We start from the raw sequence: 71,575 nt of genomic DNA on the forward strand, positions 1-71,575 counted from the left end.
GACTGTCAGATACTGTCACTGTGCCCTTAAGGGCCATTTCTCTTCTTCAAAGTGAGTAGATAAGGGAAATATCTCAACCATGCTGCATGCTTTGAACAGACACTCTCACAACGCTCTGTGTAACAGAAGGCAAGCCTCAGTGGGACATGAGCTAAGATGACCTGCTGAGGACAAATGTGGGATTTATAACTATCCGCTCCTTGAAGTGACTGCTCTTATATGGCATGTATGGGTTCAATAGAAACAACCCTTTGCCCTTCCATAAATGATGGATCATTGGCTACCCTGCCAAATTATATGATGTTAGTAGCCTCATAAATTCTAAGCTCCAAGGTCACTGAAAGACAGAGAACAAAGAGGCTTAGGCCTGTTGAAGGGGTGGCATGTACCTCTGTGCAGTGGTAGGCCTGGTGTTGCCCTGGCATACGGGCAGCTGTGGGATGAGAGGTGGTGATCAGCACCCCTACCGTCTTACCCCCTGACTGAACTCCTTGAGTGCCATTGCCAGAGAGCAGGGTAGCTGTTAACTGAAGAGTTCAAGGTCCACTAGATTCACTGACACATGAGGCAGTCTGGAGGCAGCAGACATCACCTTGTCTGACTATGGTGGATTTCAGAGTCTTGCACAGAGCCAGGCCCATAGGAGCCACTCAGAAAGGAGCTGATGAGTCCCTTTATTCTTCAGCTGGACACACAGATTCCGTCTCTTGAAGCTGTAGAAATAAAGAGTTGATGAAGAACTAAGATACCTCTGAGCTCCCAGAGGGCTTTTCTGACACAAGGGAATTTTATTTCCAGGGGGATATTTGAAGTGTCTAGAGGAAAATTATCTGTGTCTAGACTTATATCAAACAATACCTATACCCATTTACCCATTGTCTTAGGGTTACAATTGCTGTAATGAAACACCATGACCAAAAGCAACTTGGGAAGTAAGAGTTTGTTTGGCTTACACTTCCACATCATTGTTCATTATTGAAGGGAGTTAGGACAGGAACTCAAGCAGGGCAGAAATCTGGAGGCAGGGGCTGATGTGGAGGCTATGGAGGGATGCTGTTTATGGGCTTGCTCCTTATGGCTTGCTCAGCCTGTTTCTTATAGAACCTAGGACCACTAGCCCTGGGATAGTGCCACTAACAATGGGCTAGGTTCTTCAAAATCAATCCTGAATTTAAAAATGCCCTATGCACTTGCCTGCAGCCTGATTTTATGGAAGTAATTTCTTAACTGATGTTCCCTCCTCTGAGATGACTAGCGTATGTCAAGTTGACATAAAACTAGCCAGCACACCCATCATAGTATCTGCATCTGTGATAATTTATGATTCTTAAGAAACAAGTGGAGACCAACTCACTAACTGCTTAGTTACCTTGTACTCCATGTAAGGAATTTCCTTCTCCTCCTGACAACAAGGGACCACACACTGTCCTCTCCTGCCTGCAGAACAGAAAGTCAAGATCTTGGACACAAACAGTGGAACTGGGGTTCAAATTATGAACTCGGAAGCCATATTCCATGATCCTTAGTATCTGCAATTATAGTACTACATTCTGAAGTGCTCAGAAAAGGAAGGTGTGGGGGCAGTACCAGAAATAAGCTTTGCCTATCTTTTCTGGGGAATTCTTCCCATAAGATGTAAGTGAATTCAGGAGGAATTGTCCATAGCTGGACTTAACAGGGAACAGAGGAAAACTGGGTCCACTTTCTGACTTCAAGAGTGTCCTGCTCCCATCCTCACCATGGCTCTTGGCTGAAGGCTGAGAGCTCTGTTTCCTCCTGCCAACCAGTCTTTTGAACACTTACCACATATTGCCTATTGAGTTCTGCTCATAGCATGCTTCTCTAGTCTTTATTTCCAAACACTTCCTCCTGCAAACCATTTATAAAGATTACTAGTCAGATTTATCACAGCAATGACCCCACTCCTGGTATCATTTTTGGATTAGCTACTTTTCTTGCCTCTGTGACAAAATACTGTTGGAAGCAACTCAAAGGAGAAGAGGTTCATGATGGTCTATAGTTTCAGAAGGATTCCAGTTCACCAGAGTGGGAAAGGTATGACTATGGAGAAGGTCGGTCTATGGTGGGGTCTGGGGTAGCTGCAGCTGTGGTGGGATTGGAGTAGCTGCATCTATGGCAGGGTATAGGGTATGTGGCCGGGCTCCTGACATTTTGGTAGACCAGGAAAGCAGAGAAAGGAGGCCGGAAGTGGGTCATTTTACAGCCTTTCAAGGCCCGTCCATAGTTATTTGCTTCTGCCAGCCAATGCCCATCTCTTAAAGGTTCCACAGCTTTCTAAATAGTTTCATAAACTGGAGACTACAGTATCATAGCGGGAGCCTTTAGGGGGCATTGCAGGTTTGAACGATGACATGAGGTAGTCTAATAAACAGGCAGTCTTTGGGTTCATGTGGGAGCCTTTCAGATGATTCCCTCAGAACACATTTTGTTGGTGGGCTGGGCCAGTTGATCAGGAGCATGTGATCAGAGACTAGCTCAGATGCTATGGAACAGAAACATCATTAAGTTTCAAATTTGATTTAGCATAGATTAAAAATAAGTAGGGACCAAAGGTTACTCCAAAAATACGAATCTTGATAAGATGAAAGACCAGAATGTAAAGCATGGGATCCATTTTGATTTAGGATAAGAGAGCAGCTTAGAGGCTATTTGAAGGCCCATTATTATAAATCTAAGTTAACTGCCTACTTCACACTCATTCTAATCAAGTAAAATTTCTTCTGAGAATGTTCACTAAGAAGAGCAGAGATAATCCCATAAAGCAGTCATGTGAATTTGAGACTGAACATTTTTCATGCAGAATAATGTGCTTATTTTAGGTGATCATAGTGATCATAGACCCACTGTGTATGACCTCACAGATGTGCTTCTATCCCATTTAACTCAACTCGATTTAGCATGTTATCCTAGAACTAGAAGCAGAATTAAAGGCATCTGGTTTATAAATATAAAGTAAGTCTCTGGGCAGTGGTAGCACACGTCTTTAATCCTAGCACTTAGTAGGCAGAGGCAGGCAGATATCTGTGAATTCAAGGCCAGCTTGTTCTTACAGAGCGAAATCCAGGACAGTCAGAGCTACACAGAGAGAAACCCTGTCTCAAAACAAAAACAAAAACAAAAACAAATAAACAACAACAAAAAGAAGAAAAATTATGTATATAAAGTAAGTTAAACATAAAGTAACTTGTATAATAAAGTGACCCTAACCAGTGGAGTCACTTTAGAAAGTGCGGAATTCCAGAATGAGTAGAAGAAAACAGGTAAGTGTAGAGAATACAGCAATCCCCGATAGAATAGAGAGTTAATGTAGTGTCAAAACACAGGAAGCCAAGGCAGAAAGGAATAAACCGACAAAGCCTCCCTGAGAAAACCCAGCAGAACGGCTAAAGCCCCAGCAAAGCTGTTCAAGAGAAGGGGGAGGGCACTGCTGGGTGCACACATCTCTTTTTTCTAAGTAAAATTTAAAAATAGTAGCATGTATTGATGGTAGAGGTGATGGGCATCTTTACGCTATTTCAGCGCATGTGCATCATACACTTTGCTGATATTCATCACTCACTGTTCTATTTCACCCCTCCATCCTACCAGTCCTTATTTTCTCAAATATACATTATATATATGTATGAGCAACATCTAATTCTATATATGCATGTATATAAATATTCCACATATAAGAAAAAAAAACGTGGTATTCGTCTTCCTGAGTCAGGCTTACTGCATTTGATACAATGACCTCTGTTCCCTTTGATTTTCCTCAAGTGATACAGTTTTATTGTACTTCCAAAGATTTTGTTTTGTGTTTATGAGTGTTTTGCTTGCATGTAGGTGTGCATACCATATGCATGCAGTACCTTTCAAGGCCTGAAGAAGACTACAAATCCCCCCGGAACTGGAGTCACAGTTGGTTGTGAGCTGTCTTGTGGGTGCTGGATCTTCTGCAAGGGCAGCCAGTGTTCTTAACCACTGAGCCATCTTTCCAGCCCCAACTTAGTTCTTCTTTATACTGTATAAAACTCCAGTATCTACAGACCACATTTTCTTTACCCATTCATCTGTTGATGGACATGTAGGTTGTTGGTCCAATAGTTTAGCAGTTGTAAGTAGTTGCACATTAAACATAAATGTGTAGGTTTGGTAAAAATAGAACTACCATATGATCAAAATTTCTTTGATAAAGGGAGCCATCACAAAGGATATCATGACACTGGGGCAGAGGGCTGGAGGAACGGCTTAGTCAGCAAAGCTGTGACTGCCTGTAAGCATAAGGAGTCGAATTTGATGCCGGAGAAGCACTGTAAAAATGTGGGCACAATGTCCTCCTATCCCAGTCCTGGGGATGTGGAGACAGGAGGGTCCCCAGGGGTGTCCTGGTCAGCTAGTTCAGCTAAATTAGTGAGCTGCAGTTCAATGAAAGATGATGCTGTCTCAAAGCACAAGGTGAAGAATTATTTGTGAAGATTCTCCAGGTTGACCTCTGGCCCCACCTCCCTCTCACACGCATACGTACACGTACACCTGCACACATATGTACCAAACACCAGCAAACAAACAAATGACAAAATGGGATGGCCACACAGAAAAGGAAGCTGCGTTGGCTTTGGGCACTTCTGGGTTTCCTCTCACTGTCCCTGCATATCATCCTCTGCCACTGGTGGTGGCTGAAGGGGAGATGTGGACCCATTTGATTGCTGTAGAATTAAACCCAGACTCATACTACTTAAACAAAGGGGGGATGTCTATTGTCTTATATAAGCGAGCAGTTGAATGAGTTGCTTGATTTGCAACCCTTAACATGCCCCAGCATCCCTCTTGCAGGTGAGGTTTTGCTCTGGAAGTCTGAATTCTCAGACTCCCAGCCACAAAACTCCCTCGCCTGTGGAAAAGAGAATGTTCCCTCGTGTTTCAGGAATGTGCTCAATGAAGGGTTTCGTGAGATCCATGTTTGGCTTCTTTTTCTGTTGCTGTGATGAAACACCCCAACAAAAGCAACTTAAAGGAGAAAGAGTTTGTTTGAGCTCACAGTTCAAGGCTTAGTCCATCGTGGTCAGGAGCCAAAAGGTAGGGGCTTGAGCAGCTGAACATCATCTCCACAGGAAGAAGAGTGCTCAGTTCACTTTCTCCACTCTTTCTGTAAATTTTGTTTGTTGTTGTTGTTGTTGAAGCAGAGTCTCCCTATGCAGCTCTGGATGTCCTTGACCTCACAGAGAGACCTGCTGCCTCCAATCTCCCAGTGCTGGGATCCTCTGCCTAGGGAATGGTCCTGCTCAAAGTGGGTGGGTCTTTCCACTTCAATTAGCATATCAAAACAATTCCTCTCAGACATTCTCAGAAAATAACCTTATCCAAACAATCCTTTATGAATGTACCCAGAGACCTGCCTCCTATGTGTGGAGTTGAAATTTAATACTAACCACCACGGCCCAATTACTTGGTCTGTGTGGCTGGGAGAATGGAATGTTCTAGAACAACCTAGTTGATAGGACATCTGCAATGGAAGATGAAGATGTTCCTCAAGTGAGCCACGTTGTCAAAGAGGCGTGATTCTTCGTGATGCAAAATCTGTTGTCATGAGGACATGTGACTGCTGGTGCAGGCTAATAGATCCATAGTGAAGTGATCCTTATGAGCTCAGGACCCCCAAGACCAAGTTCTCAGCACAAAGGAGATTTACTTGCTCCAGAGGGACAGTGGATAGGGATGAGGGATAAAGACAGGACATAGAAGAAGAGGGAGAAGGGGAAGGAAGCATGGGAGAGGGGAGAAAGGGGGCAAGGGAGGGGGCAGGGGTATTTGTCCAGGGAGTGGGGGCATGGGACACAAAGTGCTGTCTATGCATAAAGAGGAGACAGATATGGCCCATAGAAAAATGGCAGTTTATAAAGGGAAAACCCCATGTTAGGATCAAGTGTTTAATTTTAATTAGGCATGTTAATTAGGTGAACCAAAGGGGTCTTTTGATTGGCAGATTTCTATACTTTGATAGCTGAACCTTGGTAGTCAGCCTCAGGAGGAGGAAGTGGCCAAATTAGGGAATGGACCTTGGTGGCTAGCTTTAGGAATGTGATCTAACGGTTTTTAGCAAGGCAGAGGGAACTGGGGAGGAGGGCAAGGCCTGCCAGAGGCGTGTTTGCCATGCTCGGGCTGGCCAGAGTCCCTTCACATAGTATTCCATTTGGGTGGTGAGGAGGAGGTGACAAAAGTCATCAAAAACTATTGTCACTGTCCTGGGGTCCTTAGAATAGGGGTAAGACAGACACCCACAGGCAGCCCTTTGGGATTTGATTGAAATCAAGGGGCAGATAAGAGTGACTTCCAGCCTGGGAGGTCTACTGAGTTTCTGAGCAAACGCTAGAAATAGTTTCTCTGTTTGTTTGATGAGCAGCCAAACACAAGAGTGGCAGATTGGGGTGATGTGGTCAAACTGGGATTGGCAAACTCTGTGTGTATGGGGGGAGAGAGGCCAGTCCTGAGGGATCATCAAGGAGCAGTCATTCAAACCAAGTGCCTCTGAGGTTTGAATGGGCAGCTTCTCTCTCCCTTCTCTTTCAGAAGGGTTGGGAGCCAGGAACATTAGGTGTTGGGGTGGATTTCCAAGGCTTGTGGTTCTGTGGGGAAGATCAGGCGGGGCTATGGGCAGGGTTTGGTTGGTAAGTTGGGAAGGGAGAGTGACAATATGTGGAGGTCTCTGGGATTCTCACAAGACTTATTATAGTTGGTTTTGGATTTGAAGATTACTTGTGATCTAAAAATACACCCCCAACTGCAGTATTCTTAGCTCCACAGTTCTCTGTAATATGCATTGTTCCTGGCTGAATTACATCTGAGAGATGTCTTTTCTCTAATGTACTTCTGAAATGTGTCTCATTTATGCAATTAACCAACAGTGCACTGAGAACTTAGAAAGAACCAAGGCTTTGCTAAGGGTATGAAGACCACCGTCCACCACTCCCCGCAACTATTATGATTGAGTATCTAAAAACCAACTCAGCATGTTCATTACTTGGGTGCCTCTTGGACATTTAAACCTCAATGTTCTGACACCAAACTGTTGACACCACTCTCTCACCAAATCCTCTTCTTTTTCAGATGTTGTCATCTTAAGATGTGGCACCACCACCCACCACCCATAGGCTCTAGCCAAATCTTGAGAGGCAACCCTGGCATTTCATTTGACTTCCTACCTGAGTCTAACCCAACAGAGAGTTCTGCTGACCCTTCCTTCAGGATGACTCTTGAAGCTATGACACTCTCCATCTTCCCTGCCAGAGGTTGAGCCCAGCTGCCATCGTCACTTTGCAGGGCTGGCTTGTCGGTCAGAATCAACTATGGAAGTACATGACATCATGTCAATCATCTGATTCAAGTCCTTCCGTGGCTCCCTCTGGCGTTTAGAAGGACAGTCAACCTCCTTGCTTTGGCCTGCAGAGTCCTGCATGACTTGTCTGCTCCTGCTTTCCAGAACTCACTCCACCCCATTCTCTGTGCTCTGGACAGGCTGAGTAGGGTTTGTACAAGCACTCCGCTCTTTTCAGTCCTGGGCCTTTGCACTGCTGTGCCCTCTGCCTGCACTGACCTTTCCTTGGCCTTCTGCTTTCTCCCTGTCTCCTACACCCCTGAGCTTGATCTCCCCCCATCTCTTCCTCCATTTGTAATTGCATATGCCTTTGAACACTCTTTTATTTGTTGTCTGTCTCCAACCGAGGTAGGAAGTGTGTCTCTCTTGGATGGCTTTATCACTGACCACCAGCTTCTAGTGAGCTCCCAGTCAGTGCTGACTGGTGGTTGAATGGAGGGGCGTGAACGAACAAGGTTCTGAGCTTGAAGCATGTGCGGTAATGTAAGGTATAGACCGCTGGGCCCCAGAGAAAGGCAAAGGAGTCACACCATTTCATGAACTGCAGGACTGGGCATTCATATCACCAGGCCTCCCTGGGACAAATGTCCATCTGAATGAGGACATTTACATTTTCACAAACTCTTACTAGTTCCTGGAAACAGATTGTGTCTCTCTGTCTATTACGTTCTTCTTCTTCTTCTTTTTTTCCAAACTACTGAAGATCTTGGAACCAAACCAAAGTAATCTGCATTTCCATTTTTATGTCTTAATTTATAAACTGTGCCTTATAATTTACAAGCACTCACTTAGTGTCTCTACCAGAGCCTCAACAAATAACAGCTCTGCCAGCCCTACTCCTCCAGTCTTCCCCTGCACTCTGCTGGGGATGGGCTGCAGCCGGCTCTAGCAAGGTGTGGTAGTTTGAATGAGAATGGCCCCCATAGGCTTATAAATTTGAATGTTTGGTGGAACTGTTTGGGAAGGATTAGGAGGTGTGGCCATGGTGAAGAAGTATCCCTGAGGGTGGGCTTTGAGATTTCAACACCCATGCCATTTCCCAATCAGCACCCTCTCTCTGCCTCCGACTTGCATATCAGGATGTAAGCTCTCAGCTACTGCTCCAGCACCATGCTTGCCTGCCTGCCTGCCTGATGCCACACTCCCTGCCGTGATGGTCTTAAACTCATCCTCTGAAATTTTAAGCACCCAATAAACTCTTCTATAAGCTGCCATGGTCATGGTGTCTCTTCACAGTAATAGAATAGGAACTAAGGTACTTGGAGGCATTAATGACAGTGATAATAATGATTAGCCTTGTGCTACAGGTGAGAAAAAAAAACATCTGGTGATGAAGTGATATGACTAAGAAGGCTGTCCCTAAGAGAAGGGGCCAGGCCTAGACATGTGCCTCTGCATTTGCTCATGCCTGTGGCCCTTTCAGGAACAGGGGACAGTGCTGTTGGGGGTGGGATCACTTTTTGTGCAGTCCTGGCATCTGCTCCCCTCCTCAGACCCCAGCAGCCAGTTCTGGAGTATAACCTTTCTGGCTGGGTCCTTAGTGAGCTTGGGTAAGTGGAAAATGCCTCTGAGCTCAGCTTTTCCACCCAGAAAATGGAAAGATCCTTTCGCCAAGGTGTGTGTGTGTGTGTGTGTGTGTGTGTGTGTGTGTGTGTGTGAGAGAGAGAGAGAGAGAGAGAGAGAGAGAGAGAGAGAGAGAGAGATATTGATGATGAGCAGTTCACATCACTGCCAGTGTTGGATACACGGTGACTTCAGTGATTTCTTGGATAGTTACTGTTGAGTGTTAACTTGACAGATTTGGAATCACCTAGGAGACATGCCTTCAAGCACACCTTTGAGGGATTATTTGGATTAGATTAGCCTCTTGGTATGCTTGTGCAGGATAATTTTAGTTAGGTGAACCAAAGCAGGCAGATCCACCAAGATATAAGGTGGTGCCATTTCCTAGGCCTGCGTCCTGGACTGGGTAAAAAAGAAGGAAGCCAGCCATGAATGGGCATCCATCCTTCTCCACTTCCTGGTGTCAGATGCAACGTGATCAGATGCCTGAGGCCCCTGCTACCAGAACTTCCCTGATATGATGGACTACCCTTGGATGTGAGCCCAAATAAATGCTTTCTCCCTTAAACTGTTTTTGCCAGGGTATTTTACCATAGCAACAAGAAAAATAACTGAGACAGTGTCTAATTCCTCCCACCAAGTCCCCTACTAACAGCCCACTTTCCATTCCTGAATGAATCCCTTGGCTGGTCTACACATCCATGGAACCCTGGGAAAGTTCTCCTTTTGGGCTATCTGCCCAGCTTGACTGAAGTTCCCTGCTCATAGGGACTGTTTCTCTCTTCTTTCCCATGGTGGACAGCTCGGTATTTCCCTTGTGAATGGTGTTAAAATGACTCAGGAATAAGTGACAGTATTGATGAATCCCCTCTTCTGCATTGGCTGTGCCTGTTTCAGGAGCGTGCTAACTAACATCAGAAGGCTTTGCCTAGGTTCCTAACCTGCCGGGCAGGTCCCAGCTCTAAGCAGTTGCAGCGGTGGGGGTGGGGGAACCTTCCACGTTTGGTTCTGCTTTGGCCTTTTCCTCCGTTCCCCCAGCACCACACTGCCTTATGATAACATTCAAATTCCCTGAGACAGATTCCAGAGTAGGAAAGAGGTTCCCTGGGGTCGGTTACAACTTCCCATCTCAGGCTCCAGTCTTCCTTTTTGGCGCTGTTACACCAGACCTGACCGCTACCGAGGCCTTCAGGGCTTCAGTTTTCTCCTCGGGAAATTCTGGAGGGTGGATAGGATCTGCTAAGGGTTAGGAGACGAAAGGCGCAGTGCTTGGTGTATCAAACATTATCTCTCTTTACAATCCATGTCCCTATCATTTAATCCGGGGATGGGGCGCTGAACAGGGGAAACTTTTGCAGGATCTCCCCCCTCCCCCCCAAGGCCCAGCGTGGCAGGAGATGCCAGGCTGTAGCTGTTTTGCGATTCTACTTTCCTTGGGCAAAGGAAAGTGGCAGGCTTCAGTGAGCTCAGGTGCGGTGGAGACTCAGACCCCACAGTCACGTGGACTGCCAGCCAAGTCGGCCCAGCCGAGCCCCTTGGCCACATTCACTTAGGTCCTCTTCAAACATCAATGAAGTCTGCTCAAAGGTCTGGCCTCTTCCGAGCACTCAGGGCAGAGACCCCTCTCCCAGGTCAAGCTAGTTCTCCCCACCCCTACTTTTCTGAGGGGTATGGGGCCTCCAGTCCTTTCTGCTCCTACTTTTTTTTCCCCCTCCCGGGGAAGCAAGCTCACATTTTTGACCCCGCAGAAAGGAGTCCAGTGTGTCCCTGAAATTCTTTGCAGCCGGCAGAAGGATTGCGGGTCCCGGCTCTTGCAAGGCTCAGCCGGGATCCCAAGGGGTCTGCGCTTCGGCCGGCCCCTCCCCCAAGGTCATCCAACTTTTCCCTCCCCCTCCCCCGCGGGGAGGGCCCCCGCGTGCATTATTCATTGGTCCCGGCCCGCGGCGGGCGCGGGTGCTGATGTCAGGCCAGCGCGGGTGAGGCGGGTGCGGCGGCCGCCCAGCAGCCCGGGCGCGGGTGGGGGGGCGCCGAGTGGGGGTGGCGGCCAGCATGCTGCTCGGCTGCGGCTCGGCCTCCCACACCCGCGGCGCCCGCGTCCTCTCGCCAGCAGCGCCGGCGGCCGATCGGGGAAGCGACACCCGCGTCTGCAGCGGCGCCGGGTCCGAGCGCGCGGCGCGGGGCGGTGGCGGCAGCGGGGGTCCGGGCCCGGGTAGGGACCGGGGGACCCGGCATGGCGCTGCGGAGAGGCGGCGGGGCGCTGGGGCTGCTGCTGCTGAGCGCCGCGTGCCTCATCCCGCCGAGCGCGCAGGTGAGGCGGTTGGCGCGCTGCCCCGCCACATGCAGCTGTACCAAGGAGTCCATCATCTGCGTGGGCTCCTCCTGGGTGCCCAGGATCGTGCCTGGCGACATCAGCTCCCTGTGAGTGGGACCCCTCCACCCCCGCCCCGCCCTGCCCTGCCCTGCCCTGCGCCGGCCGCCACCAGGGAGTTGCGGCTAGTGCTGGGGCAGCGCCACCTGACCCTGCTCCCTAATCCCTTCCTTTGCGTTTGAGTTGGGGGCGCACCACGGGGCGTGGGTGGAGTCTGTGCCGCGGGGAGGTTAGGGGGACTCAGAACCCCAGAGTGCGGGAATCCAGTAGGTCCGCGTGACAGTTTCTCCTTGTGGCCCGCGGCCACCTGCATCAGATCTACCTGGGGGAGCTGATGTTACTGCAGACCCAGGGCCCACAGTGGGGTAGGGTCTCTGCACCAGAGTCCACAGCCTGTGAATCGCGCCCCGCGATGATCGTTTGGGTGTCTTAAAGTTTGGAGTGGTTCTGTTGTGTTGTTGGGTGGGTGGGTGTGTGACTGGAGAGCAGCTGAACGTTCCCGGATTGCGTGGACTAACTAGGAATGGGTGAGGCCTCATGGCAATCAGCCTCAGATGTGCTGTGAGGTTGGCCCCCTCGGGACCTCTCCACACCACAGGCTGGGAAGAGGCTAGCCTGGGCAAAGGCATGCAGCCTCTGGAAGTGGAGGGGCTGCTCCACGTGGCTTCAAAGAGGGCGTCCAAGTGTCTTGCGGTAATGAGGTGTCCAGCTGAGCCCCTAGGGTAGGAAGGCACCCGACTTCTTGTCTTGAGTTCAAGAGGGCCTGTCTTTTTTTACCACCTTTCCCCATAGCGGGTTGTATTACCAGCACTGGGCAGAACTAATGAGAAAGGGTCCTCCGTCCGCTTGCTAAGTGCTTTCAATTAGGTCTCACACAGTCACACTGGCAAAAAATGTTGCTATGGAAGGGACCTTAGGGGGCTATATTGCTGGGCCGTTTCCTGCTAGGGTAGTCCATTGTTCCAGGGTAAGATGCTGGGGCCACCCTTCCCCTGCCCCTCCCCCCCCCAGTTGTAGAGGAGGGAATCCTGGGGATAACGTTGCTTGTGCCTTTTCCTGCGTGTCATCATTCCTGTGCCTCTTCTCCAAGGCAAAACAGCGTCATGGTCCAGGGATGGAGAGGATCCGGGGCCCTGTTTACATCTGTAAAGTTGGAAGAGGATAGCTGTGGGGAACAGTAGGCCTGTTTGACTCTTCCTATTGCTAAATTAGATCACATGGAGGATTCTAGAATTTCTCTTGTTAAGCCCCTCGGATATGATCAAAGCTGAAGTGTTCTGCATGTTAACTCCGATAATGTATGGAAGTCCTGCTGTGGCCAGAAAGGGTAGGAGACCCTGAGGCAGACACAACGAAGCCTCTATCCCGGGTTGACCATTTATCTGGCAGATGGCGTTGCCTCTTCCTTTGTGGGCAAGTTCAGGTGTTTCTGAGTTTTCCCCAAGGCTTTCACAGTGCGTTTCATCAGAAGTGCTCTGAGTGTCTTTCAGAGACCTGTGCTTCCGAGGGGAATGCTTAATCCTACCCCAGAGTTCCGAGGGCCAACATTAACTTTGTGTCTGCACAAACAGTATACTTGGGCAAAGGTGAAGTAATTATCCGTCTTCGGCAGGGGCCTCCTGTAGTTAAGTGAAGGAAGCGAGGGGATTATTTTAAGCCAGCAGAACTAATGTCTGTGCGAGGAGCCAGTCTGATGATAGTACAGGATTCTGTTAGCCTCGTGTGGCTAACAGCTCGTCCCTTCTCATCTTGTTCCCTGGGAAGAGGATGGCCAAACACATGAGGCTTCACCCCGCAGAGGAAGAGTGTGGAGCTCAGTTGGGGGATGAGGCCAAGTGCCCACTTGGCTTGGCATTTCCTGAAAGCAACCTGGACTTCCCTCTGTCCCTCTCTTGCCTGTAGGAGCCTAGTCAATGGAACATTTTTGGAAATCAAGGACCGAATGTTTTCCCATCTGCCTTCCCTGCAGCTGCTGTGAGTATGGGACAATCTCTGCAAAATGGGGTCCCCCAAGTGTGGTCCTTGAAGGATGGTCTCTGCCTCGTCAGTGTGGGTCTTCCTATATTACAACAGCTACCGGAGTCACCCCTGCTGGCTCTTAACTTGTCCTGTGGTGTCCACATTGGACCAGTGTCCTGATCCAGTTTATCACCCGAGTTTCCACCCACTTTTCTCCTGGGGCTTTGTGTGTATCCCACTTACAGATCAGGCAAGTGGGAGGTGGCTGCATTGAGTTTCACCTCAATGAATAGTTCCCCCAAACATCTCACTTCATCAAAAGAAACTTATCTTTAAAAGTCTTCAGTTAGGAGCATTTCCAGTTTGTCTCTCACACACACGTGTAGGCAGGCAGCATTGTAGGTGGGCATGCTTTTATCTCACTGGACTGACATCTCTTTGGGAAAGGTACTTTTGCCATCAGAGAGATGAAGAAATTGATGCTCAGAAAAGGTAAATGACTTACCTTGATCCATGGAGTGAGGATCCAAGCCCACGGCCCCAAAGCTATGATTGTCCCAGGTCCTCTTAATGAACCATGTCCAAGTAAGAGAGATAGCAGAGTGCCCACACAGGGCCCTGAAACCCAAGTCAGTTGATGTTTGATAATGACAATCAATGTTCCAAAGTCACTTTGTGAAAGTAATTCACTTGGCTGGGGTTTGTGTATGGAGAGTATATAGCTCAATGGTAGAGCATTGCCTACCTACCATGCAGGAAGCCCTGGGTCTCATCCTTAGCATCGCATAAGCAAAATCGAAAATCAGCAGGCAGTTGTGAGCACATAGCACAGACGCTGTCATATTTCTTGGACTTAGCAAGACTGTAAGTACAGTAAGCAATGCACTATAGAAAAAAGACAGATACAAATCACTAACCACCCTCCATAAATTGCCACTGATAGTTTTGTTCTTGATATGTTTTATACCTACTATAACATGAAATTTACCACTTAAAATCTCAGTTCATATGCCAGCAAGATGAGTCAGTAGGCAAAGGTGCTTGCCACCACACCTAATGACCTGAATTCGATCCCTGGGTCCTGTATGATGGAAGGAAATTAGCCTCTGGCCTTACATAAGTGTTGTGGCACACTTGTGCCCCGCCGACATGTCATACAACTATACAATAAATAAATAAACAAACAAATAAATAAAACACAACTTTAAATCTCAGTTCTTTCAGAATAGAAATATAGCTTAGATATTATTTAGCCAAATAAACTTAGGTAGTTTCTATAAGTATTTACAAAAAAAAAATTTACCTGGCTACTCTAATAGAAAATTATATAGTGATATTCTTCTAGAGATTTCTTAACCTTTTAAAAATGTTTCTTTCTCATGAGAATGTATAGTATGGTAGACTAGATTTTTTTTCTTTTTTGCCTCCACTGTGTGATTTCAGTCAACTCTCTTCTCTTCCTTGGGCTCAAATATCTCTAGAATATAGCTGGGTTAGATTCCTGTAAGTCTATGATGCTATGGTTTCTTGGGCATCATGATGTATTCATTGGCTATGCAATTGTGCCTAGCAGAAAATTGGTTTTGAATAGTAGCCATCAGTTCATATTTCCCAATTTCCTACTTTCCAAGATGGGGACAGAGAGGTAGTATTGGAGAGATAGCCGAAGATTCAGCCAGCAAGGGACCCTTCCACACTGTCCCCATCACAGTGGTGAGGACATTTGGGAACCTAAGGGGTTGTCCTTAGGCCGAGAAGAGCCTTCCTTTGCCCATAGATCAGCACCTAACAAAATAAAAAGAAACGGTTTCAGCGCATGACTGACCTCTCCGTCTCTACTAAAACCTGTCTTGTTTTCAGATTGCTGAATTCTAACTCATTCACGGTGATCCGGGATGATGCCTTTGCTGGCCTTTTTCATCTCGAATACCTGTAAGTGTTGCTCAGAGTTTGGTTCCTCTAGGGGCTTTCTAAAGTTGTGTCCTGTGGAGGGGACAGCACTGCAGAAAGCTCCTTCTCCTGCCAGCACTGGCCTGTGAGCTGACTTACTCCCCAGCACGGAGGCTGGGGACAGAGCTCAGGAGAGGAGGTACTCATTCATTCTCTGCTGACATTTCATCTGTCATGTAGTAAGTACGACTGGAGATTGTGTTGGATATTTTTAACCTCCATAACTAGGCATGGATTTGCTGAGGGGCCAGAAATAGAGCTGGACGGTTCTCAGGGCTACTTATTTTTAAACAAAGTTTCCTTATTTGAGGGTAAACTGTCTGGTATGTATCCAGCTGTCCCATATCCCGTTTGCTCTATCTCCTGTGAGTTCTGCTGAGGGTCTGATTAGATTTTCCTTTTCCCAAAAGTGAAAATCTAACCAAAACCAGAACAACAACAAAAGGCAGGAGAGGGGGTTATTCCCCCTCTTCAGATGCATCATTTCCCCCTCTAGCCGAGAGCTTGGCTGTGGTTCTTATTTTATCCTTTATCACATTCAAGTCTTTCCCTTCCCCTTAAGTTGTCCCAGCCTTGTGTTTGGTGAGTCTGTAATAATGCTAATCCTGCTATCAGTTGGGATTTTCTTGCTTAGCATTCAGAGGATTTGCAAAGCCTTGTCCCTGCTGTCTTATCTGAGGTGAACAGGTAGATGTTGGAATTCCAGACACATCCCAGGTAGAAAACGCTCTCTGCTGGTGTGAGGTCTCAGGGAACGGTGTCTCCCCAGGAATTCTTTCTCTGGAGAACCCTGTCATAATCCGGTATTTTTGGCATGTATTTGATGTGGAGAGAGCATCACAGCTGCAGGATTGAAGCCACCGGGGTCTGCCAAAATCCCATGAATAGCTGTGGGGTACCTGGGATTTTCTCTGATGGGGAGTTTGTGTCTGCCCAGGGCATCAGGCAGAAAGTTAGCTTATCAGGGTATGCTAAAATCTAGGACTACACAGACACCAGAGTTTTTTAAAAACAGGCATCAGAGAGTTCTCTCTGTGAGAACTAGCTCATCAATTGTGTCACGGATGTGGCAAAGCCTTTCCCTTGGACCATCTCATCAAAGACCTGCTAGCTTTTTGGCCCTTGGGAACAGTTCCAGTGTTTTTGTGTCATGTCCTGAGAGTTTACAGCATGGCAAGTGTCATTGTGATGGGTCTCTGTGTAAGTCCTGTACCGTCTCAGCACAAAGAAAGCCAGCCCTGCTCCCCGGACTGTCCTTTCTGCTTTCTAGCATCCCTTAGAGCTTGAGAACATCCCTGCCTTGTCACCATTTGTCTAGAGACGAGGCTGTGGAGGACAGGATGAGCTCAAGGTTGCTGGAAGCCAGGCTTAATGGAACTCTTCCTAGCAGAAACTAAAATACAGAGAGGTAACACAATGGGCTCCCCTTTAGGGGCTATGGTATTAACAAAAGTATTTGGATCGCCAGGCAGAGGGCAATGTGAGATGAGCAGGGAAAATACCTGGAGGCTTCCCAGTGTTGCAGGGGTGGGAGAGTTTCTGGCTTCCACGCAGTACAGTCTTCTCCCTTCCTCAAACCCAAGATGCTATCGCCCCTGTTGCCAGCTCTGAATCTGGAGACATCAAGTTGATCTGGAAGGAGGAGAGAGCCTGGCATGCCTGTGTTCTTGCTCACATGCCTGGCTCCCTCGTGGAGTTGAGCATAGCTTGCTGCTAACTTGGGAGTGTTGATACTTCATGACTGCTTTCCAATTTTACTGCCAAAGCACACTATATCATCTGCTGGAGATATTCAGGAGAGGGAATGTGGTCATCTTATGTCGCTTCTCTCCTTAGGTTCATTGAAGGAAACAAAATAGAAACCATTTCAAGAAACGCCTTTCGGGGTCTCCGTGACCTGACTCACCTGTAAGTCCCCCTAGATCTGCTGTAGGTGCTAGGGAGATGGCTGAGTCTGCAGAGTGCTGGCCATGCACACATGAGGCCCTTGGTTTGCTCCCCCAAACCCATGTAAAAAGATAGGCATGGGGGTGCATACTTGTGACCTCAGTGCTGGGAAAGCAGAGGTAGGAGGATTGCTGAGGTTTGCTGGCCAGCCAACCTCTCTGAAGCAGTCAGTGAGCTTCGGGTCCCAGGGAGACTTTATCTCAAAAAATAAGGTGGTTGGCTCTGGTGGTCACATGTGTATACATGAACACATACATAAACACACACACACACACACACACACACACACACACACACACACACACCCCACACATGCACATACACAGAATTGTTTTTCCTTGATGTTTCTGTATTCACAACACCTCTCAAAGGAAACTCATTTTGAGATTGCCCAAGAGGCTCCAGTACTGTTAGACACTACTCATTGTGGTGACCAACTTACACATTGGTTTCCACCATCCTATGTCCCCAGGGAGATCCACATAACCCCATGTGAAGTAGGAAACCCTCAGTGCTCTGAAGGCCTTGTGCTCATGGAGGAAGTGGGACAGAAGCATGGCTCTTATACCCACTTGGTGCCAGGTACCAGGCCGGCCTAGTACCCAAAGGCCTTCTCTGTGTTTCATGATAATCTGTGAGTCTCCATTCTACAGAATTGGGAACTGACACTTAAGAGACTCAGTGAAGGACTGTAGCAGGAATCTTAAAAGTTCTTATTAATAAAATCAAACCTGAGGCCAGTTATTGGAGTGAATGCTGGGAGATCAGAGAAGCAGAACAAGCCACAGCTTCCTCCTTGCCAGTTCCTCAGCTGATCCTGTTTCCTCAGACTGGAAGCCTCTGAGTCCTCATCCAAATGAATCTCGGCTGAACTGCTGCTCCAAAGCCTAAAAGCTTAACCAGCTAAAAGCTTCTAGTTTCTGGTCCTCACGCCTTATATACCTTTCCGCTTTCTGCCATCACTCCCTGGGATTGAAGGCGTGAATCACCATGCTTGGCTGTATTCTTGAACACTCAGAGATCCAGGTAGATCTCTGCCTCTGGAATGCTAGGATTAAAGGCGTGCGCTACCACTGCCTATCCTCTATGTTTAATGTTGTGGCTGTTCTGTCTCTGACCCCAGATAAGTTTATTAGCGCACACAATATTTTGGGAACACAATACCACCACAAAGGACATCGGGTAGAGGAGGGAAGTGGCAGGAGACATCGTGTGTCCTCCCCTTAGCATGAAGGTCGCTTTTCCTGTTACGGTAGCGTAATCTGTAGTTTCAGCTCAGCTCTCTGGTTCCTTACTTGCTTGCCAGAGAGCAAAGGGAGGAAAAGGAATTGATCTGAATTGATCGGCATATCAGAATAAAACAAGCACACACACTTAGAGAAGTTAGTAAGATTGGGAAAAAAATGGCCGTGTTTCTGAAAATGTAAAATCAAACATTGTCATGGTAGGAGTCATTGACTAGCCAAGACTTGGGCTTCGTTTGCATAAGAGATAATTTTTGTCTGAGGAAGATGATGGGTCCAATATCCATAGTCATTTTATCTACAATAAAAAAGAGAATTGAGGAAATTGGAGGGCACTGGCTCTGGGGGCTGGGCAGGGATGATGGTACTTTTGAGTGTAACCCTGGCCATAGTGTAGGAACATAGTCATTTAAAAGAGTCTTCTCATTAAGCCATAATGATCCTGGTGAAGGCATCTGCCAGTGGGCACAGTGAGCCTGGGTTCTGGGGCTGCCAAGCAGAAGCCCTACCTGAGCCCAGGGCTGGAGGGGAAGGGACAGGGAGCAACCATGGGGATTGGGGCATACTTGTCAATACAGTGCTTGTCAGAGAATGTGTGTCCTGTTGACATTATTGTTCTCGGGTTTGTTTTTCTATGGAAGTGCAGACTTCTCTCAGAGTCAGCCTGTATGCCAGAGGCCTTACCTCCCATGGACTGAGGTTTCAGGCTTGGGTTCAAAAATCCAGGTCATCCCTTATTGATAATACTTAGCTTTTCTGGTCCTTAGTGTCTTCATTCTCAAGATAATGATGGTTATACTGACTGTGGACTGTTGATGTACATAATACATTTATGATGTTTGGCTGCAAAGTCCAAAACACTACTTCCCACAGTAAATGCCAATTTCAAGAAAATGGCTGGCATCATCACCACCATCATCATCTTCTTCTTCTTCCTCCTCCTCCTCCTCTTCCTCCTTCATGACAATACCATCCCATTCTTCCAGTCATTAAAAAGGTCTTGATTTTCCTCTCTGGATTGATACATTTTCTTGACCATTTGAGTATCCTGACAGATACTGCTGAAAGGATGGATGTGGCCATCTGGAGGGAACAGCTGAGGCAGATAAATGTGGGTCCCAAAAGCTGGGAAGGAGGACCATTTGATATTAGGCACATGCTACAGGCAGAAACCTACACATAGTTGGCACTGCCCTTATCTCCCCTTTAAACTTCTCACACAGAGAAAGCCTCAGCTCCAAAATTCACCCACTTCCTTGGGGAAGTCCCTGCCCAGAATCTTCTCATTTAAATGAAATGTTTGATGTTGGCCTTTGGTGAACTTTCACAACACTTAGCTACCCACATTCATATTAAAACACGAGTTGGGTTCCAAAGCATGGAGGGAGCCATGCCAATCTGTAACTAAAATCTAGGACATTTGTTTTCCAGCGGTCTTATAGAACCCAGGGGACAGGAAGCTATTAAATAGTTGGAGAAATGAAGTAAGTGCTCTGGGTTTGTAGACGAAATGAAATGGAAAGGAAGATGCTAATGTTAAGCACTGTGCATGGGTAGAGCAGATAGCTCATGAGAAGAGGGCTGCCTTCTGGAACCTAACGTGCAAGTTGGAGCAATCGCGAAATATTTTCGTTTGTTTGTTTGTTTGTTTACTCTAGCCATTCCGAATCTAATTATATTATTACCGTTTCAGTGTAGCAGCGTCCAGGTAGCCACATAGTTTTAGTTAAATAATTAACTGATATTTAGCTAATTTCTTTTTTGCTTTGCTTTCCAAATCAAAACAAACACCTCCTTTTTTTTTTTTTTTACATTTCCAAACAGTTACCCCAGTGTATGTTCAGTGTGATTATATAACCAGCTTATTTCCCAACACATCCAAAAATGTGCAGGTACCTCATTAGGAAAAGCAAGGTAAATTAGCACATGAAATGGTCTTCTAATCCATTTATGGTTGCCTGAGTGGGAAGGGAGTAAGTAGAAACTGTTGGCCTCGCCATTCTCAGTTGGTATTTGAAGGAAGAATGTTTGGGGTAAAAAGGAGCTTAAACTTTCTACTACACCCCACTGACTGTAAAAAGAAGTACTCATTTAGTTAACTATCCTTCCGGGATGGGCTATGACCATGCTATGGCCAGGTATGACTCACTTCATACCTGTTTTATAAACTAACTACTTGTTTATCGCTTAGACATGTTGCCATGTATACTCAGGAGTAGAAGACTCTAGACGAAGGCATCCATTTCTCGGCCAATTTACATTCATGTGTGGTATCTGGGGAAAGCACAGACTTGATGTACATTGTTTCCACACTCAACATCTTCCTCTAAGGACACTGCACTGTGGGCTTCCATCCTCAGCAGCCTGGCAACGGGGCACTGCAGAATCCTGAATCGATAGGAGTTGATGCTCTTCAGAATAGTCTGCCATAGCTGGAGGTGGGTGTGGGCTGGCTTCTCAGAAACCTGTCCAACACTAAGAAGAAACAGGGAAAGGATTTCTCATCAGCTTTGGTTAATGAAAAGATGAAATCAATCATAATCAGTTATTCACTAAATATGCCGCTTCACTGAGATTTCTATCCTGGTGTGTCAGAGAGTATTCACTGAGTCCATTTCAGAAACATGGACATCAAACATCAAATATCCTTTGATGGACCATAAGAAAACTTCTTGGGAAAAGGTTGTACATCTTCCATTGTCAGTCTCATATTGTTGCCTCATTCATTCATTCATTCATTCATTCATCCATTGATTCATTTTTCCAGAATAGCATATCCATCTTCTTTATCTGCAAAGGTTTCCCAACTTTCTGAGTGTTTGCACTGTTCTGGAGGTGGGACTAAACCATGGATCCCATCAAGAAGCAAACAAATAATTAAAACATATTTGCAAATGACCATCTTCCAATGAAGTTCAAGGAGCCATTACTATGTGGCTGGGTTAGAGGAGGAGATGGTGAAGTCTCACCTACTGGGGAGGTTCCTAGACTATGGAGAATCCTACACACCATGAAATGGGACCTTGGCATGTCCCCCCACCTCCAACCCTTTTTTTCAAGACGTGGTCTCACTGTCTAGGACTGGTTGGCCTGGAACTCACTACATACACTAGTCTGGCCTCAAGCTCATAGAGATCCACCTGCCTCTGCCTCCCAAGGGCTAGAATAAAAGGGGTTGCTCCACACGGCCTGGCACCTTGGTTTTTATTCCAAGAACCAGAGAAGCCATCTGTAGTTTAATAGCTGTGCGTAAAGAGCTTAATAAAGTGCTTACTTTCAAAACAAAAAGGCTTCCATTGAAACCCGGTTGTCTTTGTGTCATGGAGCTTGTGCCTTTCGGTGTTGACAATCAACGCCATTGAGAGCTCTCCTTGAATCATTAGATGTACTTAAAGGGACTTCAGAAATGAATGGGGGGAAGGCAGTAACCACATTAAAACGTGACTTTCTTTTTCTAGTTCTTTGGCCAACAACCACATTAAAGCGCTTCCAAGGGACGTCTTCAGTGATCTAGATTCTCTGATTGAACTGTAAGTAATGCAAATGAAGTTTGGGTGTACTGGTCACAGGCCCCAGTCGATTGGCTTTCACATCATTTTGCTCTCGACTAGCTAGTCCTCTCACAGAGTAGTACACACTGAGAAATGGCATGTGTATTGTCTTGTGTTGAATTCAGCCATTAGATAATATATCCTGTGTCCAGTGGTGAGTTAGGCTTGCTGGATGGGCAGTGCCTGTGTAGTCTTTCCATCTGCTTTGCCTTCTCAAGCTTCATGAGAAGCACTGTGACTGTAGCACTTTGTACTGGGTGCAGTTTAACAAGACCTGGAATGTTCCAGTTGTGTTTGTGAATACTGTCTTCCTATTACATCTTGTTTTTATCTATGGCAGCCTATATCAGGATGTTCTCCCATCCCTTCCCACCTCCAACATTGAACTGAGACAATTTTAAGAGGGATGATGTCTCGTCTCTGAGAACTCTCTGTATGCTATTCAGTTCAATCACTGCATCAAGGAATACTCAATAAAGATAACAATAAGTACAAGAAATAATATGCATGAAACACAGTTATTTTAAAGAGATTCCACAATTGGATTGTTTTAGATGTATCGGGTTATGAGTAACTCCAGTGTTTCATATTACACCCTAACCCTACCAAACATGTCTGTTTCCCTGTGTGTGTATTTGTGTTTTGTATTTCAGAGATTTAAGGGGTAATAAATTTGAATGTGACTGTAAAGCCAAATGGTTGTATCTGTGGCTGAAGACGACAAATTCCACTGTGTCTGATGTGCTATGTATCGGTCCACCAGAGTACCAGGGGAAGAAGCTCAATGATGTGACCAGCTTTGATTATGAGTGTACCGCCACAGGTAGGCGGAACCTCTCCCCTCAAAGATGGATGTGTAGAAGAATTCTTTCTTTTTCTCGTAGATTGCCAACTGCATATGAGGGAAAGTGACTGTAGACATTTTCTATCAAAGCCATTTTAGAGAAAGCGTAAGGATTTTAAGAGAAACGAATCAGGGCTGGCAAGGTGGTTCGCTGAGTAAAGGTACTTGCCACCAAGTTTGGTGACCTGAGTTCAATGCCTGGGACCTATGTGGGAAGAAGAGAACCGAGAACTGATTCCTACCAATTCTCTTCTGCTCATGCTTGTGCACATGCGGACACACACACACAGACACACACAGACGACACACACTAAATCATGTAAAACGTTTAAGAAATGAATCAACTTGGTTAGGAAGATATCTCAACAGTTAGAAAAGATTTTGTTAGCTGTACTGGCTCTAATTTTAATTTCTTTTTTTCCCCCCTTCATTCCCCCCTCCCCTCCTTGAGACAGAGTATTGCTATGTAGCTCAGGCTGGCCTAATTCTTGTTATGTTGAATAGGCTGGCCTTGAAGGCATTGCTCTGCTTCAAGGGCTGGGTATTATGGGTATTTTCTTTCCACCAAGCCTGTTTTAATTGGGATTCTTTGCAAACAAAATCCAAGTACTCCAGTGTTCTTTTTTGCCCTCTAACTCTGTGTGTTTCCGAGTGTGTGTGCATGTTCATGTGTGTGCATGCATGGGTATGTGGGTGCCAGAGGTGAAACTTGGGTGCCATTCCTCAGGATTGCTTTTTGTGGCAGCATTTCTTGGTCCGAATCCTGCTGATTCAGCTGGACTGGATAGCCAGCGAGCCCCAGGGTCTGCCTGGCTCTGCCTCCCCAGCACTGGGCTTACATGTACACCTCACCATATCGAGCTTTTTTTATGTACGTTTTGGGGAAGAAAACTTAAGTCTGCATATGCAGAAAATACCTTTCTGACTGAGCTAGCTCTCCAGCTTGCCCATCTGTCTGTCTGTCTTTGAAGACTGAAATACAGACTTGAGAATTTGGTACGAGACCCTCTTTAAATTGGCCTGCCTTTCATGGAAAGCCAGCCCAGAAAAGTCTGGATATTTTTGCTATGACTGGCTTTTTTTTTTCCTCCAGTAAGATGATACTTATTATAAGTTTAATACCAGATTTTATATCTATAAGTTATTTTCCATTTCAAGTAGGGAGAGATAACTAGGAAAATTATAGCCTGTGGCAAAGTAGAATATATAAGTTGACAAGCGGTTACTGAAGAAAAACATTCACATTGAGGGAAAACTGTAAAGGTAGTGTGACTTTGTTTTTCTCAGAGCCCGCCTCAGGGTTTCCATTTCCACATTTTTGAGGTTACAGAATAAAATTAAAATGCCGACTACCTCCAAGTCCCCACAGGTAGAGGGCAGGGGGTACCTCTGTTTGAAAAGCTCAAACAGGTTTCCGGTGCTTCTGAAGCCGAATTTTCAAGGAGAGAGGATCAATCCACAGTGTGCAGCCGCCTTTCTAGATGTTTGTGGAAACAAACGGTGAGGCTAGGAGTTGCTATCTACAAAGCCCGAAGGCATGTCGAGAACTCTGAAAACAGCTAAAGAAACACTGAACACAATAAAGTCCCAAGAACAAGGCATCATATTTAGGCACAAATCAACTACTCCCATCCAAACAAGCCAAAACCCACCAAGTAGATATGAATCCCAGGTGTTCATGTGCATGCACACATGTATGCTTGCAGAAACTCACAAGTTCTGCTTGAGAAACTTGAGGTTTCAAGAAAGTAGCCTTGTCTTGAACCACAGAGCTGGGGTGTATTCAGCTGTGTGGTTGGCAGGTGTCCTTTACTCAGCCTGGCCACCACTAAGAGGTTATTTGTTGTGCTATCAGGCCAGGGCAATAAATCAGAGGTCATGGTCAATGGCATTTGTACAAAAATGTGTCATTCAAGACCATTTGGCTTTAAGTGCTGGACTGTAACTTTCTGAGGCTCCTCTTGGCCTTCAATTCTTTTCTAGAGAGTTCTCTAAACCCCACAGTGAGATTGGCATTTCTCATCATTCTGTTCACATTTGGTCACAGTGTCCATCTCTGAGAAGATGACACAGGTTTATAAAATGCTCTGGGAGCATCATTTACACAAGAAAATAGGATGTCTGACCTGAGGACCTTGTGGATGGTTCTAATTGTGTTCTGGGACTGAGAACTGTCATTGGAAAGCAGACAGCTTGGAACTGCAGCAGCCAGGACCTGAGTCCCAGAATCCATGGGGACAGTGTGAGTCCTCTAACACATTTGGGCCATCCCTTGGCTTTCTCTGTCTTTGCTAACAAGGTTCCTACTCCTTCCAAAGTCCAAATGGAGCTTTCAGGAAGGAAGGAACTGACTGTTCTTTTCAGTTGTCTTAAGCCATGGACACCCTGGCTCTGCTCCACGATCTTTGTCCTTGGGGGTGATGACACAATAAGATGACCTGTCCCCAGATATTGTCCCTGCCACCTAAGTGTGCGGTCAATAAATTGTGAGGGTATTGACGTGTCTGTCTTCTGCTCATATCAAGTCCTGGCCTCTGGTGCTTTACCAAAGGCCAGGGAAAGTTTGTGTGAGAGGATGCCTGGAGGATGGAGAGCCAGACTCACTGAGAGAGAGCCCAGGGTCACTTTATGGCTTCCTTTCTTTGGAGGAAGCCATATTTTTCTTAGCTCAATCTCTCCCGGTTTGGCCCAAGAGAGGAAGGCATTGCTACCATGCTGTTCCTCCACAGAGGGGAGGAAAGAGCAGGCAGCCCCCACCAGGCTGCCTCAGCTCTTCAGATTAATCACAATTCTTCTACACCCTCCCCTTCAAGTCTATTTTTAACCAGGCAGAGATTCCTGTTACCCACCGATGATCCCATGTTAGGTGGATAATTCACTAAATTCCTTAGAGGGAGTGAGTTTTGCATCCTAATTGTCCTGTTAGCCTCCCTTGTTCAGGCTGACGAAAATGCAAAGAGAAATAATGCATTAATGTGCACTCTCTCTCCTCATAGGCTCAGCCTCATGTATAATTCATTTTCTGCAACTTCTATAAATAGCTATGTAAAAATCTGTGGATTCCAGTGGGAGAAAGGCCGAAATCGTAAGAGACCCACTGACATCATGAACCTGGTCTGATGTGAACAGAAGCGGTCGGTGGCTCTCATGGTGGAATGTACCATTACTATTTTAACGCTAGTAAATTGGTGTCACTTCAGGCTATGTGTCTGTTGAGGTCTCTCTACCATGACCATGCCTTTGGCTTTGTGAGAGTCGGGTTCAGGTGTGGGGAGGAGAAGGTGTGCAAATTTGTCTAGTGCCTTTCTCCACAATGTATTGATGCTGGTCTCAGTCCCCCGTCCCTCGGCCCTTTCGTCCTCTTCCTTTGGTGGTGGGAGTAGGGCTGTCTTCTATGACGGATTAGTCATTTACGTGATTAATAGTCTGTGTCATGCCAGATAGTCAGCGTATAGGAAATATTATGAAATGATGAATTTAATTTGGAAAAATAAATTAAAACGGAGCTATGGAAGCTTGATTTGTATAGCATGTTCTGTATTCTAGTAGAACTGTTATTTAAACAAAAAAAATTATTTTTATTTTTAATTGTGTCTATGCCTATGGCTTTGTGCATACTCAGTGCCTGTGGAGGCCAGAAGAGGGTGTGCTATCTCTTGGAGCTGGAGTTACAGGCAGAGTTACAGTATCCTGACATGGATACTGGGAATTGAACTTGGGTCCTCTGCAAGAGTAGCAAGTCCTAAGCGCCGAGCCATCTCTCCAGCCCCGATTCTGGTAGCCTTTCTATATTGCAGGATTCCTCAGTAGAGGTGAACATCTTTACTTTAAGGCACACACATTCTAACTCAGAGGCTTATATTTTTGAGAACACATCTGGGGGAGCTGGGGGAGCTAGCAGATATGGGAGCGGAAGACAGCAGCGGGAGTTTAGAGCCTTGGCCTCCACGATGAAAGGGAAGCGGTCTAATGCAGAGGAGTTTATAACTATCTCTACTGAAATGAAAAGAGCTGCATTCCTTGATGTTTTAGAAAGGGAGAGTGCAGGAGCTGTCTCCATCCTTCCTGTTCACCCGCCTCGAACATAAGCAGCCTTGAACACATGCTTAGTTGCCTTCTGACTAGCTTGGTAGTTCTTTCTTGGTGGTGATGGTCACGGGTATGTGTCAGGAGCTGGCTAGAGGCTCCTGGGCATCTTCCCTAAGTCTTCAGCAGGTGGCTTGCTACTGTCTACTTGCAGAAGTAATATCCTTGCTGAGTGGTGTGGGCTGGGTGTTGTGGTTTACAACCTTTAAAATGGAGGCTCTATCTCCCACCTTCAATCACACGGAAGCTTGATCTGCCTGACCTCCAAGGCTGGCCTCCTCTGGACTCTGCTTTCTGCTGGGTTGTGGGGGACCACCCTGTCCACTAGAACCATGTATCCCTCCACCACCCCTTGCTCACCTTCTGCCTTTTGGGCTATGGGAGCATCCTCCTCTTAGTTCCCAGTGACACAGCTCTTCTCGTAGAACCTGCCTGCTGTATTCAGCTTCCTCACCTGTCACCCACAGTCTTCACAACAGACTTAGGTTAAGGCTATGCCCACCCATTAAGTTAAAAAAATATATTAAGCACTTATTGTGTACCACAAATGAGGGAGGGGCACCTCTTCAAATGAAGGTGTATTGAACTCCATTTTGTGTTAGGCTAAGAGGTTCTTGTGTGCATGCAGATATGTACAGATGTACACATAACCCCCCCATGCCTAGGAAGGCAGACAGAGGTCATGTCATTTCCCCCAAGGTTAGAACATCAAGAATCCACTCGGCAAAAATGTTATGAAAATAGACACCCTCCCTGCAAAGATGGCCAGGACATAGAGGTGGGGCAGCCTGCGTCTGAGTGAGCTCTGAGGTAGACAGTTTCACCCCCACCCCCGCCCCGGCCCCATCTGATCTGTCCCTGCCACAGAGTTGGAGGGGCAGCCGTCTTACCTCATCTTAGGACAAATAAACCGAGACCTGGAAGTGACTAACCCTAGGTCTTAAGGTCAGGAAGTAGCTTCAGGCTATTCATTTGCTTCCAGGCACAGTGCTCTTCCTTCTGCCTCACACAGTCCTTGTCCCCTGAGCCCCGACTTTCTCCTGCTGCCTGTCTTTACTGACCCCTCTCATCCCTGCCTCATACTTGCCTCCTCGACTCTTGCCCAGCTGTCACCTTTCCTGCCTCTTCTATTGATCGGGCTCCCTGGATGCATGGCTCACGTGACATCTTTGATAGGGCAATGTCTCCAGATTGGACTCTGATGCTGTTGTTTGGAGTCTGGTGGCTAAGACATGAACAAGGCATTGCTGGTGATATGAACTTTGAATGAGGATGGTTAAGGATTGGGTGAGGAAGAGCTGGGCAAAACACACGATCTCCTCCTGGATGCATAACCAAGGGACTGTACATGTTGGAGCATTTCTGGCCAGAAGAATGCTTCATCTCTGTTTTGTTTTAAAACCATTTGTTGTGGGTGTTTTTTTGAGACAGGGTCTCACTGTGTGTCCCTAGCTGGCCTGGAGCTTGCTATGTAGACCAGCCTGTCCTTGGACCCACAGAAATCTGCCTCCTGAGGTCTGGGATTAGACACATGTGCCACATACCTTGCTCTCTCTCTGTGTGTTTTAAAGAAATTCTTTCTTCTCTAGATTTCTACTCCTGTGTGTATGCTATGCTAGCTTTGAGGGCATGCCCCCTTTGTTTCTTGGCATTTATGTGCCATACCTAAACTTCCACAGAGAATTAGTGGTCACCTGTGGACTCATGGTGGGTGAGGAACACTCAGTCCTCAGGAGACGGAAGAGGAGACCCAATATCACTGTGCTGAATTTATTCCTGTAGAGGTCATTGCCTCCTTCCTGCTCTGTCACGATGCCCAGACCTGAGGCACAGCACACCAAGTCCAATGTCCAGGGAGCTCATTTAGGTCCCCGCCCCAATTTCCCCAGGGGTCCTTCATAAGACCCCTTCTGAGACCCCTGCAGAAGGTATCACACCCCGCACCCCCACCCCCACTTCTTCATTCCTGTTTGGAAGGTGTAGTACTCACTATGGCCTGCAGGGGTGCTATTTCCCAATGGGGTTATGTGGAACTGGGTGTAAATGATAGGTGACCACAGGATCCCTGTTTCCTGTGAGTTTGAGAAGTGCTACATCAAGCCGTATTAAGCCAGCTTCTTTCCCAAAGGGACTGCTCTGAGAGAGGTAGAAGTGTAGCATTCTCAGAACTTACTAGAACACAGCATGACCCATCAGAGAATAATTTGCATGCCAGCTTCATGAAGTGGAGGCCTTAGTCGCTTAGACAGTGGAGGCCTTGTTGGTAACTTGTGACACTGTGTCTGGGAAGCAGTAGCAATCACTCCACTGGCCTGACAGTCCCATTTTGCAGAATTCCCGGAGCAAAATGGTACACAGGGCAGTGTGGAGTCCCCACCCTCCCGTTCCTTCCGCGGTACCTGCGCTGATGACGCAAAGCAGAGAGAATGGCCGTTGGAATTCTCACAAGGTTTTTTTTTTTTTGAACTAATAGTTGTTTTTCAACACCCTCTCAGATTTCGTCGTTCATCAGACTCTGCCGTACCAGTCAGTGTCAGTCGACACGTTCAACTCCAAGAACGACGTGTACGTGGCCATCGCTCAGCCCAGCATGGAGAACTGCATGGTGTTGGAGTGGGACCACATAGAGATGAATTTCCGGAGTTATGACAATATCACAGGTGTGTTGTGCAAAGACACATCCCCGGTTACAGTCAAGGTTAGGCTTGAAGCCCTAGCTTTGAGGATAGGCGGGACCACATTCCTGCCTACCCTGGCCGTAGACACTGGTCCCTCTAAGTTGTTCTCTATACGGTCAGCTGTTGGTGGCAACAGAACTTCAGGTGGTAATTTCCCGCTGGTGGGGAACCCTTTGGGAAAGAGGAGGTGGGGACTCCACCAGAAAGGTGAAAGAAACATCTTCCTTTCCTGGTAAGAAGTCACATGGGACTCCCATGGTCCTGCATAGCTAAGGCAGCCTGTCTACCAGAGCTAAGCCACGGCTTTGTTTTTGTTAAGCTGGTGATTCACTAATGTACACACACACACACACACACACACACACACACACACACACACACCACCCCTCCCTCCATTGCTTGCTCCCTTGCTGGGTCTTGATCACTGCTCACACTTAGTAACAGCATAGCAATGAGAATGGACCGATCATAAATCCACTGGCTTCTTTCAGTGCTGTGGGTTCCCAGGGCTTTAGTGATACTAAAAATGAACGATCTGCTTACTCTTTAAGTAAATGCATAAAAATTAAGATCCAAACAATTCTTCAACCTTCCCAGCCTTCCCAGTGTATCTTATACTGGCTGTACAAACAGCACTCTGGAAGCCGGATCATTGTCCTCTGAGAGGTTTCCTGCTCAGGCTGCGGGAGGCATTGAACTGTTTCTTCGGAGTGTGCCAGGGTAGACATTCTGCGTTGGGAAGATCCTAGGAGTTTCTCAGGCACAACTGGCTACACAGCAAAGGCCGGGACATGGGTCGTCAGAAACAGTGGCATTTCACTCCTGGGGGACAGGCTACTAATGAGTCTAATCATGAGTCCTGATGCCCCGGACATGCCATCTCAGATGAGCTAGCTGCTGCCACAGCCACCTGGCCTTCTAGTGTGGAGCTTACTGTCCAGGGAGCAGGGCTTGGAAGCAGAGACTCAGCGTAGCTCTGCATGGAGAACCTTGGCTGTAAGGAGATCCTAATATCCTGGTGGGAGTTTGCTCCATAGTGTGGGTTTTGGCGCCCAGTGGAGGACGTTTGGGCTGGCTTCTGCCTGTGAGTCAGTGCCATCAGCACAGCTTTACAAGTGACCTGCTCTATTCATTCAGGGACAGAAGCTGTCTCTATGTGTGTCCCTGTCCCAGGCTGCTGCTGCTGCTGTCTACCTGTCCTTGCCACTCACTGCGGCTGGCAATAGAGGGGAGACTGGGGGTCCCCCTTTAGGGCTCCTAGTCTCATTAACACAAGGTCTTAAGAATGAGCGCAAATGTAAGCACAAAGGTAATTTTATTAGTATTGAAAGGGAACGTGCAGGACACACAAGCACTAAACCTCAGCAGCTGCCTGGAGGGGGTAAATGGAGACGAGAAGGAACAAGCCATGCCATTTAAGCTGGTACAGTCAGATGCAGGCGAACGAGCAGCCGCATGGTGGGGAGGGAACCTGTAGAGAGAGTAAGGAAGCAGAGAGAAGCCCAAAGTGTTAAGGGAAGCAGGCTTAGAAAAGAGGTGGAAGCCGGGTGGTGGTGGTGCACGCCTTTAATCCCAGCACTCGGGAGGCAGAGGCAGGTGGATCTCTGTGAGTTTGAGGCCAGCCTGGGCTACAGAGTGAGTTCCAGGAAAGGCGCAAAGCTACACAGAGAAACCCTGCCTCAAAATAAATAAATAAATAAATAAATAAATAAATAAATAAATAAATAAATAAGTAAGTAAGTAAATAAATAAATAAATAAATAAAATTAAAAAGAAAAGAAAAGAGGTAGAAATGGAAAAGTTAAACAATTACCTGAATAATTAATAAAACCAGACAGACTTAGGAACCTACCTGGCTGTGGTCTGGGTCTGTAAGCTTCTGTACAAAAGATGGGGATTCTGGGAAAGAAAAATCTCATTAAAGGACTCCACCTAACTCTTTAGCATGGCTTAAGGGGAGCCTTCCTCCTTAGAGGTGCTCCTTAGCCAGGGTGATTGATCCAGCCGAGACGGAATTACAGTAGGTCTCCTTCTCACCCAGAGATTCTATTCGCTTGGTCAGGGATTTTCTTTTTTAACTGGTGGCGACTTCAAATCCTTCCTCCTTCGTGCATTCATTCATAGATAAGGATTGCTTGGGAACTTCATCTGAGCCAGCTGTGTTCTACTGGGTGCGGACAGAGTATCTGGGCAAGTCCACTGATGCTCATATGCTTCTGTCATCTGTGCAGTGGGAACTTTATGGTTTCTCTTTTCAATGGGATTTGTGTAGTACTGGGCTTGGCAGTCTGGTGAGGATGTAGTGGGTTAACTCTGTAATGGGCAGAGCCCAAGGCCAATGGCAGCCTTGTCCACTACAGATGAAATGGGACCCACTCTCCTTCCACTAGAGACCCCAACTTTCTGACTTCAGTTAAGACTTCTAAGACTTACACAGGCACAGAGAACCCCAGAACTGGCAGAGACTGTCTAAGAATGAATTGTTCAGGCAGGGGAGTGTTTGCCTGTCTCTTGGTAGCTGAAGTTTAGCTTGGTGTGAAAGTCTTCTGGTGTGGGTGGACAAGCAAAGCCACACGTGGAGCCACTAGCCTTGAATGAGAGTTAGGGAGAGAGCATGGATGGCTCTCCCCTCCTTGGGCTGGGCCTTTCTCCTTCATCACTTTGCTTTGTCATGGAGTGACTCCAGAGTCAGCAGGAGCTTCTCTGTGTGTTCTCAGTCTGTGACTGTTAGATGGGGTCTCTGAGGAATCAGAGAGGCACCCAGGTTCTCTGGTAAGGTATTCCTCTGTCTCCAGGTGAGAAACCCCGTGGTCATGTTCACACCAATGCCTGTTGGTCATGTTCACACCAATGCCTGTTGTTTCCTCCCTTCTTCTTCTCTTCATCGCTCTTCAGCTTCCTTGCTTTTTGTATTTTTATTGTTTTGTGACTTCTGCATGTTCCATCCTGTAATCTTTGCACCTATACTAATGGACAAACAGACAGATAGATGAGCATTCTCTCTCCCCCCCCCCTTTCTCTGTTGCTGCTGACACATCCACAGGCTAGTCATCTGGACAGTAGGGTTGAGGTCCTTCTCCAGGACAGACAGACTTCTAAACCCCGCCCCCCCAGGCATAGGGACCTCCCCCCAAGCAGGAAAGGAAGCTTGACTTAGAAATTGCCATCTGTAGGATGGGAGTTCTTGAGTACTTTGGCAGTTCATGCCCTAAAGCCTTAAAAAGACACCCAACATTTATCCTAGCAGCTTCTTACAGTTGAGAACACTGCCAGATGGTTTCAAAGCATGTTTATTTAACAATATGTGAAAGGAAACATGTCATTTATCAATAATGAAAAACTAGAAAGAACTGCCATGTCCAACAGTAGAGGATTAGTGAAATAGATTTGGTGCATTTATGCCATCTAATATTGTATAGTATTGTGTTTTTCTTTTGTAGTTTTATTAGGCTTTATTTGTGTGGATGTTTTGCCTCCCTGTACATATGTGAACCACAAGTCCCAGAGCATGGCATAGGATCCCTTGAGTTACAGATGGCTGCCATGTGGGTGCTTGGAACCAAACCTGGGTTCTGTGGAAAAACATCAAATGCTCTTCAACTCTGAGCCATCTCTCCAGCCCTATTGTATAGCTGTTGTTTTAAATCCAGTTGTAGAAGATGGCTGGTTACAGAGTTGCAGTCAAAACAGTAGGTTCTAGGACTGGGGAGATTACAGACTACTCAGTCAGGAAAGTATTGCTGGCAAGGATGAGGACCAGAGTTTGATCCTCAGAACACACATTAAAAAAAAAAAGGTAGATGGGTGCCTCCTACTTATCCTGTCAGCACTGAGCAGGCAGAGACAGGTAGATACCTTGAACTTGCTATGAGAAATGATACCCAGGCTTGTTTTCTGGTCTCTGAATGTACATGTACATGTACATGTATACACACACAGATGCACATGTACATACATATAAAATTAGGTTTTAAAAAGCATGTATATAGTATAGCCCAATGTTTTTTAAAGAAGTATATATAGCTATATATAAACATTGATATATACATTAAAGATGAAAGAAATATATCACGGTTTTTTTTTTTTTTTGGTTGCATCATATATAGATTTTATTTGTGTATGTGTCTTTTGGCACTTTGGTGATGGAGTATAGGTAACCTAGATTTAAAACCCAGGTACTCCTACATACCGGCTGTGTGACTTTATAGAAATTGCTGAACCCTTCTGTGCCTCATTGTAAAAATGAACTCGATGGTAAGAGTCATACCTGTTTCCAGCGGTGAATGGAAAGAGTGAGTGGATATGCAAAAGTGCTTAGGATAGTGCCTGGTTACAAGAACCCACTCTCTAAGTCTTACCTGTTATTATTTCCAAATTGCGCTTTGGTGAACAAGCACACAGAAGAACGATACAAGAGTTTTGTTTTAAACAAAGGCAAGGGGTCAGGTTCCAGGAAGTCCAGCAAAAGAGAAAAGTAAATACCTTTTTGAAAGCCACTGATTCCCTTTGCCCCCAAAGCTAATCTGCAGGACAGAAATTGGGTCATTATCCTTGTAGTTTACAGACCAGATTCACTTTGGTCAAATTACCGAGAAAATTAAAAGACAAAACTTGTAATGATCTCAGGGGTGGTGGTGGGGAGACAGTGTTCTTTGAGATCTGAGTGGTCCTCTTCATCTTTGAGATGCTGGGTGGCCTTCTTCAGTGGGGCAGCATGCCAGTGGTGACTCAGAGCAGAGTGGGAGCAGGGTCCTTTGTGGCACCCAAGCTAGGTATCAGACCACTGTAAATTCCACAGGCATTTCTGAACGGTGGATGATCATTAAGGGGGTGGGAGGCATCTCATGATTCTCGGGATGGTTACTTCACTTATCCTGTAATGACACCCCTGTGTACTAGCACCACACACCAAGTTCTGCTCTCAACAGTCTTGCATACTCTTTGACATCTCCAGAGACCCTGAGGACCCACTGTGGAGACACAGTGCAAAACTCACCATCCTGATTGCTTCTTATGCACTTTGCTGTGGTTTTAGGCACACTGGTATTGTGTGTGACCAACCCATCTTCACATCTCTTTTACAGTACACCCACTAAACAGCAGCTCATCCTCCTTCACAGCCCTTAATGTCCAGTCTTTATGCCTGTGACCCCCGCCCTGCAGGTAGACTGACAGCTTTGTCCTTTCAGGGTTGGCTTTACTCACTTAGCAGAATGTCCTCTAGGCCAGTCCATGTTGCAGTGTGCAGCAGCAGGCTTTCCTTCTTTTTGGAGGTTGAATACTATTCCCAGTGTTCATGGACCACAGCTGGTTTATCTCTTTGTCTCCCTGTGGGAGAGTGGATTGCATCCACCTTCCAGCTATTGTGTGATGATGTTTTCAATAGGACTGTCTTGGTATATTTTGGTGCTGCTGTTACAGGAAGCTTTATAAACAACAGGGATTTATTTTGCAAATTCTGGAGTCTGAGACATTTAAGATCAAGGTATCAGCAGATTTAATGTCTGGTGCAACATCACCATTCATGGCTGTGTATGATGTGTGTGTGTGTGTGTGTGTGTGTGTGTACAGGCACGTGTGCCACATTGCATTTGTGGGAGTCAGAAGACAACCTTGGATGTCGGTCCTTGCCTTCTTTTGTGTCTGAGATGGATTCTCTTTTGTTGTTTGTCTACATCAAGCTAGCTGCTCCTGTCTCCTTCTACATTAAGTAGATGTCTCCTGTCTCCTTCTCCTACACAAAGTAGACTTCTCCTGTTTCCTCTCCTACACAAAGTAGACTTCTCCTGTTCCCTCTCCTACACAAAGTAGACTTCTCCTGTTCCCTCTCCTACACAAAGTAGACTTCTCCTGTCTCCTTCTCCTTCTCCTACACCAAGTGGAATTCTCCTTCCCTATCTCTCCCATCTTGCTATATGAACACAGGAATTTGACCTCAGGTCCTTGCAGTCACACCCAGAGACATTTCCCTAGTCCCTCAGGTCCAGTCATACTCTGCCTCAGTCTCCTCATGGTAGACATGTAGAAGGAGATCCCTAGGGTTTCTTTTGTAAGAGTAATTCTAGTCACGAGTGACCTAGTCACCTCCCCAGACCCTACTTCCTGGTACCATCCCTCAAGGTTGTTAGAGATGGAGAAACCCTACTCCTGAATCTCCTCCAGCCCCAGCCATGGCAACAATCTTCATTCCTGTGCTACTAAGGGAGAAGAACTCACACTGGGGCACAGCGAGAGTGAGCAGTCTTTTGATTTTTTAATGGGAGGATAAGTGAAAGTAAAGTATACACTCTAGAACAGAGGACAGACCCAGCCCAGCCATGGCAGCCAGCCACCTGCACATCTGGACTTCCAATCCTTGACCTACTATTTCTCTGGTTAGCCACTCCCGGGGTGATCCCTTTTCCAGAATAGCTGACGCCAATACAGTCAACAATTTTAATAGGAGATAGGCCAGGGGTTGGGCATTTAGCTCAGTGGTAGAGTGCTTGCCTAGCAAGCACAAGGCCCTGGGTTCAGTCCTCAGCTCCGGGACGGGGTGGGGGAGAAAGGGCAATGTTGCGTACTCCCTGTCTTACGGTTTCTATTGCTGTGATGAAACACCATGACCAAAGCAACTTGGGGGAGGAAAGGGTTTATTCAACTTATGCCTCCACATCACTGTTCATCATCAAAGGACATCAGGACAGCTCTGTCAGGGCAGGAACCTGGAGGCAGGAGCTGATGCAGAGGCCATGGAGGATTGTGCTTACTGGCTTGCTCTCCATGGTTTTGCTCAGCCTGCTTTCTCACAGAATCTAGGACCACCAGCCCAGGGATGGCTCCACCCACAATGGGCTGGGCCTTCCCTCATTGGTCACTAATTAAGAAAATGCCCTACAGGCTTGAGTACAGCCAGATCTTATGGAAGCATTTTCTTAATTGAGGCCCCCTCCTCTCTGATGACTCTAGCTTGTGCCAAATTGACATAAAACCAGCCAGTACACTCTCCCAAAGAGGGCCTCTGGGCATTCTGACCAAGACTGGCTTTTTTGGTTTTCCCAGAGCCTGCTTGGCTGTCTCAGACTCCACCTGCAAGCCCTCTTCTTTATCTTTTCCCCATGTTCCCAATGACTGTCCTGGTTGGGTTTTGCCAATGTGACACACTAACCTAAACATACCTTGGAAGAAGAAGGAATCTTTAATTGAGAAATGCATCCATAAAACTGTCCTGTAGGCGTGTCTATATATCCATCTGTATAGCATTTTCTTGACTGATGATTGAGAGGATTCAACTCACCATGAGTGGTACCACCCCTAGGTGATCCTAGATGGTATAAGACAGCAGGCTGAGTAAACCATGAGGCTCAAGCCAGTAAGCTGCCCTCCTCCATGGATTCTGACTTCCCTCAGTGATGGATTGTGATGGGGAGCTGTAAGCTGGACTAAAGCCTTTCCCCCACAAGTTGCTTTATCACAACATTAGAAATTGTAACTAAGACACCAACCTCACTGTTTCTACCCTAACATTGGTTCGAAACCTAACAAGGTCAGGTTTCTACGTATGACTTTGAGGAATACTTGAACATTTGATCTCTCAATTAGTTATCCAGGTTTCTGTTCCAGGCCCTGCTTTGAGTTCTTTTTGGTTTGTATGAAGAAGTATAATTGTTGTCTGGCTAGTCTAGGTTTAAGTTTGTGAGGAACCGCTGTGCTATCTTCCACGGTACCACAGTACCTTTGGACAAGCAGGACCTGGCCCAGGGTCTGCGGGGAGGTTTGGCTCTCATTTCACCCACACTAATGCCTTCTCTTCCTCTTGGTCACAGGCCAGTCCATTGTGGGCTGCAAGGCCATCCTCATCGACGACCAGGTCTTTGTGGTGGTGGCCCAGCTCTTCGGCGGCTCTCACATTTACAAATATGACGAGAGCTGGACTAAGTTTGTCAAATTCCAAGACATAGAAGTGTCTCGGATTTCCAAGCCCAACGACATCGAGCTATTTGAGATCGATGATGAGATGTTCTTCATCATTGCTGACAGCTCAAAGGCAGGCCTGTCCACGGTTTACAAGTGGAACAGCAAAGGCTTCTACTCCTACCAGTCTCTACATGAGTGGTTCCGGGACACAGATGCAGAGTTTGTTGACATCGACGGGAAGTCACACCTCATCCTGTCTAGCCGCTCCCAGGTCCCCATTATCCTGCAGTGGAACAAAAGCTCGAAGAAGTTCGTGCCCCACGGTGACATCCCCAACATGGAGGATGTGCTGGCTGTGAAGAGCTTCCGGATGCAGAACACCCTCTACCTTTCGCTCACCCGTTTCATCGGGGACTCACGGGTCATGAGATGGAACAGTAAGCAGTTTGTGGAGGTCCAAGCTCTCCCGTCCCGGGGGGCCATGACCTTGCAGCCCTTCTCCTTCAAAGATAACCACTACCTGGCCCTGGGGAGTGACTACACCTTCTCACAGATATACCAGTGGGATAAAGAGAAACAGCAGTTTAAAAAGTTTAAAGAAATCTATGTGCAGGCTCCCAGGTCTTTCACAGCCGTCTCCACCGACAGGAGAGATTTCTTTTTTGCATCCAGTTTCAAAGGGAAAACAAAGATTTTTGAACATATCATTGTTGATTTAAGTTTGTGAAAGGTGCGATGGGGGGGGAGGGGATTTCAAAGATGTGTAGTGTTAGCTCTCACGAGAGAAAGAGAGGGACCAAGAAGAAATAAAATAAAATAAGCCAGGCTGGGAGCTCTGAAATTAAGATTCATAACGCACTGGGGAAATAGTTAGACATTTTCAAACTTTTAGGATTCACATTTTAACCAGGGATTGCATTTATTTTGGCTGATTGCATGACAGGCCCATGCTACTGTTTAAATATGACATCTTAAAGCCTGTAATTTCTGAGAAAAGAGTACAGCATCTTACCAACTAGCAAGCAACATGCTGCTACTTTATTTTCAATAAGAAAGGAGAACACAGAGCAAGATGGGCCAGCCCTTTTAGTGAAAATTAAAAAAACAACAAAAAACCCCCCAAAATTCCCACCCCACTAAACCCACAGACCCTTCTCATCTCATCTGAGCAGTCTCTCAGCTAAGAATGGTCAAAGCCAAAGTGAGCTGAAGAGATTTGCTGAGTGTTCGTCTGAACATCTCAGAACACTCTGCAGCTCTATTTTGAGCCACCCTAGTCTCCTGAAAGGCATGGCCAGTCTTCCAGAACCTTCCTTGGAGCAGAACCTTGGCTCTGCCCTCACTTGGATTGATCCTTCTCATGAGTGTCTTCACAGCTTAATGTTTGACATCGCTTCCTCTGCCACAGAAAAATATTCTGGTGACACATGTCTAGGCCAGCATGGGCTGTGGGCCCAGCAGCAAGATAAAGAGGTTTCCCCTGTTATTATTTTTTTGTGTGTGTGGGTTTTGTGTGTGTGTGTGTGTGTGTGTGTGTGTGTGTGTGTGTGTGTGTGTGTGTGTGTGTGTGTGTGTGTGTGTGTGTGTGTTTCAAAGGTGACCCTTGAGGTGGCTGGAGCAATCATGTGTGTCTGATGTGCTCTGTTGCTCACTGGCATCTCTGAACCCATTCTTTTAGTTGGTGGGTAACTGGCAGACAGGCCAAAGGCAGAATGGTGCTTTTCATCTGTCCGTTAGAGGGATGGAACAGGTGTTTCCATCTGATGGGCTTTGGGGAGGGTTTTTTGAAGTGAGGTTTTACGGAGTCAGAGGGGACTTTACTCAGATCTTGATGCACTTTGAGACTCAGAGGGGGCTCTTTGATTGATGCGTGTCTTTGCCCTCTGGACAACTTAATATTTCAAGTAGCTGATTAAATAGAAACCTGCCCACCTGCCTCCCTTGCTCCTAGAACAGGGCTTTGTCAAGTTGTCGCTATTACGGTGGCTGGTTTGTGCAACCCCACTGAAGTTTCTGCACATACAAAAGTCAAAATCATAGCTTGGATGCTGTCGACAGGGGCACACCTCCCTCTTCCAGCACACTAGGTAAAGGGAAGCATGGCCAAGTGCTTGTGGTGGGGTATCCGGTAGAGCATCAGGAGAGACCAGCTGGAGCCAGATAGACTTAATCTCATAGACCAGGTCTGTGCTTGGGACCAGGTGGCCTATTTCAAAATAGGCCTCCAGTGGGGACAGCAGGGGAGCTCTCAGGGTCTGGTTTTGTAGATGGTTCCACAGTGGATTTCTGTCTGAATAGCTGGTTCTCTTTGAGAATATAAAGCAGATGTATTTTAGGGGAGCGTTTTGCAGAGTAACTCACTGTATCTCCTCTAGCCGTGAAGGTAGCACAGACCCACTGCAGTATGCTGTGGGGTTTTAATGGTCCTCACCACCCTGTATGTAGGTAGAGGGTCTGTCAGAAATGTGAACGCGTCTGTCCTTTCCTGTAAGCAGCGGGGACTGATCAATACACCACACTGGCAAGCTATGCTTTGACGATCATCAGCACTCCTGGCTGATGTTTCCAGCCTAGGGGAGCAAGGACTTTAATGAGCCCTGTCAATCACAATCTGTAGTGTGGTTGCTTGGAACTTTGGTGCTAAATGCCAAGCAAATAGAAAGAGCGGCCTGTTTTAAATTTTAAGCACAAATTACTCTTTCTTTGCATCCTTCTGTCTTCTTGGTTCATTTAATTTGACCATGAGTTCCCAGCTTTCCATGTTGGAGGCTGAAAGTACAATATTTCTGCTGTCCCTTCCTTCCCCTGGAGAGCAAGCGAGTCATTACCCCCCCCCCCCATGCATGGGTCCCCCAGACAGGCTGGTAGCACTGACGCCAGGTAGAAAGAATCCTCTTGTTTTCTGCTGCTCATAGAGGAACCCACAGGGGCATCTCTCAGAGTGCCACCTCCACAGAGCCTTGTACCAGCTGTTCTGTGCTCCCTCACAGAGTGAAGTCAGGGACTTGATGTGGCCTCACAGAGTGAAGTTGGGGACTCAATGTGGCTGTTGCTTAGAGTTTGGAAAGTCAAGATACTCAGGGTTTGAGCTTGGGGTTGGTGGGGGTGGGTGTGGGGAGGGGACTTTGTTACACCCAGATGAAGCATTTGAGTAGCAAAAGAGGTCCCTAGTAGGTGGTGGGGCTGGGATATGAGAAGACTGTCAAGCCTCTCAGCTGCAGACAAGTTTCCTTTTTCTTTAAAAATAAGTTTCTAAAGACTGGAGTTTGCAGTCTTCTGAGTTCTGTGTTGTGCAGGGAGACATTTGTTCTGGCCAACACAGAGAAGGAGCAGAGATGTTCTTGGCAGAAGGTGGGGGAGCTTTGCTTCATTAATCTTACTGCTCTCTCCCAAGAATCCCTGAAGTTTTAAGCCATTTCTGCAAAAGCCTTTCTTCCAGTAATGATGTAAAATAACAAAACACACCCACGCAACCATGACAAAAGTCCAAGGCAGAGAAATGCATAGGACTGTCCAGCTAGGGGGATTGCTCCCTCCTTCCCTCCCTCCTTCCCTCCCTCCTTCCCTCCCTCCTTCCCTCTACCCCCACTCCCCTCTCCTTTCTTTCCTTCCCATCGGCCATACACTGTCATCTGTTTGCTTGTCGTTGTGGTCTCTGCACCTGGGTTCCTAGGCTGATGCCTCCAATCAGTAGTCATGTGGCTATCAGGCCATAACCTGAAAGCGAGGGTGAGTCCTCAGACTCTGTAAGATAAGTTGTAGATCTCTCTAAAGACTAAAAATAAACCTCCGGGCTGACAAGCACTTTGTTTTTGGGCTGCAGATAAGAGCATCCCGCATCCCTGGAAGCTTTATGTCCCGGCCCTGTACATGTGTGTTCCTCTCATGTGTTGTATGTAGCTCTTTGGTTTACAGAGGGCAGGTGTTATCCTAATGTCAGAGGGAAGGAAATAGACACAGAGCTGAAGTGGCTGGCCTGCCTGCGATGATCCAGTTTTAAGCAGTAAAGCTAGAACTTCCCCTTGGACAGCAGGTGTTGCATTTTCTCTCTCTAATGCTCTGCTGTGCCCACCCAAAGACAGACACTGTTGCCATGACAGTGAAGACAGCAATTCTTGTAGATTAAGTAAATGTACAAAGCAGGATGAAGAGCCAGGAGGAAAGACGTGCCTGACAGACACTGTTCAATCATCGGTACCATTGAACAATTAACAAACACCCCAGAACTGTGTGATGTGCCCAGACAGGCTTGAGAAAGCCTTTCAGAAATGTTGGATAGCTTCAGTTGTTGAGAGAGGATTTCTAGCAGGCATGCTGTGTCTCCTCCCACAATCCCATTGCAGGAATGCTGAGGCTGGACACATCTGGTTCCTGTCACAATGTCCACCAGATAAGATGAGTTCCGTGAGCGAGAAATTAAAAGCCCAAATGCAGGAGCGATGATGAATTGCTCTGGGGCCCTCTCCAGCCTTTGGGGAGCTCACAGAGAGAGACAGTGTTGTGTTCTTCTTCCTGCGGAGTGAGGCTGCCATGTTTTTAGGAAAGAAATCAGTGTGAGATGCTGGAAGTTGGGCTACTCATGATGGAAATTTCTCTGGCTGGGGGCATGGAGGGGCACTCCATGTGAGCCAGATCAATGTCTGTGGGAGGGGCTTCTGTTTTTCTGCCACCTAAAGGAAACCTCCAGCCCGCACCCAGATTCTTCTGCAGAAGAATCAGTCCTTGTGTGAAGCTTTGGAAGGAAGTTACCTCATTAGGCAGTGCTGAGGATTTTGTTCGACAGTGCACTAGAGCAGAATCAGCAGTCTAGCTGCAGGTGCTGTGAGCAAGGTGGTTCCCATCTGGGGTGCCATAGAAAAATGGGGAGAAACTCAGGGCAGATGGCCATGGAGCACATGCTTTGGGGAGAGCGGGAATACACTTGAAAGGAAAGAAAAGAGCAATCGTAATTTCTGTTGCCTTAGCAGAGGGTAGAATGCCCAGGCAAATCAACAGCATGCCAATAATTGAACACCATCCTTTGTGATGCTGATTCAGATAATAATGACATCATCGGGCCACTGAGCTCACAGCCCAGGCACTCTGCCCCTTACCCTGTGTCATTGCTTGTGCCAGCAGCCACCTCTTTCTAGAGGGAAGCTATGCATTCCCTCTCCAACCCCTTGACTATCAGGAATGTACGAGAACTGTGATAAAATAGGCCACTATGCCGTTTGGTACTGTTTTTATGTATTTTAAATGTACACCTTAGGTGAAATAGTACTTTATATATATATGGAAGTAAGTTTTTCAGTAGGCAGACAATGATGTATGTGTTTTGAAGCTGTAGATATACTTAGCTCTTTTTTGGAAAATGGATTCAACACATGATATGCCTCTTAATTCTATATATTCTGTAATCCTGTGAATAAAAAGTAGCAGATGCCTAACACAGCTTTGATCTCTGGTCTGCTTAAAAACGGACGTGTCCACTCGAGTCACAGCTGGAGGGTGCTGCAGAGAGCTGAGGTGGTTTGGGAGGACGGAAATACCTTCTTGGCTTCCTTGCTGTTTAAATGGAAGATGGGTGCCGTGGGAGAGCCCTTTGTTTTTTTCTCTTGAAACCAAGAATTCATTTAAAAGCCACTAAAAGCCATTGAAGAACTTGCCAGTATATGTCTACTTGATCTGTGGACCCAGAAACCCAGTGGGTGGGCTACAAGTTCTAGAAATCCCTGAGGAGCTTGTGATTATCTATGTCTATAGAAGGAGGGTATCTAAATCTTGCTGAATTCCTTGAGGGAGGGACCTCGGTCCTCTGCATGTCTAAAATCTAACCAGCACATAATAGGTCTACAGCCCATGCTTGTCACATGTTCCTTAACCTAAGACCCATTGATTTATCTGGACAAAGGAAAGGTCAAGATCCTAATTCACATAACTGTGGCAATACCTACTGTGTGCAGAGCACTCTGATGTGTTACAGGCTTCTTATAAATTGCTCAGGTAGGTACGATTATCCACCATAGAGGGCCGTGTGACTAGCTGAGCAATAAAAACAGTCATTAAGGTCAAAATTAGACAAGTAATGTCTGTCCAGGCACACAACAATACTGGCTTTCTAATTTTACAACTGGATCCCATTCCCAGGGCCAGGATCCCAGGCATGGCATAGCTGGTGCCTTTGCTCAAGTTCTCCCAAGACCTCCTGAAGGGCCAGCTTGTTCACATTATTTGTAGAATTTATTTTCTTGTGACTGTGATGGGGGAATCCTCACCTCCTTGCTGGCCATTGGTTGGAGGCCTCTTTCAGCATCTAGAGCCCACTCATGCCTTTCCCCTTCTCCATTGGTTCTCAGCCCTACAGCTGGTGGCTTCTTCAGGTAATCTGGAGCTCCAGAAGAGAAAACCATCACTTTGGCCTGGTTCTCTGGCTTTGAGGCAGGTCAAGGATTCCACTTTCACCCCTTGAAGGGCTCTCCAAGGACACAATTTATGGGGACTGAGAAGACACCCTAAAATGTCTCCTTTCTAGATTAGATGCCCCACTCATCAGAACTGGCCCCAACCGTCAACAGCCATCACTTAGACCCAGGGCAACAGGAACCGTACATATAAGAGAATCGATTCTTAGGGGAAAGGTCACTGTGGGCCACAGGAAATGAGTTTTTGACCAGTAGACACAGGAAAAGGATCTGGTCCTTTGCATTCTGATTTTGCTCTTAAGTTATTGTTTCATGTTTGTGAAGAAAATAAGTAAAAATCCGCAAGCCTGCAAGCCTGCAAGCCCGAAACTCATTAAGCCAGAGGCGCATCCTAACACCCTGGTGTGGTTGGTGTTGGATAGCAAGAGCTCTTTGAGGTTCTGCAACCTGAGAGAGGCAAGGATACTTCCTTCCTCTGTTTCTCAGAGCACTAATTGAAGTTGGGGAAGACTTGGAGCCTCAAGGAACGTGTCGGCTTCACTGATCAATTGGCTTGTACCCGCCTCCCAGACAGGATATCCCTTTACTAACCAGGGTCTAATGGACACAAATGACTTAAAAAAAACAACAACAACAAAGTGGTAGCAGAGGTGATCCTGAAGGCCTCCAATAAGCCCTACCTCCTGGGCTCCGCTCCAGGCAGTCTCTCCTTAAGTGTGAGCTTCTTTCTGGTCTTGCCTGGAGTCAGACAGCAAACCGGGCAGGGAGGCCGCTGAGGGTGAAAGGCTTCCTCTGGAGATAGCCTAGCAACTACTGCCTTCTACAGATGCTCCTGAACTTCCTGTCCAGACCTCTGGGTGTCCAGTCCAGGAGGCTCCCACCAGACAGGAAGTAAAGGACAGCTGGCTTTCCCTCAGGGCAGGAGGAGAAAATTTAGCTCCTGGCATCAAGACTGTCATTGTGCTCACAGAGCTCAGAGGCCTGTCTCCTGCTCCAGGCGGGGTGGAGAGGTAGCCACTCCAGCCAACCCTGTTTGCTCAGAGAGGGCATTGTAGCCATTGGCTCCAATGAAAACAGGGAAGGGTTTCCGGTAAAGTGGCACTCTGGACGCTTGTCCCAGCCAAGGCTTCCACATTCATTTCCTTTCAATCTTCCATGAATTCTGGACACACCGCTATCCCATAAGATTTGTTTTTAAATTTCAACTTTACACTCGTTCCAGTCCCTTTACATTATACCGACCATCAGATCCTAAGTCACATGAAATCTTGTTCATTGGATTCTCTCTAGCTAATTCCGAGTTCCCACTGTGTGACCAGTGCTAGGAGTGTGCTGAAACTACAAAAATTCTTAAGAGACACAAGCAGGGCACTGTGGCGCATGCCTTTAATTCCAGCCACAGGAGGCAGAGGCAGGCAGATCTCTGAGTTTGAGGCCAGCCTGGTCTATACAGAGAGCCCTAGTCCAGGCAGTGTGTGTGTGTGTGTGTGTGTGTGTGTGTGTGTGTGTGTGTGTGTGTATGTGTATGCTCACGCTGACAACTAAGAGAGTGTAACTCTTAAAGAAACAGCCCGCACACCACACAATGGGCAAGCTGTTTTGATCCTTCTCCTCATGTCCCCAACAGAAGAAGAAGGCCTATGTCCAACCTTCCATGGGCCGCTTCCAATCCCGGTATCCCCAAGCCTCCAGCTCTCTCTCATGGTTCCATCCTCTCCAAACTCTCTGTACACCAACACTGCTCATGCCCAGCCTCTTCTCCTTTCTCCATGTCCATCTCCCTCAGCAGGTGAAAGGGGGGTGGTGTGGGGATGCCCTAAGGCAGCTAACACTCTTGTATTGTCTCTTGTGACTTCTGCCAAACTTTAAATCCTCCTGCCTTTGCTTCCCTCCTCTGTGCCAGTCTACTTAACATTTTCCCAGTGTCTCCATGCCCCTCCCATCATGGGGTGGGGCCTGAATTCTCACCCTGGGAGGTGTGAGCTATGCTTGGAGACTTGCTTCTAGGGTAAAAATGTAACAGAAGGGTTAAACATTTATAAGAATAGGCATTTTCTGTTTGTTTTTGTTTGGGACAAGGTCTCATGATGCAGCGCTGCCGGGCCTGGAATGTGCTATGTAGATCAGGCTGGACTAGAACTCACAGTGATCCGCCTTCCTCTGCCTCTCAAGAGAACAGGTCTCAAAATGCACTGGGTGTCTTTTCGTCTCCTGGATCACTCTCTCTGAGGGAAGCCTGCTGTGTGAGCCACTCCAGCAGTCCGTCTGTCAAGGAGCCCCTGGGAGAAATGGGCTTCACATCAACAGCTCGTATAGTCCTGACAACCTCTGCCAAGCCTTGGGATGACCACAGATCTGGCTGCCATCTTGAACGTCACCTCCCAGTGCCGTGAAGCCACTGAATGATGCCTAGCTCGCCAACAATGTGAGATTTGAGTGCTTTTTGTTTGTTTGAGATGGTTTCTCTATGAAGTCTCGGCTGAACTGGAACTTGCTTTGTAGACCAGGCTGAACTTGAACTCTCAGAGATCCGCCTGCTTTTGCCTCCTGAGTGCTGGGATTAAAGGTGTATGTATGCCATCACTGCCTGGTGAGTGCTTATTGCTTTAAAACTGTTGAGTTTGGTACAAATCAAAGGGTAATATACTCCCTTTTTTATTGTCTTATAGGATGAAGTCACTGTTAGATGGACTCATTACTTTGAGAAGGGTTAGGAACCAACATATACATGCCCCACCACTGAGAGATGCATTTTCTATAAATAACTTAAACTCAGGCTGGCATGTGTCACCTCTGTTTGCTCTCTCCTAATCAGGCAAGTCTAGTCGTCTCTACTGGATGTTGTAAGCACCTGATTGGATGATGTTTGTCCACCTCTTGACTACTGCTATGCTACATACTTAAGCTCACTCATTTGAAACCAAAGGTATGGCTACCATACAATATTCTCTGGACCTTAGAGAATAGCATCCCTGTCAGCTCCTGGGATTTGAGATCACTTTGTCCTAACCCACATATTCACCGGAGTGCTGCACCTTTTGAAAAGCAGGGAAAATGCCTGAACAGCACCTTTTTGGTCAGTAAGGATCATACAGTGGATTTGTAATGCTCGCCCCGGTGCAGACTTGCTGATGGGTTAGCAGAAATTCTTACTCTATACAGGAGACCAGAGAGGCCAGGCTGAGGCAAGCATCTCTATGCCCAGTTTCCTGCTCCTAAGTCACTCAGCTCACCATGTAGAAACTGGAGAGAGCAAGGCCCCAAGGAGGCTGCCAGGGGCCTGAAGGCTAGGCTTCCACCATGGGGAAAGAATCCTATGAAGCAGGAGCAAAACCTTTTCCACCAAGGTCAGTTGTCAAGTATGTCCTCTTCTGAGGACAAGACAACACTTTGGTGTCCCTGAGAAGCTTGAGAGCCTGGCTCCCCATCTTCTGATTCCATTTGCAAGCTCTGACCAGTGACCAGGGAATCTATTTTTACCTTGTTGGAGAAGATCTTGTTTCTCTGAAGCAGGTTAGGGAAGGAGACTTGTTTGTTAAAGAAGGATGCGTCTACAGTACAAGTGACCAGGGTTGCAATAGGAACCAGGCCGAGGTGGCAAAGAGACAGGAACCAATCTCCTCACCACCCCTACCTTCTCACCAATCTACTGTTATCAGATTTTCACATCTCAGCATCCTGATGACAGTGAACTACAGTGTCATCTGGGGTCCTGAAAGAAGCTGGTCACTTCTCACACAGAAAGCGAGGAGTGTCTGGTGATTCGTATATCCAGCCGAGTGGAGTATCTGTTCTACTCACGACAATGCAGCTCCCCACGGCCTCGCCATCTGCATTTGCGGTGGCACAGACTGCTGAGGTGGCTTTCTCTCCCTCTGTTGACGGCCAGCCATTTGCATCTTCTGTCACAACAAATAACCCCAACAGAACCTCCCATATGTAGGTTCTAGCCCAGGCTCCTGCCAGCCCAGGAACCCCAGACAATGATTTATAGTCCTGAGAGCTCCAAGGAAGGGAAAGTGAGTGACAGCAAATTCAGCAAGGCTGTTGCAGGGGTGGTGGTGGGGAGCTGGGGCAGGAGGGACTGTTGGCTGCGGAGCTGGGCCTGGTGGGTTCCCACTATACCTCCAGCAGGCCTCTGGCCATGGGGGTACAGAGAGGGATGGGCCCTTGTCAGGTGCTGGGCGCCCAGCAGAGTGGACCTGACCTTCACTCAGTAGTTCTCAGGAGTCTTCTGAGAGGCAGACACTCCTCATCTGCTCATTTACAGATGAGGAAGTAGAGTCAGAGAGAGAGGTTGAGGGTTTCACCAAGGTCACACAGTGAAAGGACAGCAAAATTAGGGTGATGTGGTCTGGAATGGTTAAGGAATTTATTCAGCTTTGTGCCCGGAACACAACACAACCATTTTATCCCTAAAACAGAGATGCCAGATACAATTCAGATTGCTAAATAAAACTGAAATTTCAGGCAAAGAACAGCTCACTAATGTGGAGCTCACTAGCGAGGCAGGACTGGCTGGACACCCAGCCCCAGGGATTCACCGGTCTCCACTTTCCAGCATGGCCATGGCTCCACTTTTTACCTGAGTGCTGGGGATTAAAGCTGGGAGAGCGGTACGCTTGCAAGGCTGAGCCATCTTCTTCTCACTTCTTCATCTAAGCCCTGGGACCCTCCCCCAGGGTCCACACTTTTAACCCTTGCCCTGATTCCCCAACAAGCTCTGAGGGCATCCTGGCAGAGCCATGCTGGCCTCAGGTTAGCTTACATGCGTGGACAGTTTATACTTTATGTAAAGTTTCATATGAGCAACTTCAATATGATTGAAGAAGTTGAGACTCAGATTGTTCATGACATTTGCCCAGAGTGATATGGAAAATGGTCCTACCTGACCTTGATGTGGCCCTTGCCTAGTGATAGGCGGGATGGATGCTTCCGGAGGCCAGTCATTTTTTCCCATCCACAGCATCACTCTCTTGCTCTCCCTAGCCTGCCATTCTCTCTGAGGCCAGGACATGGGAGAGACCAAGGCTGACCAAGAGTCATGGGGCCATATGGGTTTGAGATCTTTTTGAGTTCTTAGCTGGTCTGGGGAGGAAACCAAGGTCCCCAGATGATGTGTCTTTCTCCAGGCATGACCTGGTCACTTCCTGCTTGTGTCTTGTCCTTACCATCCAAGGTGAAGTGCATGATACCCATTGGAATCCTTCAACAGCCTCACCTACCTCCATGCTGAAGAAGCAGGATGTGAAGGTCCATGGCCTTGACATTTCCTGAGGCATCCCAGGAGGCTGGGGATCCTTAAAGTGAAGTGACTAGGCTGTGCCACACCTTGGAACTTGTATCCTGACTGATAGGACTCTGCAGTAAAAGGTGTACGGTTTGCTTTACGGCTGACTCTGGGGAGCTGCTATACAATGTAATTGCATAGATTCTTACATTTGTGGAGAGGAATTCCTGCCTTACGTCTTCCTCTCTCTCTGCAAACTTCTGTTGTGTCATGTGTCAAACACTATGCTAAGCAGTATCCTTCAGTGCCTAACAGAGGACACGCAGCTCCTGTGTGTGTGTGTGTGTGGAGCTATTTGTACAATGGCACTTAGAGATGAAATGTTTCTGGAGGGCTTTGGTCACATCCTGGATGTGACTGTCGAGTGATTGGTAATTTTTTGATAAGGTGAGCAAAATCATGAACCTTCTTGACAGAAAAAGGAAAAAAGAAAAAGCATTTAAAAAATCTGTCCGGAATCTGCCTGCTTCTTCCTGCCCAGTCACTGCTATCTTTCCTGTATCTCCTCTCTGGCAGCCTTGTGGGTCCCAGCTGCCTGCCTGACTCCATCCCCCAGTCCGTTCTCCACTCAGGCAGGAGGGATCCTGGGAAAAGGCAAGTCCAGGTGGCTCAGCGCAAAGCTACCATTTCCCATCAGTCACAGACACTAAACCTCCACAGTGGCCTTCAAGCACCAGCTCCTTTCGATGTCCCTTCCATGTCTTTCATTCTGGAGCCATCACGCTGCAAAACTGCTGTCTCTGTCTTCTCCTGCAACCTCCCTTCACTCAGCCACAGTCTCACTGGCCTCAGCCTTCTGCTGTGGAATAGTCCTCAGCATTCTGAGAGCAAGCCTGGTCCCTCAGGGGCAGAGGGAGCGGAGCTGTCCTGCCTACGTGGTCTTCTCTAGACTGTCAAGGGGGAGTGATACTTTTACCTGAGGGCTGATGCTTCAGATGCGCTCTACCACAATCGGGGGTTGGCAAACTACTCCTCTTGAGGTAAATCTGGCTTTCTGCTTGCCTACTTTTGTAAATAAAGTTTTATTGTTACATTGGGCAGTATTGTCTGCTGCTATTTCCTGTCTTGGTGGTGGAGTGGATCAGCTGCAGGCGAGGCCCTGTGAACTTCAAGCCTTCATTATTTGCTCTCTGGCCCATAGTAAAAGATGTTTGCTGGTCTCTGCCACAGGTAAAATACACTTGTTCTACTCACTTTGATGTGAAGAAAATGAAGTCCCAACGATTGAATGGATCTAGTAACAAACAGCTCAGGTGCATTCTGGCCCAGAACGGCCTGATTTTCAAGTTCAAACCAAGATGTGCCTCGGGTAGACTGGGCTAAGCCATCAATCAGGGCGTCAGTCAACTCAAGTGTGCCAGAATCTAAGTTTCTTCATCTTTTCTCTGATTGGCCTGTTTGCTTGCTTGCTTGCTTGTTTGTTTGAGATGGTGTTTTGCTAAGTATCCCAGGCTGGCCAGGAACTTGCTATGGATTCCAGGCTGCTCCTGAGCTCTCTCAGTCTTTCTTTCCCAGTCTTTTATGTTCTACAGTTACTGGTATGCCAAGTCCAGCCTGTGCTAATATTTCCTTATGGATCCCACAACACTAAGTAGCAAGGAAACCATATGTAGGCCAATCCAGTATTCTCAGACTGACCCAATAACCCCAAACTAAGGTGACATTTTAATGAGCCTTGCCAGCACGTCGTCTTCCAGGTTTCTACCCTCTTCAGTTTTTCCTGGACTCCTTCAGGGTCCTTGGAGCAGTAGGGACCCTGCTGCTTTCTGGATCCTGCTTGTCCTCTGCCCTGTCTTTGTTTAACCTGACTCATGACCCCTGCAGTCCAGTTGGTTCTATCCAACCTTATCCTCCCTCCTGTGCAAAATGAGGGTCACCATTGTTCTCACCCTAAACACCCGATTTGAAGATTGACCTGATAGAATGGGCGGACTGACCACACGGATATGAGGCTGCATATTTGGGAAGGGGGTCCAATGGCCTCCGATGCTGTTGCTGTTGGATGGGAACATTTCTGGACAGCAACCACTTGACCCATCACAAGAACGGTCCCGCAGCAGCCTTTTCCCCTATCAGGCCCCTCCCTCTCAGTCCCTGCCGGTCACCTCACTCACCTCACCAGGGTACATGTATACATTCTGAGATCTCTGGAGCCAGAAGTTCTGACAGTGAGGCTACCCCTCATGTTGCCGTATTGAAAAAGTCCACTGGAATTTCCCCCTGGATACTGGGGCTGTGTGTATGTGTATATGTGGGTATGGGGTGTGGACTGAGGAGAAGAGAGTTCTCTAGGAATGTGTAAGATGGTGCAGCCCAGGCTGCACATTCCTGTTGGTCCTTCCCCTGACCTCCAAGCACGCCTGCAACACCCAGGACCTCAGTCAGCTGCTCACTGCTCCCCCTGCCTTCCTCTATGTTCATTCCCCATCTCCTGGATCAGAAGGCGTGGCAGTCCCTCTTCTTCTTCACCATCCCATAGCTAGTATGCTCCTCTGTGTCTTTGTAAAAGCTCGGTGATGCAGCCAGTGTCAAGCTTCAGTGTGGTAATGAAACTGAGGGTGTCTAGAACAACACGTCTCAATTGACAGGGCCTGCCATCAACTCTATACTTTTGCTAAAGAGGTCAAGGAAGGCTGCTCATAGACTCCAACTGCCCGGTGGCCTCTTTCTTTGACTGGAACTGTTCCTTTCCTTCCCTGGGGCAATTGGGAATCATGATCCCCTTTGGAGAAGCGTTCCAGCAGATCCACTAGGTGGGGGTATTGCAGAAGACAACTCAGCCCCAGCTCAACTGCTTGGCCTAAATGTCCTTCCTTACTGAGGGCCCAAAAGCCGGTGTCATACATAGCTCATGGGCTTTTCTGTTGGGTCTCTGGAGCAGTGCAGGACCAGAAGAGACATTTTAGAGCAGGCATAGCCCTGAGAACCGGCTGGATGCACCTATGCCAGAAGGCACTTCGTAAGAGGCTGAGACACACACGTGTCAGTGCCTAGGCTTTCCGGTTTGCCCAGGGGAGCCAGGTGATGGTGGGAGAGGTAGGGGATGAGGGAAGTTCATAGACATACAGAACGGTTTCTGCAGTAAGTGAGTCAGGAAACTGGAGAGAGGGACAGGACTATTAACAGAAAAGAAGACAGTGGACAAGAAAAGACTAGAAACCCTCCTCCATCTGGGCTACATACAACAGACAGAGCATGCTCAAGAAAATCCCCAGGTGTACAGAGGCAGGAGATGTCTTGTGTAAATGACATATAAAGGGGTATCAGCCTGGTGGTGCTTTTGGAGCCAATGCTCTTTCCCTGCTTCTAGCCCACTCCGATTGTCAGAGTACTTCCTTTCTCAAGAAATGGTCTCTAGTTCCATTGCTAACCATGTATCCCTGGTACAGCTCACAGTCCCGGGACATGAGAATCTAGAAGTGTCAATGGGTGTCCTCCAGGCTATCACACTCCTACCTATGAAGACATTGGGTAGTACAGGGGGCATGCTTGGAGCAGCCTGCTTCACAGTAGATCCTGATTGCGTGACTTGGGGATTCTACCAAGGGACAGGCAGACACCCTTGAGAAGTGCTCATGTGGTTTTCCCATGAAGCTCCATGTGAAGAACGGGAGACCTGTAGTGCAAATTAAGATGATGTGGATGAGGAGAGCCGGCTCCAGTTCTAATGGGCCACAAATTTAAATTCAATTCTCCAGATGTCATAGGCTGGGTGCTTTTGTCCAGTCATGGTAATACATTGCTTTCCCATGTTGAAGGATGGGTGGGTCTATGGCTCACTTGTCACCAATACAGTGCTACAGAAGTGATTCTGTGACATCTAAAGTTGCATCACTGAAGGCATGTTAGTCACACTCTGGTGACTAAGCATGACACTGCCTCATGTTTTCTATGTGGACATTAGGGGATTACACACATAGGGTAGACCTTGGGGGTTGTGCACGGTCTAGACTTTAGAGAATTATATGCACCATAGACTTCAAAAGGTTGTACACATGGTAGAGGTTGGGGAAGTAAGACTCCTGGGGCATCTCTAGGAATGTCCACCACAAAAGATGTGGCAGCTCCTTTCTGGAGTACTTGCCCCTGGAGCTCTTGGTGTCCATATGGGAAGTACCAGGTCCTGATGACTCCATGCTGTGAGAAGGCCCAGGCCAGCTCAAGTAAGGAGATCTCTGGAGAGAGTGCCTGCACCTCTGTGAGACAAGAGTTGTCTCACAGCTTGGCCACTTCAGTCTCCTGCTCTTGCAACTCCATCCACCACCTGGACACCTAGCTGAGTACCTGCCGAAATTATGGGCCAACAGACACATGGCAAGAAAATCAGATGCTTATGGTTTTAAGCTCAAGCTTTTAGGGTCATTCAGTGTACATCTGTGGTAACTGGAGCAGCAGGCATCCCAAATGGGGGATAGTTAGAAAGCAGCTACTCAGGTTGGCCCCTCTGTGGGATGACGTTTGTAGGGAATCTGTTTAACGGTCTCTTCTGTCTTCAGATATTTCCTGACCCATCCCATCGTTCCAGATGGTCGTCTACTCCCAGGACCATGGTGTCTCCCAGTGAGAGTGTCATGTCTATCCCTGAGGTGTACATGCTCAGGAAAAGCTATTGGGTTAATATTCCCACCAGCAGTGGCAGGGAGGCCAGAATGAGAAAATGAGCATCTAGTAAAGGCAGGAGGATTGGAAGACTGTGTCAAGAGAGATCTGGAATACTCCTTAGACAGCACAGGCAGAAGGCCACACTCCAGCCATCTTGGATATTTAGGAGACTACCGCTGTGGTAGATGCAAATAGAAAGGTATTTATTTCGTTTTAGAAATAGATGATTTCCCTTTGCCCCTTAGAACACAGTTAGAACATGTTTTAGTAACTTCTCCTTCTCTGTGACTGAACATTTGATGAAAGCGATGTAAGGGAGGGTTGAGCTTAGCTGGGGAACCTCATGGTCTTACATCTGAATGAAACAGGGTGGAAACAGGAAACAGACCTGGGCTATAATGGCCCATCTCCAGGGATGCCCTTCCTCCAGCTAGACTCCACCTTCCAAAGGTTTGACAACCTCCCAGAACATCACCACCAGCTGGGGATGAAATGTTCAAGAACATCAGCCTGCAGGAAATATTTTACACTCAAACCCTAACAGAATATTGATTTAATAAAGTATGTGTGGAGGTAGATCACTATTATATAGCAAATGGATTTCTTTTCAGGGAAGACAGCGGGACAATCTGAGCAGGCAGAGACAGGGGCAGAGGCCTGCATTCAAGGATTGTCCTACTGATCCATAGAATTTGTAGTTGCTGAGGGAAGTGACCAGTGTGCTGATGCTCAAGATGCAGCAGGCCCCTAGAACTCCTGAGTGACTATGGTGGTCTGGAGGCTACATAGTAAGGTGATGGAAAGAGAAGTATTTTGTCATCAACTTTCATTCTCTAATGGCCAGGGGTGACCACACCCTATATTTAGTTACCCCACATCTGGGATGGGCAAACTCCCAGGGTGCCTTGCAAGGTAACCAACCTCAGGATGTAAGTCCTCCCAGCGTGGAAGAATAAGGTGTGAGCTGGATCCCCACAATGCAGCTGGTTATACCTACCCAAAGTTAGCCAAAGGCCCACTGCATTTGGTTACTGTGGAAATGGCTACCTAGAGGAAGGTGGGGGGAGGCTTAAGGAACATTCTAGACAGGTGTGTCTATTCCCTAAACTTTGCTGTATAGACAAGAGTCGGCTCATGGGGGTAGGGGTGGAGCAGATTGACATTGTAGCATTTCTACTAGTCCCATGGCCATGGCCTGGGTTCCTTAGCTCAGAGTCCCCTAGCATAGGTTACCGGCAGTGTCAAGTCACGTGGGCAGCTCCACAGGTGTGTATTTGGGTGCTACAGACTGAGGTCCCAACTCAGGGACTTCAAGGTTGCTTCTGAACTCCCATATCTACTCGCTGCTACAGTGGGTGTGGGATTCACCCCCACTTCTGTGTGTATGTGGCCTTTGGGGTATGAGGTCAATGAGGAGCAGTGCTTGACTGCTGGGAAAGACACTGTGAGAGAATTAACCCGGCTGGCAGGTAACAGCTGTCGTTTCTAGAGAACATTCCATTCCCACTTACTTGGCTAAGCACATACAAGATGTTTTCTCACTTAATTCTCACTGTGAATTTTTGAGGTAAATAGCATTCCCATTTTATGGAGGAGCAGGATTGCTTACATAATCTACAGGGCCCGATGCAAACCAGAAAGGTGGGCCCTTTACTCAAAAATTCCTAATGATGGTGCACAGCAAGAAAGGAAGCAGCGGAGGAAGCTGGGGATGGAGGCATAGTGCGGTTCTTGTATTGTTGACAATAGCCTGGGAGAGGAGGAAACAGAAGCTCAGGAGGGTAAGTGGCCTGCCTAAGACTGCAGGGCACGTGACTGTTGGTACCAGAACTGGAATCCCGTGTGCAGCTCTATAAAATGTTCTTGGGCTGGAGGCAGAGGGTGAGCTGGAAAGAATGATTTGCCAAGTGGCCAGAGGCTAAGGAGTCAAGCAGTTCCTCACTGGCTATATCCCCTAAGCCTCAAAAAATGATTAGCTGTCAATGCCCTGTGTGTGTCCAGCAGGTATGTGTTCCTTTGGCATAGGTAGTTAGATGTCATTGGAGGTGCTTCACAATTTACCCAAGTAACAGAGGTCTACTGCAAGGAGATACCTTACCTGGTCATTCTCTACTGAGACGGGTCATTCATTCTATGTGGAACTGGATTCTAATAAGACACTGGGAGTGGCTAGACCCCAGCCAAGTCCCTGATGGGTCCACACCACCTCTAGAGGCATTACGGTCAGTTTTAATGTCAATTTGCCACAAATTAGAATCACCTGAGTAGGGAGCCTCACCTGATGAACTGTCCTAATTGATGTGGGAAGGCCCACCCCAATTGTGGGAGGCGCCTTCAGGTCAGAACCCAGACACTCATCCTCTTCTCCTTGGCTCAATGTGCCCAGTTGCTGCTGCTACTGATTCCTCCACTGACAATAGAACAAGAGTCTCCAAGCTTTCATCATGGAAGAGGGATCAATGGCTCTCCAGGAACTCCTGGGACTCCTGGTGCCAGATTGGGACTACTGTGGTACTGTGCTTGTAGGCTGAATCACACACACACACACACACACACACACACACACACACACACACACACGTATACATGTATGTATCCATCCCTTGGTCTGTTCTGAAAAGAACCCTGGCTAAAACATGGGGGCAGGCAACTGAGCGGACTCAGCTGCTAAGCAGAAAGGGGTTTATTAAAAGCATTTGGGGTGTTCTTCTCTAGGTTTTTAAGCACTTTGCTTGGCAGAGCTTCCTGCCTGGTGGTGGGGCTGGCCGCTTCTATGGAATATTCTGAGTTAGTCTACATGGAGGCTCCCCTCAGAATTTTTCCAGCAAAGCGAGGATGCTCAAAGGCTTGGGAAAAACTGAAAATACCAAACACTCACTGCCTTGACTCTGTATGAAATGAGGACATCAGCCAGGAATAGAGGCAGCTCATGAGAGAAACCCAGCTGCTGTGGCCAACCTTAGGTGCTATTCCCTCTGCTCACATGATCCAGAGCCCCAGACAGCCCATGCTGGCCTGAGGATGCTGCTCAAGAGTCCAGTTCTTTCCTTCATCCTCACCTTGTGACTGCTAGCTTCATGGTTCCAAGGAGGCTGCATCACCTCTATGCTTTGTTTGTTTGTTTGTTTGTTTGTTTGTTTGTTTGTTTTTCCAGACAGGGTTTCTCTGTGTAGCCCTGGCAGTCCTGGAACTCACTCTGTGGACCAGCTGGCCTCGAACTCATCTCACAGAGATCCACCTATCTCTGCATTCCAAGTGCTGGGATTAAGGGCATGCACTACCACTGCCAGGCTATCTTTTGACTTTGTGTCTGCATTCTAAGCAAGAAGAGAAAGGAAAAATAAAGGGCAAAATGCCCTTGGCAGTTAAGTCTCCTCCCTCATTCCTTAGTGCTGGGACTCAAACACAGGTCCTTCCGCATGTAGGCAAACTCTTTGTCACTGAGACACATGCCTAGCCCTTGTTTTATTTTTTTGAGACAGATTCTTACTAGATAGCCCAGGCTGGCCCAGGACTCACCTGTCTTAGCAGATCCTGAGAGCTGAGGTTGTAGATATGTGTCTCCATGACCACCTTTTTCTTATGTTAATAACAACTCCCATCCCCCCACCCCCAGGTCCCATCCAATTGATTTCCACTTAGACTTTCTGTTGACAAAAATTACACAGTAATCTAAGAATAAGAGTCTTTCAACACAAGCCCATCCAGTACCCAGCCAAGACTGTCAGTACGGAAGAGCGCATGGATACTGCTGAGACTGGAGCAGTGTGCGGGCCCTAGCAGCTGGATGCTATTTTGGCTCAAAACCCCTCACCACATCCCACTGTCTGGACTAGCACTGTCCTATAAAAACAGAATGCAGACCCCAAAGCAAGCTAGGGGTGCACTTGAACACGTGCTGTGGTGACTACGTGAAAAAGGACAAAGAAGCTGGGTGTGGTGGGCACCCGCCCGGCTCCAGCGCTTGGGAAGCCCAAACCGAGTACAGAATTGAAGACTGACTTGGGCTACTTAGTGAGACCCAAGCCAGAATAACGAAATAAACAAACAAAAGAGGAAATGAATCTAAATGTCTTCTTCAGGCTTTGGCTTGTCATCATTTTATACAAAGTAGCAAGGAGACACTGTCATGGTTTTGGGGGAAAATACCCCCCTCAAACAGGCTTACACATTTGGACACTCATTGTGTCAGTTGGTGGTGCTGGTTTTTTGTTTTTTTGTTTTTTTTTTGGGGGGGTAGGGATGTGGGGTGGGGTGGGATATTTAGGAGGCAGAGCCTAGCCAGAGAAAGTGAGTGTCCATGGAATGGGTTAAGGCTAATAGTAAGCCCTGTTTCTTGTCCCCTCTCGGCTTCCTATCTACTAAGAAGCCTTCTGTGTCCCCTGAAGCCATGCTCAACACTATGGTAGAGTGTGGCTTCAAGACATGAGCCAAATAAATCTTTCCTTCTCACAGCAGAAAGAACAGTAGCTAACACAGATGGACTGAAATGTGACTCAGATGGTAGAGTCCTGGTGATCCTGGTGTGGATCCCCAGTCACTCATAAACTGAATATGGTGGTCTATAGTCCTATAATCTAACACTGGGGTTGGGCTTGGGGCTTGGAGGCGGAAGGAATAGAAACCCAAGGTTGTCCTCAGCTACATAGCGAGTTTGAGGCTAGTCTGGACCAGAGATCCTGACTCGAAAGGGAAAAAAGAATAACAAATACAGTACTTTTGCCCACACCCAGCAGCACCAGTATACTGCAGCACATCCTGATGGGAACAGTGGCCTCCTCTACAACACTCAGTGGCACCTGTGGCCACAAAGGCTGCACCAGGCACCCCACCTGTGCTTGGAAAATTTGTTCTTAGCTGTGTATTTTAATTCCCCCTGCCCTCCCCCCACCATGGGAATGTACATTTCTAAGTATATTTTTATTTTTGACTGACACACTAATTGTGTATTTTCATGGGGTACAGTGTGCCATCTCAGTCCCTGAGGATCATCAGAGGTACAGATTCTCATCACAGACAGCTACCACTTCCTTACAGTTTCCATCCTCCCTCCTGTCAGGAAGGGGGTTTAAAAAGGACAGGGAGGTGAGGCTGTCACCTGACTTCTGCAGAGATATTGAAGGTCCAGAAAGACCGGTCTGTGGTAGTCACACAGCACCCAGAGCAGGGAGGTCCCAAAGACGAAGAATTGCCCTGTCCTGGGCTGTTACTACTCCTGTTGGGGGCTTTTCTTTGGTACTGGAGAAGAGCTCAGAAGGGTGCCTGATTTACAGGAAGAGCCCTAGCGGTACCAGTGGTCACTGATAACAACCACAGATAGCTCTGTCCTGAAACCACGCCCACACGAGTGCATGAACACATGCACTCCTTACAATAAGGTGCACAGGTGGTTTCTATGCCTAGTCTATGTATTGAGGGTATATACCTATGTGAAGGTGGATGCTTAAGTGTTTAGGGGACTATACCTGCTCCTAAGGTATTCTTATACTCATTTCATAGGTCTTCAAATCTACTTTGTGAGCAAGAGATTAAATATGATAGTCCCTTTTTACAGATGAGTAAACCAAGCCAGAGAAATTGAACTGCCTGCTCACATTCCCACAGCTAGCCTAGTCTCAGCGACAACGGCCGACCATCCTCATGGACAGAGATCCTGCATAAACAGCAATTCTGGGGCAACAGGTGTCCTGCTTGGGAGCCTGCTCTTAATCTCATTGCTAACACCTGCCACGCCCATCCCGCTGGAAGAACCAGTCTCTCCAGCTCCAGGCTCCTCCTGTCCTGGAAACCGGCTGCAGCCAGCCACAAAGAGAAACGTCGAGCGGCAATTGCCGCCTCAACAATGACAAGTGATGAGGCACAATAGGCGGATCGGGCCTGTAATCAGCTTCAAGCTATACTTAGCTATTTACGAGTCCTGCAGCTCGCTCCAGAGCGTGCGAGAGAAGCGCACACCCTCGGCCCAGCGCTTGCTCATCACCGCTGCGCACCATGCGGAAAAGGACCCCTTTGTGACAGCGCCACAAATTACAGCCCAGGCAATCTGAGTTTCAGTTGGTGGATTCTTCTCTCTCCTAAAAGAAAAATCTGTGTTAAGCTTAATTACAGTCTGCCATTACCCGCAATCTTGTAATGATCCAAAGTCCCAGGCAAAATGATAATAATAAAAAAGGGAAAGTGAGCGAGGATCAATTCAAATATGAATAGAAAAGATCTAGACAAACGCGGGGAAGGGAGGTGATGGGGCATTATTCAGAAACAATCGGGAATGAAGACCGGCATCTCGGAGAGGTAAACAGTTGTTCCGGCTCTATTGTTGGTGTACTGGGTGAGGGCTCAGCTCTAACTTTCCTTATTCTGGGCAGCTTGAAAATTGTTGCTCTGACACTCACCTTGTAAAGTGTAGGAAGCAGCTTCCGGGATATGGGGATGCCCATCATCATATGACCTAGATTTAATAGGATAGCACTTCTGGCATCCCAAGAAGGTGCCTGAGCAGACTGAAGTGTTCGCTGATTGCATTCAGCTTACAGCCAGAGACGGGTGGGCAGGGTGTCGGTGGGAGGTTGATCCGAGGACACCTTTTAAGGCAAGTTTTCTTTTGTCAGTTTTTACCGACCCACCCCACGGGGCTTCCTTTCCAGTTCCAGGCGACCAAGGAGTGTGCCCTCTTGTGGCCACATGATGAGTGAAAATAATCTCTTCCCTCGGCCCCTCTGCTGAGAAACTGGGGAGCCAAGCTGAGGAGCTTGAGACTGGATGCTAGAGAATGGGCTGTGGAGGTCTTTCCGAAACCAGGGTGTGTTCCGGACTTCACAGAACTTTTAGAGACCATTTAGGTGACAGAAGAAATCCCTTCTTTTCCTGTTTAACTTTATCAAATTTATGGAAGCAATTATTCTATAGCACGTATGAAATAATTCTTGATAATTTCTTATTTACTGCTTACGAGAATTCCTTGGTTATCAAGGAAACCTGTAAGGGGCCTTTTTCAGTGAGATTGTGAGTAAGAATTCCACCTTGGGGGTAAATACCAATGGACTGGACCCATATTCAGTTTGTAAGGCGGAGCTGACTGGAGAATGTCTTAATTACTTTTCTGTTGTTGTGATAAGACGCCATGACCAAGACAACTTACAGAAGAGTTTATTGGAGGCTCACAGTTCCAGAGAGTCAGAATCCGTGATCTTCATGGTGGGGAGTATGGCAGCAGGCAGGCAGACATGGCATTGGAGCAGTAGCTAAGCAGCTTACATCTTCATTCATAAGCACTAAGAAGAGAGAGATAATTGAGGATGGCTAGAGTCACTTGAAACTCAAAGCATGTTCCCAGTGACACACCTCCTCTAATGAGACCCTACCTCCTAATCCTTCCCGAATGGTTCCGCCAAACTAGGGATGACTCTTCAAATACATTAGCCTGCGAGGAAGACCATTCTCAATCACATTCCTGGCCCCCATAGGCTCATGGCCATATTATAATGCAAAATGAAGTTGGTTAAACATCAAACAAGCCTCTATAGTCTTTCACAGTGTCAACATTGTTTAAAGTCCAAAGTCTCTTCTGAGACTCCAGGCAATCTGTTAACTGTAACCCCCTGTAAAATCAAAAGACAAATTACATAGTTCCACCATACAATGGCATAGGATATGAATTATCATTCCAAAAGTGTGGGGAGAAAGGAGGCATTGAGAGGAAATACTGAACCAAAGGAGAACCAAAATCTAGGAAGGCAAACTCAAATACTGTAGCTCCTTGTCTGGTGCCCAAAGGCTTAGATCGCTCCACCCTTCCATCTTTGCTGACTGTAATATACTTGTCTCTCTTGGGCTGGATCCACTCACTGTCTGCAGCTCTCCTTGGCAGACATCCCGAGGCTCTGGCACCTCTAGCATCTTGGGGTCTCTAACACAACCCAGGCTTTACTTTCACATCTTCATACAATAGCCCCTCTGGGCCTCCATGAGGACCCCCCTGCCACACACCTGGCCTCAGTAGTGCTCCTTAACTGCTGAGGAGGATTCCACAACCCCTCTACTGTGTCCCCTTCACAAACATAAAGCCAGAGTCACCTGGCTGATGCTGACATCTTTATGGCCAATTTCAGCTGCCCTCTTGTGATAGAGCCTGCCCCCTCCTTGAATTCTGTTTGCATTAAGCTTTTCTGTGTTGTTACCTTTTAGAGGCAACAACATCCCTAGGCCTTTCCCTTTTATAAATTGAAAGTTCAGCTGGGTGGGGTCTTGCTGTGAGGGATCCCCCACCTTTATTCCATTCCACATCATGCCTCTCCTTACCTCTTTCAGCACAAGCCTTGGCTCTAACAATAAATTCTCTGGCATTCTTTTTCACCTTAAACTGTACATTTTGTATTTCTTTTTGTCCAACCTGTTCTTTTTCCATTGTTGAATTATGTAAGTGTAGTTACTAATTACCACATGACAGAGTCAATATTAGGCTGTCTTGACATCTTCCCTGCCAAGGGGAAATTACCCCACTATTTTTCAACTTCCCCTCAGGCAGATTCATAGGATACGGGCAAAAAAGCAGCTATCTGCTTTGCAAAAATATCTCAAGGATGATTCCTAGCCCAGTTGCGAATATCATCCCCTTCGGAAACCTCCACAATTCACATTGCTTTCAACACTGTCTTCCTAGGATGGCCTGTTAATCCTGGCTTAGAGTGTTCAACCACTTTCCTAGTCCAAAGTTCCAGTGTCTTCCACATTTCTTCAAAAAATAGCATGGTCGTCGGGGGCGCAGGGGTGGCACTGCCTTTAATCCTAACACTCAGCGGCAAGGGGATCTCTGTGAGTTTGGGTCCAAGGCCAGCCTGGTCTACAGAGCAAGTTCCAGGACAGGCAGTACTACACAGAGAAACCCGGTCTTGAAAAAACCCAAAGAAACCAAACCAAACCAAACCAAAACCCACCATGGTCAGGCCTGATACAGCCTACTCTCTGGTATCAAATTCTCTCTTAGTAACTTTTTTATTGCTGTGAGGTGACACTGTGACCAAGGAAACCTGTACAAGAGAGAGTTTTTTTGGGGGGGGGCAGTATGGCATATAGTTTCAGAGGCCATGGCCATTATGGTGGAGATCATAGCAGCAGGCAGGTAGGCATGGTGCTGGAGCAGTAGCTGAGAGCCCACATCTTGAAACACAAGCACAAGGCAGAGAGAGCTAACTGGGAATGGCATAGACTTTTGAAACCTCAAAGCTCACCCTGAGTGACACTCCTCCTCCAACAAGGCCACACCTCCTAATCCTTCCCAAACAGTTCCACCAACTAGGGATGACTATTGAAATATACAAGCCTATGGGGGCCATTCTCATTCAGACCATTTGGCAGGGTCAAATCCCCATTTCAGATGCTTTGCTAGGGTGGCCTTTGGGTTATAAAGGGAAATTAACCCCTGTTCTATGTCTTTCCTCACTTTCTTAACTTGTACTCTGGTTGCAGGAAGAAAAGGATGGCTCGGTTTACTCATGGGCCCTGTTTCCTGATTTTGAAGTCTCAGAGAATCTATTTGGTTGTGAGAACAATTTTAGGAAGACATGAGTTAGAAATGATTATATTGCAAAAGCCAGAAAACTCAACCCCAAACCAGATTTTTTTTGGGAATATGTAACATTTGTAGAAGTAGATAAATGAGAACTCTAGATTTAGGCTTCAGGGAAGGTTTGCCCCCAGCAGATGAGAATACTCACCAAGGGCTTTTCATTTCTCCCCTCTGTCTTCTGTGGTGTAGCAGACACCATCTGGCTTTGTCATAGCCATAGTTCCTAAAGTTCAGCTGCATTCATGATCTGCACACATTCAAGGTTCTCTCCATCCCTCTGCCCCAGGGCATCCTCTGTCTCCAGAGGTGTATACAATCAGCTGAAAATACCGGAAAGTAAATGTCCTCAGATTGCCTCTCCACCTCAGGGAATAAAATTTCGTGCATAAATACCTCAGCTCCTCAGTCCTCAGTGGGACAATTATAAGCTGTGATTTGTACTGTTTTTCCTCAAAGTGTCCCCCAAGGACTGAGCCCTCATTGCCCACAGGAGGCTTCAAATTCCACCTTCACTGCTCCCATCTTTACCCTTCCTCACTTCCTTCAAGCCTTCTTCCCACCCTTCCTAACTGCTCCCTAAGCAGTTGCACCCAGTCTTTTTTTCTGTTCCAGGTTAGTTGGGACTGGGAACAGAGCATGCCACTTTAGAAGCAGTGGACCTGGCATCTCTCCAAAGGGCTCAGCTCGACCCATCAGGATCTTTTTGGGCACAAAATAAGAACTATATTAAAAAGAACGTAACGGGGATGGCAAGATGGCTCCATAGAGAAGGCTACTGATGACCTGAGTTTGATTCCTGGCATCTACTTGGTAGAAGGAGAGGGAGAACTGGTTCTTAAAGGCTGGCCTCTGACCTCCACGCCTGCTCTTACACAGTCAATCAACTACCAAGCCACCAGTGTGGAAGAACTAACCTGACTCTGAGGAAATGGACTGGCTTGGTGACTGGCCTCGTGTGAGTGACCCTGCACCCCATCTCCTTTCTCCCTCTTCAGTTCCCTTTGCACTCCATCCTCTATTTTCCTCCTCCCTTCCTGTCCTGTCTTGGGGCTCTCAGAACAGAATGTAGGATCCTGCTTCTCACAGTTCTGTGGGCTGAGAAGTCCAAGACCAAGGTGCTGGAGCCCGGTGAGGGCCTCCTGGCTGTGTCCTTGTGCGGAGGAAAAGCAAAGCAGCCTGTTAGCAGAGCACCACACACCTTTTCAGAAAGGCCTTGTGCTGGGCGGTGGTGGCGCACGCCTTTAATCCCAGCACTTGGGAGGCAGAGCCAGGTGGATCTCTGTGGGTTTGAGGCCAGCCTGGTCTAGAGAGTGAGATCCAGGGTAGGCACCAAAACTACACAGAGAAACCCTGTCTCAAAAAAAAAAAAAAAAAAAAAAAAAAAAAAAAAAAAAGGCCTTGCTTCTGTTCACAGGGAAGGGGGGAAATGCCTCTTATCTTAATGCTATCACACTGCCAATACAGCTTAGGAGGAGGGGGCACATTAAACGCAGCCTGCTTTGAGCTCCCCTTGATGTCATCCTGCAGTTAAGAGGCAGTCATGGATCAAATGCGCGGCCCTGAGCCAAGCATGGTGGCACACGCTGGTAATCCCAGCACTTGGAATGTGAGAGGCAGGGAATCATAAATTGGAGGCCAGCTTGGGTTTAAGAAACAAAAAGCTTTCCTTGGATGTAGGGAGCATGGGAGGAGGGTGTGTGATCCCACAGCCTGGGAGTAAAGGAAGCTAGATCCTTCATTTCCCAGTGAAGAGGCTGGACGTCAGGCAGGCAACACCAGATTGTGTGTGTGTGCGTGTAACACACACACACACACACACACACACACACACACACACACACACAGAGTCTTCTTCCCTACTCAGAAGGGCCTCTCCTCATGCTGACCAGCAGGATCTCAGAATACTGTAGCACCCAAAACCTCCTGTTGGATGGCCCTAGCCAGCAGGCTCATTTTTCATACAAAACAAAAACTTGAACCCAGGTTCTGAAAAGATTTCCCTCTATAGTTATGTATTGAGAAATTACATACTAATTTAGTAGAGGGCAACCCTTCCTTAAGCACAAGTTATAAAGTCAGCAAAAGAAAAAGGCCAATATTGTAATTCCTCTAAGAGATACCATGAGATAGGAAATATACCACCATGAAGTTGGTCATTACAGACATGGACAGGTTCCCTTAGGGCGAAGAGACACATGGAAGGGGGGATCCTGTGTGCAGGAGGCCAAGAGTGGCAGCTAAGCTGAGCCTGGATGGGGAAGGACCCAGCCCCATAGGAACTAGGACAGAACATTCCAAGTGAGACGTGGAAGGACATAGACAGGAAGAGGACAGTAGGGCTGAGTGGAGAGTGTGGTTGCATTATGGCCAAATCTAGCCACAAGGTGAGAAATGTGCTTTTGAGTTTCCCCTTGAGAAGTGGCCAGAGGTTCCCAGCAGGAGAAGGGACCCCACACTATCTCCTGTCCTATGAATCTGCTCAGAGACCTTAACTCTGACCCCACGAGTGCCTCTATGGACAGACATCAGTGGACACCCACAGGGATTTGAATCTTGTATCAGCTAGGGGTAGGGCAGCTAAAACATGGAGCCCAAACACTTTGGGCAGCTACGTTCAGTCCTAGCTCAGTCAAATTTACTGATGCACTTGCCATATACAGGTACTGGTGTTGGGTGTGCCGCAGTGACCCGTGGCTAGCTCTCCTAAGTCTCCTTGGTGGCTGAGGAGTTAGGACATCAAATCTTAGGTCTAGTGACCGGGGCTCAGAGGGCACTATTTCTAGGTACTGAAGCGGAGCCACCTCAAGCCCCGTCAGGCCCAAGACCGCTGGGAATCGCCAACATCTCTACAGACAGAGCAACCTGGTGGTGTTCCCTCTGTGGGGCCTATGAGTTTCTGCCCCCTAGCTCTTGGATTGTGGTGGGGATATAGTCCCACAGAAGTGGGGGACATGGAGCTGAAGACTCCAAAGTCGCTCAAACCCAGGAGTCTTAGAGTGGCAAGATGCTAGCCCCCTCAGTGACAAGAAGCCTGCTCCTGGCCACCTTCCGCTTCCGCTTCAGCCGCACAGTATTCCTCTGCAGGGCCAAGGCTGACCTAGTTTGACTGTGGGCCGCACAGGAGCCGCTCAGTTGCAGGATTTGTTTCCGTTTGTTATCTGCCGCTAAAAATACCCCTGCAAAGCAGAGGCGCAACTGACCTTGACTCTCACCAAACAGCCCAGTGCAGAATCTCTTCCCGGCTCCCGATCTGCCCCTCTACTCTCCAGAACAGATGACTGCCTCTATCCGACGTGTGCTGGTAAAGACGCATCTCCAAACCCGGTGCAGTGGCCCTCCCCTGTCATTACAGCACCCGGCAGGTGAAGGTCAGCCTCAGCTACACAGTGAGTTTGAAGTTAGCCTGGGCTATACAAGATCCTGTCTCAAAAGAACAAACATGTCTGTCCTCTGGAGGCTTGGCTCCCAATCCATTGGGAAACCGTGGTAACTCAGCCTTCCTTAGTGAGGTGCTTTAGGCCATCAGTGGCAAGCCCTCAAAGGACGTTATCGCATCGTTACGGGAACCTGCTCTCTTTACTTTTCTTTCTCTTTGGTCTCTGCCTGTGCAGTGAATGGTTTTGCCATGCACTACTCTCATGATGTTATCACAGATTGGCAACGGGGCCAATCATTGGTCATATGCTGAAACCTCCAAAATTGAGAACCAAATAAACCTTCTTATAAATCGACTCTCTCAGGTCTTCTTCTTCTTTTTAAAAATGTTTATTTATTCTTCTCGCATACCGTACATCCCGACCACAGCTCCCCTCCCTACACTCCTCTCAAAGCAATGGAAAGCTGGATAACAAAAACCATTTCAATTGTTTGCAAAGTTTCCAGAGGTATTTCTGTTATTGATTTCCAATTTAATGCCACTGTGCTTAGAGGACACAACTGGTACAACCCGAGTCTTTTAATAGTTTTTAGGTGGTTTCACTATTTCTATATGATAGATTCCGTCCTGGGGTTCACTGGTTCTGCTCTGCCATCTCCACTGTCGACTGCTGGGGTAGCAAATGTTTTGTCATTTCTAGTGAAAGAGAGAAAACCTTTACAAGCCTTTTGACTGTGATGCTATCCGGGGCAAACCAATATTGAGGACACAACCCTGGTCAGGGTCAAATTGTCTTTTCATACCGGAAGGCACCAGATAAAATCTATTGGCTTCAGAGTAGCTGTCAGACTCCTCAAGACATGGCACCAGAGGAAAAGTCCATTGCTCTCTGGTGGTGGTGGTTTACAGATTGAGCAGTTTTCGCAGCTGTGAACACTGGTGAGAGATAGCCCGGGCTATTGAACCCATGAAAAGCTCCTGTCACAGCCAGAGAGACTCCACTCGTGAACCTACTGCACAGACTCGGGCAGGATCGAGGCTGGACTTTTGTTCCTGTGTACTGACTGAGTCATTGGTCCATCGATTGTTTAATATCACTTCTGCAGTTGATGCTTTCTTATGAGCTTTAGAGTAGTCTTCAAAGTTATTACACTTTATGTCTACCCTCATGGGTCTGTCCACATCTGACTTCCCCAAGCCTTCCGGTTCTCAGTCTGATTATATTGCCTTCACAACCATATGAGTATGGAGTCAGCAAACTGTTAAGGGCTGGGTAGTAAATATTTTACCTCTTGTCTGCCATCTGGTCTCTGTGGCAACCACACAAATTTGTTATCACAGTAGAAATGAAGTTGCAAATAATATGGAAGTGAATAGGTGTGGCTGTTTAAATAAAACTTTATCTATAAAAACAAGTACTTGGGGAGATTTGGCCTGCAGAACAGAGCTTGCTCACTTGGCATCTAAACCTATTACCCTTGAGTTCTCTCTGTCTCTCTCTACATTGCTGTAGTCTGGTGGTAGTTTAAAGTCTATACCTTCCTATTAAGTCAGTAAGCCAGTTGGCTGAGTTTGGCTTATTTTTTTCCCCTTCATCTAGTTGTAGAGGATGCTATATGAGTTACAATAGGTGTAGGCTGAAGAGGAGTCAACAAAACATTGGTTAGTGGCATTGGGACATGAGCTACTGGTCTGTGCAGACTAACCCACACCTTCTGACTCCAGAAGTGCCTTTTCTGCCTTACAGGAAGGTCACTGGGGTCTGCTTAATTTTTTTTTTAAAATGACCATCATTAACATGGCCCCACGACCACATGATGTTCTATGATTGGAGTTCCAGTTTCTTCCATAGCCCAATTGTATTCCAAGTCTCTACTGGGTCTGGATGGTGTTCTGCTCTCATGGTCTTTCCCAGAATTCTGTCTCTACTGTTGGACTGAAGGTTTCCTGTAGTTCTTTCTCAGTCACCTATGTGTCTAGTACCATATGGACATATAGTTCTAACAACCAGAATGCTGAAACTATAATCCCACTGAACAACCTTCTCATGCTCTGGGAACAGTCCAAACCTAGAAGCTTCCAGTTTCCCCAATACATTGGGTTGCATCAGCTTTATCAAGCATCTAATATGTGCCCTCTGAACACCTGGAGGCCTTCCCAGGTTTATGCTTCCTTCCTAATCATAGGTCTAAATTTCATTTTTTTTTTTTGGTATTATTGTTTACTTTGGATGGGATACTCTGGCCTGCTTATCCATTTTACCAGAGTGGCAGCTCCCCAGTTCTTTGTGGGCTTATTTCCCATCTGCTGAGCATTCTACTGTGACATGCACAGTGTCACTTATTTATTGGGTCCCATTGATTTGATATCATAGGGAGCCTGGGGTAAATTGTAAGTGTGAGTATGCTGGTGAAAACAAGAATAATGGATCTAGACAACTTATTTAATAGCCGGCGCCGGTCAGGTCTGGATTGGCTGTTTCAGCATGGCAGTGTAACAGACTCAATGTTCAGGCTGGGGAACCCTCAGAGGCCTAGAGGCCTGCAGCCTTTAAAAGAACAGGGCAGCCTAAGAAGTCATTTTGAAAGTCATTTCTCATAGAGGGTCAGTGAGAGGGTGAGCTTGGGCCAGTTCAGAAAAGTCCTTGCTGTGGGTTGGGTTGGGTTAGCTAGATTTTCTGCTATCTTAATGGAACCATGGAAACTTCTTGGGTTAGCAGAGGGAGGATAATCTCTTCCTGCATCCAGTTAATTCAGTATATGATATGTCAAGCTTATGTTTTTGCCTCTCAATATTCTAACAGCTGTATTTCAATGATTTCGGATGCCCCTCCAGAGTCTAACATGTACAGGTTAGTTTCCTGCAATTTCCTTGGGTGAAGATAAAAACAAAGATTGCCTGAACCCTTTTTGAGGGTGCATTTCAAAATGGTGTATGGCTCTCACTTCCATCTTGAAACCCTGAAACTCTGAAGGGGCAACTCCCTGAATCCCTCCATCCTTCTTGCCTCAGCCTCTAGCCAACACTATTCTACTTTCCATTTCTGTGATTTTGAGGACTCCAGGGTTTTAAATATTAGTAGGATCATAGAGTATTTGTTTTTGAGACAAGGTTTTATGTAGTGCAGGCTGGCCTAAACTCATGATATAGACAAGGATAGCCTTAAATTCCTAATCTTCATGCCTCTCTCTCCCAAGTACTAGGATTACAGGTGTGGACCACCCAGCTCAGCTTGGTATTTGTCTTTCTGTGACCCGATGTCTTCAAGATTCATTCATGTTGTTCATTGGGTATGTAAAGCTGACTAAGAATTCTGCCGGGTATATATACAGTCTACACTCAGCCAATCATCTCTTGGGTTGTGTCTATGTTGCTATGGTGTAAATGTGCCCCTCTGTAACGTAGGTGTTGCCAGTATGTCTTAGTCAGGATTTCTACTGTTGCAATGAAACACCACAACCAAAAGCCAGTTGGGAGAAAAGGGTTTATTCTGCTTACACTTCCATATTGCTCTTCATCATCAAGGTAACTCAAACAGGGCAGGAACCTGGAGGCGGGAGCTGAATCAGAGGCCATGGAGGGGTGCTGCTTACTGACTTGCTTCCCATTGTTTGATCATAGAACCCAGGACCACCAGCCAAGGAATGGAACCACCCTCAATGGTCTGGGTCTTCCCCCATCAATCACTAATTAATAAAATGCCTTACAGCTGGATCTAATGGAACATTACATCCATCAAGGTTCCCTCCTTTCAGATAACTCAGGTTTGTGTGTCAAGTTGACAAAAGACTAGCCAGCACACAGTGCAATGGTGTTAAGAGGTGGAGGATGAGCAGTGGTTAGACCGTGAGGGTTTGTCCTATGTGAATGAGATAAGCGTCATACCATTGGATTTCACATTTAAAAATGGTTAAGGTGGTAAACTTTCAGCCGACCTGAGCAGGTCTTGTCTGCTGGACCTGGGGTCTGAGGAGCTGAAAGGCAGGGGTGGACTACAGTCTCATGCTGGAGACAACCTTCCTTCAGTGTCCGTCCATATACTTCTATACACGGATGAAACAAAGAAAGCAATGACCTAAGGAAGGGTGCTTGAGTTCAGAAAAACATGATCAGAGCATGTAAATCAACGTCTGTAAGCACATTCTAAGTATTAACAGAGCAGTTGCTTCCCAGAACTTTCTCAGGACAGACCAATTTAAACACAATGCCTCCTATGTACTACAGATTCTATCTGGGAAAGCATGAAGGCAAGGCAGAGGCCATATCCAGATTCAGGGTGCACTGACCAGATGGGGTTCTAGAGCTATGTTCTGACATCCAACAGGAATAGACATGTCTTATAAATTGTATGCAAATATTTATGACAGGAGGCATGAAATCACATCCAAGAACATTCCTGGGAACAAAGTGCACCTGAGGTAGAAGACCCTAGGCCCTTTTTCCTGGAGTCTCTCTCATGGTTCCCTAGGGCGGTGTTCACCATGCATCATTCTTTTGATCCTGTTCCAACCCTACACACAGACACACAGACACACATTTCCCCACACACTCTTTTATACACATTCTCCCACTTCACTTTCTCTCTCTCACACATACTTCTCACACCCATACACATACACACAGACACACAGAGACATGTGTTCACCTGTAGACAGCCATGCATAAGATACATACAGTTTGTGTGATGTGTAGATGTGTGTCTTGAAATGCTCACCAGAGTGCCACTGTGAGGGTCTTAGAAGCTGAATTGAGGTTGGGTGTGATGGTGCACGTCTCTAGTCTCGGCACTCAAGAGGTGGAGGCAAGCAGATCTCTCGGAGTTTGAGGCCAGCCTGGTCTGCATGGTGACCTCCAGACTAGCCAGGTCCACACAGAGA

The 71,575-nt window shown here is 47.1% G+C and overlaps 1 protein-coding gene across 1 annotated transcript; it reads left to right on the top strand.

Moving 5' to 3' along the window:
- The first annotated feature begins 10,819 nt into the window (after nt 1-10,819).
- Lgi2 (leucine rich repeat LGI family member 2) lies at nt 10,820-38,991 on the top strand. Its single transcript, XM_036200911.1, has 8 exons — nt 10,820-11,356; nt 13,209-13,280; nt 15,126-15,197; nt 17,052-17,123; nt 21,865-21,936; nt 22,611-22,780; nt 29,383-29,547; nt 37,371-38,991. The coding sequence occupies exons 1-8, from the start codon at nt 11,169-11,171 to the stop codon at nt 38,186-38,188; spliced, it is 1,629 nt and encodes a 542-aa protein (XP_036056804.1). The 5' UTR covers nt 10,820-11,168; the 3' UTR covers nt 38,189-38,991.
- Nucleotides 38,992-71,575: the final 32,584 nt, after the last annotated feature.

This window comes from Onychomys torridus, chromosome 10 (assembly GCF_903995425.1).
Source record: "Onychomys torridus chromosome 10, mOncTor1.1, whole genome shotgun sequence".
NCBI classification, from domain to species: domain Eukaryota; kingdom Metazoa; phylum Chordata; class Mammalia; order Rodentia; family Cricetidae; genus Onychomys; species Onychomys torridus.

Bases quoted from the DNA above. Each gene is read 5' to 3' on its own strand.
- Lgi2 (XM_036200911.1), top strand. From the start codon at position 11,169: ATGGCGCTGCGGAGAGGCGGCGGGGCGCTGGGGCTGCTGCTGCTGAGC. The intron at 11,357-13,208 runs GTGAGTGGGACC...TCTTGCCTGTAG, and splicing joins CCTGGCGACATCAGCTCCCT to GAGCCTAGTCAATGGAACAT. The intron at 22,781-29,382 runs GTAGGCGGAACC...ACACCCTCTCAG, and splicing joins TTATGAGTGTACCGCCACAG to ATTTCGTCGTTCATCAGACT.